Source organism: Serinus canaria, chromosome 24 (assembly GCF_022539315.1).
Source record: "Serinus canaria isolate serCan28SL12 chromosome 24, serCan2020, whole genome shotgun sequence".
Lineage (NCBI taxonomy): Eukaryota > Metazoa > Chordata > Aves > Passeriformes > Fringillidae > Serinus > Serinus canaria.
Genome location: NC_066337.1, coordinates 6,023,575 through 6,094,384, shown reverse-complemented (window position 1 = coordinate 6,094,384; position 70,810 = coordinate 6,023,575).

The following is a 70,810-nucleotide window of genomic DNA, read 5'->3' as shown; positions in this document are numbered from 1 at the left end:
GCCGGGCTGGCTGGAGAGCTCGGTGAAAGCAGGAGCCACTCACACACAACAAAACCCCTCTTCATCCCCCGGGGGATCTGTGCCAGCTCATCCTGCCAGCCCAGCAGCTCCACGTGATTCCCCAGCAATTTCTGCAAAACAAAGCCAGGACCCAACTCCTGGCTGCAAACCAGCAACGGGGAAACTTCCCACAAATCCTAGGAGTCTTTGCAGGGGCTTGTGCTCAGGTGGGAGGGCTGTGCTCCCTGGGGATGGGATCTGCTCCCTGCACCCCAGGCAATGTCCAGCAGCTCCCGGGATCTCTGGGTCCAGGCTGCTCCCGTGGGAAACTCGGGGTGCCTGGAGCTGCTCCTTGCAGGAACCGGTTCCTGGCTGATCCTGCAATCAGCTGCCTGAGGTCTGGGCTGACTCAGCTCCCTGATTCATTTTTCATTGATGAATTGGGAGAGCTGCTCAAAACCAGGAACTTGGCAGCAACGAGGCAAAGCAACATCCCTTAGAGTGAAAAAGTGAGAGAAGAGGTGAGTAGGGTGTGAGGGATAAGCCAGAACCTGTCTGATGCCATGGCAGGGCTGTTTATTCCCAGGATTTCCCTCAGCTGGACTGGATGGAGCAGGTGCTGGCAGGGCTGGTGTGGCAGAGCAGTCTCAGGGGTGCAATCCCCACCTGTGAAACTGGGGGTGTTGGAGCTCTTCTGGCTGGGGCTCCCTCCTGGGCTCTCCCTGGGCTGGCAGGGATGCTGAGGTGGGAAATGCTCCTTCCCAGAGCCCCTGATTGAGTCCAAGGGAAATCTGCAGCTGGCAGGGAGGCTCAGCTGAGCCGGGCACAGCCCCTCAAGGAGCTCTGCTCTGCAAGTTTAACTCCTGGAAGAAGTGTTTGCTCTTTCAGTGTTTGTTCTTCTTTCCCTTCCTCTTTCAAACACCCCCAATAAAAGCAAATCTGGGTGTCAAGAGCTGATGGAAGAAGTGAGACCATCCCTACAATCCCTGCCTCAGTTCTCACCCTTCACTTTCAACACTTCTGCCTCAGCCTAACCCTTCTCACTGCAGCCCTGCCTCTGCTGCTTTTCCCCTGGAGATGGCTCAGTGTTGTGTTTAGCAGAGGAAGAGGGGTGGATTTCCAGCTGGGGCAGGCTGGATGAGCTGCAGCGCTGTCAGCAGAGCTGGTTGGATTTCCTCTGACCAAGCACGAGCAGCTACAACAACTCCCAGCTCCGTGCTGCCGTGGGGCTCTGCAGCCACTGCTCCTGTCAGCCTGGGAATGTGGGAATGTGCTCCCAGCCCATCCCATGGGGGTCCATCCCTGCCAAGGGGACAGAGCTGATTCCCCTGCCCTGGGAGCTGATCCTGGTGTGAGACACGCTGGGGATGCACCCTGGGCAAGGAGCTTTGGGGATCAGGATGAGATCTTTGAAGAAACATTTCCCCTCAGTGCTGGATGGGAAATCCTCTTTTTCCCAATTTTCCTGCAGGGGAAATCCTCTTTTTCCCAATTTCAAGCATTCCTCGTGGCGAAGGTGTCGTTCAAACCACTAAGAGGGAGCTGCAGGTCTGGAAAAGGGGAGGCTCTGCTCCTCAATCCCATTTTTTTGAGCTCCAGACAGAGCTTTTCCAAGCCAAGCCTTGTCTCCTTGCCAAGCTGTCTGTTAAATATTGCTGAAATGTTCGGAGCAAACAACATATTTATGCTTTCAGAGCAAATGATGGGTTTGTTTCCAAGCAAGCCCCTGTTCTGCCATGATTTATCCCTGCAGCCTGCACCTCTCATTCCCTTTTAAAAAACTCACTGAATGCAGGTGATGTATTTTTGACGTGATTGATTTTGACCTGCCTGGGCCTGAGCTAAATGAATCAACACTGGCAATTCCTGTGCCTGTGCCTGAGGAGCAGCCCAGTGGATCAGGGCATCATCCTTCTTCCATCTGGAAAGTTCCAGAAGTGGCCCTCATTTTGCAGCTCAGGAATCATCTCCATCACTCCAAACTGCAGCTGGGAAAAGGTGGGAATGTCCCAGAGCAGAACCAGGGCTGTTTCATACCCTTTGCATTCAGCTCTCACTTCTTTTAAGGAGCTTTAATCCAGGCTGACAAAGAAATTCAGGTGGGTTGATAGTGGCAACTTGTTGAAGCACCATTAATGTTTCCATTAATGTTTCCATCTCAGCTTTCTGGTGAGAAATCCTCTTCCCTTGCAGCACTTTCCCATTTCAGCCCGCAGAGGCTCAATTAATCGGCTCCACTCACTGCTGCTTCCCCGAGCTCTCCTCCTCGGGGGTTTTGTTTCCCGGCAGGCTGCACCTCGGGAATGCCCAGGTGTGCCCGGGTTTGGTGTTTATCACACAGTCACAAACACAGCCTTCCCAAAACTGACGGGTTTGGCAGGAAACAGCTCCTGGAGCCAGCCACTGGAGGGAGCCGCGGGAGGGAGGCTGGGCTTGGGCAATTCAAACCAGTGAAAATGGCATTTAAAAGGCCTCGGAGTCACAGTGGCTCCTGCCTGCCAGCAGAGCTCAGGAGGGATGGAAATGCCAAAGTCATGGGCAGGTGGAGAGGGAGAGCTCCAGCCCGTTCTCCAGACCTGCTGAGCTCTCCCAGCCCATGGAACACCCTGCAATGTTAGGTCAGAATGTGTGCAAGCACCCTGGTGTGGGGGCAAAGCCAAGGCTGGAGAAATCCCCATCCTGGGAGCAGCAAGAAACCCTCACACATGGCAAGAAACCCTCACACACAGGAACAAACCCTCACTGACAGCACCAAACCCTCACACACAGGAACAAACCCTCACTGACAGGAACAAACCCTCACTGACAGCACCAAACCCTCACTGACAGCACCAAACCCTCACTGACAGCACCAAACCCTCACTGACACCACCAAACCCTCACTGACACCACCAAACCGTCACTGACAGCACCAAACCCTCACTGACAGCACCAAACCCTCACTCAGCACCCCCTGAGCCTTCTCTGCCAGGCTCAGCCCCCTCAGCTTCTCCTGCTCCAAGCCCTGCCCAGCCTGGCCTGGGTCACTTCAGGGATCCAGAGGCAGCCACGTCCTCACAGGGGAATGAAAGGGTGGCCCAGGGGATTTGTGCTCATCCTGGGGCAAGAAGCCTCAGCAGAGCTCCTGCATTTCACACTCTACTCTTCCCCAGCCAGGGGGTTTGGTATTTCTGGGAAGGCTCCTGATTCCCCTCCCAGCCACCTCAGCCCCTCGGATGAGCTCTGCAGAGGCTGAGATGTGAAAATGGAAATGCAGGTCAAAGGCATAAATGCTGCTGTAACCTCCCCTCACTCCTGTGCTGCCCTGGAACCGACCCAGCCTTGGCTTTTATTTTGTAAAACCAAGGCCCAGCCTCACAAAGGTTTCAAAGGCAGCCCTCTCATGGCCTCTCCTGCATCCACTGGCAGCAGATGGAAATTCCTCTTCTCCCCCTCAGCTGGAGCTGGAGCTGAGCCCCTGCAGGGATCCAGTGACTCTTAACACCCTCCATGAATATAATGTGCTCCCAGGAGAACAAAGCAGGGGGGTGGGTGCAGGAGAGGGGCCCAGCTGGGCAGCCCTGGGGTGGCATAGGGACACCTGGCCCAGCAAGGACTGCCCAGCCTGGATGGCACTCTGGGGACACACAGGGACATGGCCTCAATCCATCCGCTCAGGAGGGGCTGCCCTCAGGTGAGATTGATGCAGTGAGCTGCAGTGTGCCTGGAGCTTGGGGATTTGTGGGTTAAAAACCCCAACCCCAGGTGTAACCCTGACCCTAACCCCAACCCCAGGTGTAACCCTGACCCTGACCCTGACCCTAACCAGTTGTGGCAGTTTGGTGTTCCCCTCGGGATGCCTTCTGCAAGTTTGCCTGCAGCACTTGATGAGCTTTCAGAGCTGATCTTTGTTAATTGAATTATTTCCTAATGAGGTCTGGGGTCTGTATGGGTGTTAGGGAAAGAGGAAGAGAAGAGAAAGGAAGAGAAGAGAGAGAGAGCAGACGAGAGCAAGAGAATCAGAGAGAGAAGCGAACGATCCGCGCCAGAGCCGCGACGAGAATCACGCTACCGCGCCAGCTCTCCTCTCCTCGCCTCTCGCCTGCCTCGCCTCCCGCGCCCTCCTCTCCTCTCGCCCGCCGCTGCCTGGTCCTCTCCGAGAAGAGAAGCAGAAGAAGAGAAGAGTAGATAGAGACAGGAGACAGAAGAGAAGAGAGAAAGAGAAGTTTTCAATAGGCTCTTCAATATTCAGATTTTTCTCTCACATGCCATGCACTGGATGTCACCAACACCCTCCTCTGTCACCCAGACTAATCCACTCATCCAGAGCTTGCCCTGGAGCACTGCTGTGATCCCTGGGAAATGGAGCCAGAGGGAGGGAGGGAGGAAGGAAAGGAAGGATGGGAAGGATGAGAAGGATGGGAAGGATGGGAAGGGTGGGAAGGATGGGGAGGATGGGGAGGATGGGGAGGATGAGAAGGATGGGAAGGGTGGGAAGGAAGGTCCTTCCAACACCAGGAAATGTCCCCACCACAAGCATCTGAAGGGCTGGGTGTTCACAGGCAGATGGGAGAGCAGAGCAGCGCTGAAGGGGAAATGGAAATGGGATCAGCTGGGAATGGAGCACAATGCTATGTTTAGCCTCACCAGGCACGGAAAAATATTTATTTCCAGCCCCAGGGAGAGAGCAGGGGCACGTAATTAAGCAGCATCAGTGATGAAGGGCTCTCTTTTGATGCCTTTCTGACCCCAGGGAGCAGCTGCAGCAGCCCAGCAGCAGAGCTGGGGACACGAGCAGCACCAGTGCCACCACTCAGGAGTTTTGGAGTTTTGGAGTTTTAGCTCCTGTTTGTTCCCCCTGTCTCAAGGCAGGAATTGCCAGGGATGCTCTGGAAATCCCTCTTCTCCCAGCTCTGGGGCTGGAATCTCCTCAAGCTTCCTCTGGTGCTCTGCTGCTGAAACATCCCCAAAACACTGCAGGAACAAATCCACCAGTGCCCATTTCTCTCCTCTCCCTCTGTCCTGGAGCTCTTCCAGCTGCTCTGCCTGAGCTCTGGGCACCTCCAGGAGCCCCAGGGCTGCATTCCCCCCATCCAGCCCCTGCCTCAGACCTCCAGGCAGAGTTCTAAGGGAATAAAAGCAGGGTTTGCAGCAGGAGCTGCCTGGTGGTTTGTGTAATTCCTGTTCCATTCCCAGGGGAATCTCCTGCTTCGGCAAAGCTTCTCCCACCTCTTCACCTGCAAAGCCCTGGCTCAGCTTGCACCCAAAGCGTGGCACAGCTGGACCAGGACACTCAGGGACACCAGGGGAGCTCAATCCAGCAGGAACTGAAATGCAGGATAGATGGGATGGGGCTCTGCAGGAATCCAGCTCTGCTTTTGGCACCTTTGGAAGCATAAAGAAACCATTTCATGCACAGGAAAAAAGGGCAGAGAATGACAGAAAAGCTTTCCTAGAAGGAAAGCTCGGGTGGAATCCTCCTCCCTGAAAGCTGCTCCCTGCCAGTCTGTGCCAATTTCAATGGAAAACAAGTTATTCCTTTTGGATCAGCACATTTGTCCTGAAAATGCTGGGTTTCCAAATTTCCTGCTCCAAGACTTGGATGGGAAACAGCTCACAGGAGGTGCCAGCCTGTTTTCTGTGTGTCTGACGCTCCACGTGCACTCCTGGTGACCTATAAATAATTAATAATAATAAATCTGCATATGCAGAGCTGCAGGCAGAGCCTCTCTCGTGCCTGTGCCCACACAAAGGGCTGGGCAGAGCCTTTCAGAGCAAAAATAACTCCAATTTCTGCCCCACCTGGGTCGTGAAATTATAGCACAGACTCTTAGCAGATTTACAGTCCCAACATTTGGGCAAAAAGAGGAGTTGCATTGCCCTGTTCAGCAGAGGGGAGAAGAGAAAAGGGTGCTTGTCTCATTTTCCCCTCTCCAAGCTGCCTCTAGCTCTCATTCCCACATTATTTTCCCCCTTTCCAAACTGCACCATCAGGAAAAACCATCCCAATAAACGACATATTGTGTGCAGCCTCATTTTGGGCTTTCCAAATAATGGCAGAGTGGGACTTCACAAAAACCTGACTTCTCAATGCTCGGTATGTTCATTTTTTTGTTTTACAAGGGGTTTTATTTCCCACTACAAACAGTGCATTCATGACAGAAGTCATGCCTGCGTTCCCTGCACCCAGGGATCCACGTGGATTTACTGACTCACTCCTTTTCTCCCTCATGCAGCTCTGATTTTCCCCAAGCACTTTCCAGATTGTGCCTCTGCATAAGGAGAAAATAAAAAGTTGATTAATTTTGAGAGATAGCTCATGATTAACCCGACAGACAGAGAGTAATTTCTGATTTCCAAAGGGCACATTTATTTCAATATTTGAAAGCCATCACACATCCAAGGGACCTCCTGAGAGACAGCAAAATTCACCATCCAGAACTTTTAATTCCCCTTGAATTAGTGGTTCCAGGATAGTACAAGGGGCTCACTCAGCTCACGAGAGAATCTGAATTTTCTCATGGAGAAATTGCTAGAAACAGGTCCCCAGCATTCTCATTTTAAACATTTGGGGTATTTTTCCCAAGGATCCCCTATCACTCTGTCCTGCTCAAGCTTCACTGCCATTTTTGCTGTTTCTCCTCCTGTCTGTGGGTTTCTGCCCCATCTCCCCTCCCCTCCTGGTTTTAAGATGCCCTTTGGAGAGCTCTGTTGGTGTTCAACTCCATTTATTCCTCCCACTGACAAACCAGGCAGGAGAAGAACTTCCCCTTCATGGTCCAGCACAACTCTGTGTAAATTGTGCTGCCTTCAGAGAGCTCTTTTTAAGGGAAGATATTTTATTTGATGTTTTAATTGACCTGGGGGGGTGTTTAAAGTTTGCTGCATTCAAATCTCAGCTTCCATGGATTTAATCTTCCATTAAACTCCTCTTTTTACCCAGCCGTGGCACAATTTGAAGGGTGAGTTCTCATTTCCCACTGAATATGGAGCAGAATTTCCTCCCTCCTCACTTCCCTGACCTCTGTGGTGGCCAAACCCCAAATATTTGGGAACAACTTCCATTCCAGGCTTCCCCTTTGGATCTGCACAGAGTCCACTCTGAATCCAGCCCTGCAGAGCCAGAGCTGCCAGCTGCAACTTCCTGGCTGGGGGCAACTTTCAGGCATAAGTTAAAGTCTGAAATGAGAATTATTGGTCCCAAAATCAGGTAGGGAGGCAGAGCAGGCCGTGCTCCCTCCGCTCCTGAGGGTTTGAGGGAACAGGAGATGTTAAATTCAGTCTGAAATGGGCAGGATTGGTCCCAAAATCAGGTAGGGAGGCAGAGCAGGCCCTGCTCCCTCTGCTCCTGGGGGTTTGAGGGAACAGGGGATGTTAAATTCAGTCTGAAATGGGCAGGATTGGTCTCAAAATCATCTGGGGAGGCAGAGCAGGCCGTGCTCTCTCTGCTCCTGGGGGTCTGAGGGAACAGGAGATGTTAAATTCAGTCTGAAATGGGCAGGATTGGTCTCAAAATCATCTGGGGAGGCAGAGCAGGCCGTGCTCCCTCTGCTCCTGAGGGTTTGAGGGAGCGGGAGATGTTAAATTCAGTCTGAAATGGGCATTATTAGTCCCAAAATCACCTGGGGAGGCAGAGCAGGCCGTGCTCTCTCTGCTCCTGGGGGTCTGAGGGAACAGGAGATGTTAAATTCAGTCTGAAATGAGAATTATTGGTCCCCAAATCACCTGGGGGGCAGAGCAGGCCCTGCTCCCTCTGCTCCTGAAGGTTTGAGGGAACAGGGGATGCTCCAACACCCCCACTCCAGACTTTTTTCAGTCATTTGTACCAACAATGGCCCAGATCTATATCTCAGAAAAGCCAAAATCAGCTCAGCTGAGCAGAGCAGGAGGGAAGTGTGGCCCAGCTCCAAATAAACCAGCAGAGCATTGACACCCAGCGAGGATCTGGCCATATGTGGATCTGCAGGAATATTTTGACTTTCTGTTTTCCCCACGAAACTTTGGCTAATTGGCAGGATCTGTGTTCCAAAGGCAGCTGAAAAAGGAGCTTTGGGGGGTGTGTGTGTGTGTGTGCAGGGGGTGAGGAGTGGGAGGAGGGAGCCCCAGGGTGGGATCTTTGGGAAGGGAAAAGCAGGAATGCACTTGTAGGGCAGCAGATTCCCTTTCCAGGATCTTGCCCTTAAATTCCAGCCTGTTTTTTGCAGACCTTCCTTTTTTTCTGGGGATTTGTTGGGTTGGGTGGTTTTTATTCATTTAGAGAAAAGGAAAACAGGGATTCTTCAAGAAGCAAGGTGGGAAAAACAGAGCCCAACCCCATTCCCTGTGCCCCCAGGCTGCTGGGGAGAGGAGGTTGAGAAAAATGGGAGTAAAACTGAGCTTGGAAAGGAGGGAAGGTGTTTTAGGATGAGGTTTTATTCAGTCTGATGGGATTGGTCGTAAATTAAATTAATTTTCCCCAAGTAGAGGCTGTTCTGCCCATGGCAGCAAGTGGGGAGGGATCTCCCCCAGCCAGGGTCAGCCCATCCCAGATGGGCAAATATTGAGTTTGGGATTGTTTGTGTGGAGCCTGAGATGAATCCCCACAAAAACCCAGCTATTTATCAAGCAAAAAAACCCCTCTCCCCCTTGGAGTCCCTGCTGCAGAACCAATATTTGGTTTTAATTTGCTGTGTGCAGGCCCTTGCAAAGCAAACAGGGCTGTTGACATTGTCACCTGGGCTCCTGGGGACACTCAGTGTCCTCAGACACGCTGTCACCTGGGCTCCTGGGGACACTCAGTGTCCTCAGACACGCTGTCACCTGGGCTCCTGGGGACACTCCCTCAGACACACTGCTCTCCTCAGCTCCTGCCCACAGCCACCTCACACAGAGCCTTCAGGAGCACAGCCAGGACTTTCCTCACTGATTCCAGGGATGCCCCAGCTCTGGCTCTGCCCTGTGCTCCCCCTGCATTGCTCACGCTGCAATTTACACCAGACCTGTCTTCCCCCATCCCCGGTGTCTCAAAGGCTCTTTGGGGTAAAACCCCCCAGATTTTCAGCAGCTCTAGAGCCAGACACTGAGATGCCTTCAGCCCTGGGATTGTCCCTTCCCACAGCTGAAGCACAAGCTGTGTGGCTGCAGGGAATAAAGTTCCACCAGGAGTAGAGGACGCTGATTTTGGGGGATGCTCACTGTGATACCTCCTGGAAAATGCACCAATAAATGCCCCCATTGCCCTCAGCTGGGGATTTTCCCTGTCCCAGGCACTGGGGCTGGGCCCAGCACACAATTTCCCCATAAAGCAATTTTTTTTTTTGCATGAACTTCACGTCCATCCGACATAGAGGGGTTCAGCATCCAAAGCCTTCCACCACCTGCACCTTGCTCTCCTCAGCACTGCATGCAGTTTTTCCTCTGCATGGAGGGGAGCTGCAGACCCTCTGCAGAGTTCTATTAAGCAGAGTCAACACTGAAGCTTCCCAGGTTGTGTTAGAATATCCATTTTCAGAAAGCCTTTTCAAGCAAAAGCTTTGAACGCTGCAAAATGTGGCCTCTGTGAATGACCAGGATAATGTTATTCCTCAGATTTCCCTCTGAGTTCTTTCACAGCTTTTTTTCTCTGAAAAAACCCTTTTGTTCTTGCTCTTTTGGGGACCAGGAGCCCAGGTTGGATGCAGCTTTTCCATTTCTTCTCCAGACCCCCCTTGCAGCTGCTCATCTGCATCTGGAGCTTCCAAGGCAGATGTTTTCAAAGACAGAGAGGTCACCAGAGGGAAAATCCAGCTGTGTCCTGCTGGACTCGGTGTCTTCACTCTGTCATCCCCGTTTCCCTCCCTGCTCCCTCAGGGAAAGGAATCCAATTCTGTTTGCTTTGATCAGACAAATGTTTCTCCCCCAGCTGCTCCATCAGGGGCCTGTTCAGAGCCCTAATTAAGGGTTCTGCCACTTAAATCAAGTCCAACACCACGCAGAGAGCTGAGTAATGGGACCCAGCTCCCCACAGCAGTTCTGTTGTTTTCTGCATAAAGGGAGATAAATGACATTTGTGCAAGTCCCCAATCTGCTGGGTTTTCCAGCAGTGGCCTCCAATGAAAATTTTTCTTCCAGGAAAAAAAGAGGGAAGTGAGACACATAGAAATGAGATCCTTGAAAGAGGGAAATCTTCATTTCCAGCCAGAAAGCGTGACCTGGGGAAGTCCTCCCTGCTCCCTAAAATCCCCATTCAAAATCTTAACAGCATCTGTATTCCAAACCTTCCTCTGGCAGCTCCTGCTGCAGGGATGCTGCCACCAGGGAGATGGATTTTTCCTGCTGAATCCTTTACGATCCATGGCTTCTTTCTGTGGGGATCCTGCACGCCTTCTGCAGAGAAAGGGATCAAACACAGCCACAGGGGCAGCTCTGCAGGGGTGACTCCATTTCCCCAGATCAAACCCCAGCTCCACCTTCTGATTCCTCTCCTTGCCATGGGAGAAGGGCCTCCAAGCAATTCTGTGGGACATTCCCTGGACCCTCACCTGGCAAGGTGAGCCCAGCTCTGCCCTACAAGAGAGCCAGGACAAACGAGCAGAGCCCCAAGTTCTCAATAAATGGCGCTGCCATCCCTCTCTGAGCAGCAATGCATGGCACTCCCATCCCTCTCAGAGCAGCCATGCATGGCGCTGCCAGCCCTCTCTGAGCAGCCATGCATGGTGCTGCCATCCCTCTCTGAGCAGCAATGCATGGCACTCCCATCCCTCTCAGAGCAGCCATGCATGGTGCAGCCATCTCTCTCAGAGCAGCCATGCATGGCGCAGCCAGCCCTCTCTGAGCAGCCATGCATGGCGCTGCCATCCCTCTCCGAGCAGCACCGATCGCTGCTGCTGCTCCAACTGCTCCGTCTGGCTGGGGCTGAGGTGTGAAGGACCCGGCTGACCCCGCGGGTGCCAGGCACAGCCCTCCCCTCTCGCAGCGCCTCCAGCCTGACAGCAGACAGGAAAACACTTCTCCCCTTGCCCAGACTTTCACAAGCTGCTCCAAGTTATTTTCTGCTCGCTGTGCACCCAGCAGCTCCGGGGAAGTGGAGCAGGGGAAGCCTCTCAGACTGCGAAGCGTTTTCCACGCTCCCTCCTCTCTCCTTGGCAGCACAGTTTGCTTGTTCCTCCCTCCCGGGAATCCTTCTGGGCTCAGAATCTCAGCTGGGACTTCCAGCAGCCCTTGGGATTAAGGATTTCATTATTTAAGGATTGGGTCAAAATATATTTAATATATAATATTTAAGGCGTGGGTCAAAATATATTTAATATATAATATTTAAGGATTGGGACAAAATATATTTAATATATAATATTTAAGGATTGGGTCAAAAGATATTAAATATATAATATTTAAGAATTAGGTCAAAAGATATTTAATACATACTATTTAAGGCTTGGGTCAAAATACATTTAATATATAATATTTAATGATTGGGTCAAATATGTTTAATATATAATATTTAAGGATTGGGTCAAGATATATTTAATATATAATTTTTAAGGATTGGGTCAAGATATATTTAATATATAACTTTTAAGGATTGGGTCCAAATATATTTAATATATAATATTTAAGGACTGGGTTAGGATATATTTAATATAAAATACTTAAAATATAATATTTAAGGATTGGGTCAAAATACATTTAATATGTAATATTTAATATATAGTATTTAGGATTGGGTCAAAAGCACAACTACCCTTGCCAGCTGTGCCACCTCCTCTGCTCAGGCCCTGGAGTTAAACTCCCCTCAGTGGGAGCAGCTCCAGAGGCTGCAATTCCAGATGGGTGAACTCTGCCCATGGTGTCAGGGTGATGGGGCAGCATCACCCAGCCTGTGTTTCTTACTTAAAACCTTGCATTAATTTCTTTATGCTACAAGCAGTTCATAATTTTTTTAACTTGCTGGTACCACTGAACTTTTATGGGATGTTTTGGTTTATTTTTAGCTATTGTTTTACAGCCTCCTTGTCCTGCAAGCTTTTATTGTTCCCTGCATGGAAGTGGGTTTGTCTGGGGTGCTGCACAATCAGGGCTGGGCTCTGAGAGCTGACCTGGGCCACAGGCTGAGCCACTGGGGCTGTCTGGGGACAAATTACTGCCCAGGCAAAATCTGGGGACAAATTACTGCCCAGGCAAAATCTGGGGACAAATTAATGTCCAGGAAAAATCTGGGAACAAATTACTGTCCAGGTAAAATCTGGGGACAAATTAATGTCCAGGAAAAATGTGGGGACAAATTCCTGTCCAGGTAAAATGTGGGGACAAATTCCTGCCCAGGCAATCCGGGCTGCTCAGAGGGGCTCGGAGGGGATGTTCCCAAACTGGGGTGGTTGGAGCTCAGCTGCTGGGGCGAGTCAGGGGCTCAAGCTGGGGTTTTCTATCACCAATATTTATCAGTGTCACCAAACCCTGCCAGCGTGTGCAGGGTCCCTGTGGGAAGGGCTCCAGGCTCTGCTCCTTGCTCTCCTGACCCCAGTGGGAAATGTTTGATGAGCAGAGGAGGTTCCACCTCTGAAGATCTTTTGAAAGAACTCTTTTCAGCCCAATTTTGGATTTCTGTGCAAGTCACAGGCAGGTTTCAGAGCTGGTTTGATGCCTGAAGATGCAATCTTTGTGACCTTGGTGCCTTATAAACAGCATCCCATCCTTACCTGGCTTTAGGTACCAAAATCTCCTCCTTAATCTCTTGGCTGCTCAGCTGTCAAATATTTATTTCCTTTTTTTTTCTTGCATCTTGGGAGCTCCAGAGATTAATTTGTTCACATAAATGGTGTGAGACACGGGGAGGAAAACATCATTAGTAGGAGAGGACAGCAAACAAATTTGAAGCAAGAAATGTTTTTTGATGCAGTTGCCTTCAGATGGGAGGGGAAGGAGGTGGGGAAGGCTGATTTTTCCTTTCTTTAGAAAGGCAGCAATTAAAACCTTCACATTTCTGTGCATGAAGGAAGTGAAAAAGTTTCCAAAATCCACCACAACAATCTCCAGACTGTCAAAATTTTTCAGATGATTGCAATGTTGAGAAAACAAATCCCATTTTGAGACAGCCTCCTGAGAGGAGCCCCTCCAAGTGCTCTGCCAACATCACAACAGGATGTTTTGACACTGAAGGCACTTCACCCCCGTGGTGAGCACGGGGAACGGTGTCAGAATTGACACCAATTCCTACAACACATCAATTCCAGCAGGCAGGGGAGCGTTTAGTGAGGGTGAAATGGGAAAAACCTCAGCATCTCCCATGGCAGAGGGGCAGCTGAGGGGGCAGCAGCAGCTCTGGGATGCTGTGTCCCCACAAACCTGCCAGAATCATTGTCTGCCCACGAGGGTTTTGGGCAGATCTAAGTTAGGTCTATTTGCATATCAGGGGTTAATTATCCAATTACAGCTCCAGGTAATGAGGTCCCATTGCCCCGTTTGCTTCTCCCTCTGATTCACTTCTGTTTGTCCTTTCTGGGCCCGGGGCTGGGATGGTGACCTTGTTCCCCCAGGGTTGTTTAGTCTGCCCAAAAAGTGAGGGGGGCTGAGCAGCATTCCAGCCGAGCTCAGCATGCAGCACAGAACCTGAAAAGCAGAAAAGCTGAAAAGCTCAGGCAGCAGGCAGAGCTGGGCACTGTGCCCCTGCCAGGGAGGTGACAGTGACAGCCCAGCCCGGGCTCCAACGGGGCACAGCTCCCAGTCCACGTGAGCAGGGCTGGAGCAGAGCAGGGGATGGCAGCAGCCCTGCCCATCCTCATGCTCCTGATCAATGCCCCTGCAGCCAACAGCAGCCCAGAGCTGGCAGAGATCGATGGGCACTGGGGACAGAGTGGAAAATCCTGTCCTGCCTCGGGCTCTGAGCCACAGGAGCAGCTCTGGGACACAGGGACAGCTCTGGGACACAGAACAGAACAGCTCTGGGACACAGAACAGAACAGCTCTGGGACACAGGAACAGCTCTGGGACACAGGAACAGTTCTGGGACACAGGAACAGCTCTGGGACACAGGAACAGCTCTGGGACATAGAACAGAACAGTTCTGGGACACAGGAACAGCTCTGGGACACAGGAACAGCTCTGGGACATAGAACAGAACAGTTCTGGGTCATGGGAACAGCTCTGGCCAGGTTTTGGTCCTGCAGAGCCACACCTGGGCTGCTGCTGCTGTTCCAAAGGGAGCCAGGCAGGGCTGGGGCAGCCTGTGGAGCTCCTGGGTGGCCACTGAAGGCTCCTGCCTTGCTGCTGCTGGCTCTGGCACACACCTGCCCAGAGCAGCCAGTTGTTGTGCCTTTGGATGGATTTTCCATCCTCCCCCTGCCCAGAGCAGCTCAGTGCCTGTGTGCTGTGTGGGGGTGCACAAGCCTTGTCTGGCTCTCATCTGTTCTTTGTAAAAAATCCATTTTCTTCTCATTGGAAGTCAAAAGAATCCCCCAAACCATCAAAGCCCAAAACAGTGATGCTATGAAGAGCAGTGCCAGCATTTCCTGAGCTGGATTCAGGACAGAGCTGCCCGGGAGGGAGGCTGGGGTGAGCTCTGCACCCCTGGATTTGGCTGCTCAGTTTGTGCAGGCTCTGCAGCAGCAGCAGCAGCCTGAGCTCACGTCTGCCTGCAGAGCTGGCTGAAAAGGAGCCCTGGGTGCTCAGAAACTCAGTCCAGTGGAGAACTTAGACCTGAAATAGCCCCATTCCTCAGCCTTGGCATGGTTTTGTGGTTCCTGTGCCACACAAAAGCAGAGTCCCTGCCCTGGAGCCCCCCAGCACGGAGCTGCCAGCGTGCTCGGAGAGCTCAGGGTGCAGAATTCCTCAGGAAAGGGACAAAACTCACTCCAGGACTCCACACCAAACCCTGAGCTGACTTTCTACTTCATCCTCCCATATTTCCACCCACTCTTTCCTCCTCCTCCTCCTCCTCCTTATGTCACATTTGGTTTACATTTAGTTTTTACAGAAACCCCCAAGTTTTGCAAATATAAGAACAATTTTCCCTCTAGAATATCGAGTTTCCCCTGGCAACTGCCTCAACTCCTGGATTCCAAAATGTTGTTTTCTTGACCTATAAATAGGAGAAAGAGGCCAGCTGTAGTGCAGATGAAACGTGTCCTGCATGCTCTGGGGTTCTCTCCCAAATCCTGGGAGCTGGAATCAACTGTGGTTTCTCTCCTCCCTTTTCCACCTTTTCTTTTTTAGGAGCTGCAATGTGCTATGAGCCCGTGAGGAGCTGCAGGAACCTGCACTCCAGGTCTGTCAGAGCTGGTGTTTCTGTCACAAGTGATTCCCTCAAACCCAGCAGCCCTTGCTGTGCTTCCAGCAGAGCACAAATCCAAGGAACAGCTTTTTGCAGTCACTTTTCTCAGGGGGAGTTTTTATTCCCTGGGGAGCATCACCCGTTTTCCCAGTGATAAAGGGAATTTCTGTGACTTCGTCTCACTCTCCAACAGATGCTGCGTGGGCTATGAATAATCCTCTAAAAATGTGAAAAAAATAAAAGCTTCTTGCTTTTATACAATTTAATAAAAGCCAGACTTGCTGTTCTGATTGAGGTGCAGGGGTCTGTGTTCTGGAGAAGGGAATGAGACAAAGCTGACCCTAAATAAGAGCCCTGGGATCTGAGGAGGAGAGAGCTGCTCTGCTGATAACAGAACTGATGATTTCTGAATCTGCAGCGGTTCAGGAAGAACTGTGTGGAGTCTGCCCCAAAATCTGCTTTTGTTTCATCATTTCCAGCAATTCCTGAAGTAAAACCCATCCTGTAAGAGCTGGGAAAAGCCAGAACTCAGCAGAGACTCCTCTGGCAGGATCTGAGCTCCAGAATCCCAGGCAAGGAAGGGACTGAGCCCTTGGGAATGATCTGGTACCTGCTGCTCCCTGGGACAGCTCCCAGCCAGACTGGGCTCTGGAGTTTCACCATTTCACCAGGGTGGTTTATCCAGAGCTCTGGAATTTCACCAGGGTGGGTTTGTCCAGTCAAACCTGAGGCTCTGGAATTTCACCAGGGTGGGTTTGTCCAGAGCTCTGGAATTTCACCAGGGTGGGTTTGTCCAGAGCTCTGGAATTTCACCAGGGTGGGTTTGTCCAGTCAGACCTGAGGCTCTGGAATTTCACCAAGGTGGTTTATTCAGAGCTCTGGAATTTCACCAGGCTGGGTTTATCCATGGGGGGCCCAGCTGAGGGGGCTGCAGCCGCTGTCAGGAGGGTTCTGATCTCTGAGCAAAGGATCCCTGCTGGTGGCAGCCTGGCATTCCCTGTCAGCTGTGCCTGGGATGATCCCATCAGCAGTCTGACACATCCTGGCACGTGGGAGAAGGGCACGGGAGCTTGGAAGTGCTGCCAGCTGGCAGCAGGGCTCTGACAGACCTGGGCTGGCCCTGCAGGGAGGGCTGAGCCAGCGCCAGCTCCTGCAGGGGATGGAGCAGGGCCAGGAACGAGGGATTCCTCTGTCCCCTGCAAGGGACAAACTGCACAGCGATCCCCCAGGCTGAGCAGGGCCAGTCTGACCCCAGAGAACCGGGGGTGCTGCCACACGTGGATCCCCAAGCCCAGCAGGAGCCGCTCCAGGTCCCAGCAGCAAGCAGGGGAAATAAAGGAAGATTAAGGCAAAGTCCTTAAGGGATTGTGCTGCAGATTATTTCTCTGAACCAATTAAGCATACAAATTAATTTCCTGGGGGGATGATGTTTTATTAGAAAACAGTTTTTGCAGAGACCCTGGAGTTTGCTTTGCTTGTGATTATTGTATTTTTCCTCCGAATTTGTTGTGGATGCTGCCATCACAGCAGGGAGAACATTTGCTTAGTCAGGCTGTGCTTTTCTTTCTTTCTTTTTTTTTTTCCCAGTGATTTTGCTAGAAGCAGACAAATCCTAAACTGGCTCAGAGGGAGGATTCACAACCAAAACTCAGCAGCTGTCCCCTAATGCAAGGACAGCGAGGCTGTTGTGTGTCAGCTCTGGATCAATACCTGACTCCATCAGGGGCACCAGCCTTTCCACAGTGCTTTGCAAGGGGCACTAATGCACCCTAAAGCTGCCCTTTATTCTTTAGACCCCAAAATCTTCTCCTGGCCGAGTGTAAATGATCTCCTGTAAAAGCTGTGAGAAGCAGGAATCTTAACAAGCCTGACTTTTGTTTGGTTTTCTTTCTTTTCCTCTCCCCTCCGCCACAAATATAAAATTATTCTTTGCATCACAGGTGGGCTCTTTCCAAAGGATCTGAGCTACCCTAAAAGCTAAACTTGGTATTAAGAGCTCAGGCTGAGCCTGTAAAATGAAGGCAGAGGAGCTCCTTGTTTCCTGGCCCCTAATTCCATGTCCAGGGTGGTGTGGGATGAGCTCCAGGGGATGGTGCTGAGCCAGGAGGGCCCTTGGGAGGCATTTCTGTGAATGAGTGACTCCAGCAGGGCCTTGCTGGGCAGCTGTTCCTCAGCAGCCTGATGTGTTCCAGATGAGCAGGACTCGGCCTGGGAGCTCCCCTTGGAAAGGCACCAATGAAAAGAACACAGAGAGAGGGGGGGAAATGTTCTTGTCTCACTCATAGCCTGAACCTGGTGTTTTTGTGCAAATGGCACCAAATGAGGGACTGACAAGGAGCCCCTGCAGCCCTGGTGAAAGGACAGGCAGTGATGTATGCATGTGTCTGCAAGCACAACAGCCAAGGTCTCTGCTGGGGCAGACTGCGAGGGAGATTTGGCACTTCTTCAGACCACAAGTTTATTTTTATGAGCTGGCCTGCACGGGTCAGCAGTGTGCCTGCAGCCTGGAACAACACAAGGAGAAGCTGCTGCTATTTTGAAGGACTTCTGGATAAATGTCTCCTCGTTTCTCCTCTTTTCTCCTCATTTCTCCTTATTTCTCCATGTTTCTCTTGTTTCTCCTTGTTTATTTCCAGAGCTGCTTCCTGCACGCCAGTCTCTGTCTGCAGGAGGGGCAGCTGCTCATCAGCTCCATCACCTGCTCTGCTGAACAAAACTCTTCTCTGAGTTAAACTTTTCCATTCTGCAGACTTTCTAGGCACAGAAAACCTTGGAAAGGAATTCAACAGATGTAGGAGTTGAATTTTGTTCCAAAGGTCAGCGACTTCTCCCTCTAAAATTTATTACTGGGCTCAGCAGTTACTCTAAAATCCCTGAGCTCTGCATTGGCAGAGGGCTCAGCCTTAACTCTCTGGAATCTGAAAGTGATTTATTTATGGTTTTGTGGAAGGGGCCAAACTCTGAATTTCCAGCAGAGCCCATCCCGTGTCCTAGGGGCTGGATCAGGCTGGAGCCCTGCTGTGGGGGAACAGAGTGAGCCCTGCTGTGCCCTGATGGTGCCAGGGATTTCTGCTGGGGTGCCAGCGCTGGAGGTGTTTGCTGGCAGCCCTGGGTGACAGATGCCTGCCCTGACCCCTGCACTCCAGCCAGGCCCCTCTGCACACTTTGGTCACTTTATCCCTTGAGCCATGGGATAAAAACACATCCAGGAACTCTTGCCCAGGTTGGGTTTGGTGCCTCCACTCTTCCTCTGTCCATCTCCTGGAAATGCCAGATTAGTCCCACCAGAAACCCTGTTTGGAATCAGGGAAACAGGAAAGGTGAATTCCTGAATTCCCCAGGCCAGAACTCCCACCTGGGGAGCAGAGAGCTGTGAACCACTGCAGGGCTGCTGGGACTTCCCAGAGCAGAGCACACGTGCCAAAAGGTGGGGAGGAAAGCTCCACTGCCAGGACAGACCCAGAGCAGCCAGGCTGGAGGAGCTGGGAAGGAGAACACCTTGCCAGGCAGCATCAGCAACCAGGAAAAAATAACAGCTCTGCCTCTCAGGGCCTGGCTCTTGATTTGAATGGGCCCAGAGCACATCAAAGCTCCCTGAGAGCTCAGGCAGAGGGTTTAAATCAGTCAGACAGAGAGCTCTGCCAGCCCTTCCCTCAGCCCTACAGGAGCTCCTTTATGAGCTCATATTTTATTGACGTTGGTAAAAGTGCCCTGGCACGAGCGGTTATGAATGTGCATCGTCTGCTCCCTCTAATCCATTAACTCATTAGAATAATTGTCTTAATTTGATTGTTAAAGTGATTAATAGGGCAAGAGTTAAAGGAAATTAATACTCCAAATTGAAGCATAACTGCAGCAGAAAAATAACTCGGTGGGATTGATGTGGTAACAAGGTGCAGGCTCGTGGTTAATGAGCCTTGGGGAGTTCAAACAGAAAGGAGAGACAGGGAGAAATTCCTCTGGGCAGCCTGGCTGGGGTGGTTTGGGATCTGGAGCCCAAAGTTCTGCCCAAGCCACTGTTAGTTCTGCTACTGGCAGATCAGAGAAGGGGAACATTTAATAGCAGAGAAGGGGAATATTTAATATCAGCTCCTGTTAATTTTTAGGAGATGTGGGAGTGTCCAGGTCAAGCCTGTGGCTGCAGGATCACTGTGTCTCCCAGAATCAGTAAATTCTTGGGGAAGAAGCACAAGCACACTGCAGCCACGGGTGGGAAGGAAAAGCTCACTCTGGATCTCCCTGCTGGTTCCAGCTCTGTTCACACTCACTCTTTGGTTTCATGCCCTGCTTACCAAAATCCAGATTTTCCTTCCATGTTTTTGGACTTGGGGATGGATTTTTCCTGCTGCCTGGAGCACGGGCAGGAAATGCCCCACTGTCCAGTGCCAGTTCAAATGATCCCTGCAAACACTGCTGGCTTTAGGAGTCTCCTGGCATTTTCCTCCCTGGGTTGAGAGTGTTTGCTTTGCTCAGTTCAAACAAAAACTCCGAGCTCCCAACTGGATGAGGGTGGCACAAGGCAGCTCCTGCTCTGCACCTGTTTCTGTGCTGCTCTGATTGCCCCTCCTTCCCATAATTCCAGGCAGTTTTGGGTTTGGATTCATCAATCCTAGGGATTAAAACTCTCCACTTGGCCCGGTGAGCCTGCTCTGGTGGCAGCTTTGATCTTTAGCAGAGGAAATCTTAAATTTCTTTCAACTCTCTGCTGAACCTGGCACTGGTGGGCACTTGAAGGTGTGAGAAAGCCCCAGACAACCCCAAAACCTGGAATAAATACAGCTACAGGCAGAATGCACAGGTTTCCTGTCAGCCCTCCTGCTATCCAAGGTTCAGAAGAGCAGAAAAATAGGGGCAACGAAATAAATATTGGATTAAATGAATGTTTGGGGAGATTGCTCTGCTCTGATAAGGCCTAACAGGCTGGACCAAGGGTTTGCAGCCCTGGGCAAGTGGAGCAGAAAACACTGCAGAGCTGCCAGGCTGCAAACACCTGGGAGCCCTGGGGCAATTGAGATTCTGTAACTCAGCTTGGACAAGCCCCTTTGAGCAAGTAAATTGGATATGAAAGGGGAAAAACTGAGAGGGAGAGAAAAGCAGCGAGGCATGGGCAAGAGAGAGCGAGGCAGAGAGAGAGAACAGCTCAATTTATCTCTCATGCAGGCCATGGACAGCATGCCATGAGCTGGAGATATATTTTTAATGTTTTCTTTCTGCACTCCTTGATTCTCTCTGACAACAAAATCTGCCTTCCCAGATGGGCAGTGAGTGACAGAGGCAGGGAATGAGGCTCTGAGCAGCACTGCAGGTTCCTAAAGCAGCTGGGGCTGAGGTTTTGAACAGATTTCTCCAGCAGCAGGGGAAGGAGGGGCAGGCACAGCACAAAGCTGAGAAAACCCAGTTTGGCTCCATCTCCTGCTGGACCAGCCTGCACTGGCTGCCCTAAAACTGAAGGGCAGGCGTTTATCTGGGTTTTTTTTCCTTTCCCCAACAACCTGAAGGTTTCAGCTGAGCTCCAGAGGGCTTTTGTGGGCTGGGTGGCTGGAGCACACGAGCTGGGAGCAGCTCTCACTCAGAGGCAAGTGAGCAAACTGGGAAGGGAGGGAGGAAAGCCACAGAGCACTCAGCCAGCAGCCAGAGGCACGGGATTAATCAGGAAATGATGTGTTTATTGCCCCCGTGGAAGGGGAAGGCAGACTGAGGTCTGCAGCAGGAATAACTGGTGTCTTTTCTCGAGGCTGCAGAAGTTTCTCTGATTTCCTCTGTTGGAAATGTCTGGGGCAGCTCTCACAGAGCCACGTGGCAAAGCCCCTGCTGCTCCTGAGAGCAAATCAATGCTGCAGAAACCACCAGGATGAGACCTGGTGTTCCTAAAAGCAGACAGAGCATTACACAGGGCTGTTAATTCAATTAATGGCTGCAGCTTAACTACCCCAGTGCTGCTGCTGCTGGGCTGATGGAAAATGCAGATTTCAGCAGCACCAGCAAAGATTTTGGGTCTGTTTGACCCCATTCTGTGCCTTTCTTCTGCAGGGGACTGGTGGATCTGAAGCTCCAGAGATATTCTGGAGGGTTTTTAAATGCAGAGCCAAAGGGGCAGAGCTGGAGTTAAACAAAGTGATTATTTCTAAACTGGAGAGTTCACAATGGAGACAAATTGTACTCACACCCTTGGGATCCTGCAGTCACCAGCAGCTCCCACCAGCCCCCAGCCCTGCTCTTTGGGGAGATGGAAAATGAAAAAATACATTTTCTTCTGGTTCTGGATGCTCAGCAGAACTCCCTTGGACTTGCCAGGGGCATTTTTTTTCCTTCATTCCCCAAAATATTGAAAGACCCTTTAAAGCAGCAGGCTGAGATGTTCCAGCAGTGCCCTGGAACAGGTTCTCCAGGAGGAGAGAGCCTGAGGACAGGCTGTGACAGCCTCTCCCAGAGGCATTCCCAGCAGCCTGCCCCTGTCCTGCTCTCTGTGCTTTGTTTCACAAAAGGCAGGAAAAGCAGGGCTGGCTCAGGGCAGCTGCCGAAGCCCAGCATGGGAATTCTCCCAGCCCTGGACGTGTCCAAGGCAGGTTGGATGGGGTTTGGGATGGTGGAAGGATGTTTAATGGTGTCCCTGGACTGAAAGGAAAGGGAGAATTCCTGGCCAGGGGAGAGGGGCTGTGTTTGATGTGTGTCCATCCAGCGTGGAGCTGGAGCAGCAGAGGTGTTTATGGACTCACAGCATCCTCAGGGCTCCTGATGGAAAATCAACCTGGCAGCTTGCTGGGAGCAGGAGTTCAGCAAGCCCAGGGGCTCCAGCAGTGACTGAGATGATGGAGCTCCTTGCAGGGAGGGCTCTGAGAGTCCCAGGAGTCCCTGGAGCAGCCAGAGGGAAGCAGAGCAGCAGCTCTGCCCAGCCAGAGTCCTTTAAAGAAACAGATTTATTCCAATGTCCAAAAATGGGAATTACTCCTGCTTATTTTGAGAGCAAGCCTCACTCCAATGTCATCTTCTTCAAGTGCCATCCAGAGGGATGATGACACAGACAATAATCCATTTCTGCTCCAAATTAGCCATCATGCCTCACACATCCTCCTCCTGAAGGTGGAATTGGCTGTGACACCGGGGCTTGGCTGACAGCCTGTCACTGTTCCCGTGTCACCGAGCTCTGCACGGCCCCTGGGGACACCAGAGACACCCGGGGGGGATGGCAGGGGCTGGCAGGCACCAGGGGGACTGTGCAGCATCCTCCTGCCAGGAGTGTGGCCACAGATCAGCCCAGGCTGCTCCTGTTCCCTGGGCAAACCCTGACCCAGCTGTGCCCCAGCTGTTCCCTGGGCAAACCCTGACCCAGCTGTGCCCCAGCTGTTCCCTGGGCAAACCCTGACCCAGCTGTGCCCCAGCTGTTCCCTGGGCAAACCCTGACCCAGCTGTGCCCCAGCTGTTCCCTGGGCAAACCCTGACCCAGCTGTGCCCCAGCTGTTCCCTGGGCAAACCCTGACCCCAGTTCTTTCCCAGCTGTTTTCCCACTCCTGAGCACCAGGTTTGTGCCTTCCACCACAAAAAGAGTCCCTTGCTCTGCCTGGGTTTTCAGCCCCTGGATTTCCAGCCCCTGGATTTCCAGCCCTCCTGGGATGCCCCTGGGTTTTCAGCTCTCCTGGATTTCCAGCCCTCCTAAGATGCCCCTGGATTTCCAGCCCCTGGATTTCCAGCCCACCTGGGATGCCCCTGGGTTTTCAGCTCTCCTGGATTTTCAGCTCATCTGGATTTTCCTCCAAGGATTTATTCCCCCCTGCACAGTGACACCACTGCCTCACTGGGTCAAAACTCTCCTCTTGTCTCAACAGCTCAGCCACAAATGTGTGTATTTATAATAGTGAGCAAATCCCAGAAGGAAAACCTTGTTTTCAGGTATTTGGGAAGGCTCAATATCTCTTCTCCATTGTCAGGATTATTTTCTCCCCCCACAAGGCTTTGAAATGAAAGCCTCAAAGGGAGAGGAAAATGTAGAAGAGATAAATTTCAGAGGGGAGCAGGATTTGTGATGCTGATCTGCCACGGGGACGTGCCATCAAACCCTGCCCTTTGTATTGCAGGCAACACAGGCATTTTCCTTCTTTAAACATCCCCTCAAGAGCACCCACTGAGCCCAGCCTCCAACCAGCAGCCCCCAGTGGGACTGGGAGCAAGCTGGGCACAGAGGAAAAGGCTCTCTTGCTTATTTTGGTTTCCACCTTGCAGAGTTATTTATTATCAGCTGCTGCAGGTACAGGCAGCCTTCCCGGGGGCAGGGCTGCAGAGACAGAGATGAGTTTCCTCAGATGCTGCTGTCTCTGATGCACTCTAAAATTAGACTTTGTCTCCCTGGATGCTGTGTTTGGATGCAGAGGAGTGACAGGAATTTCTCTCTCTCTCTTTTCCTCTATAATCAACACTTAGAGGATGGGAGCCGCTCAGGTTTTTGACAGAAATGGGAGGAAAAATGAATTTGGAGGTGCCAGATTCATCAGCAGCAGGCTTGGAGGCAGCCCTGCTGCCAGGTGTAAATCAGGAGGGCAGTGGAGCTGCTCCCATCCCAGCCAGGGAGCTGAGCCACCTCCAGGCTGCTCCCACGGGAGAAAATGCCAATAAACATAGGGACAGGGAAAGGCTGGGCACGGGAGGGGTGGGAAAAGGGAGAAAATGCCAATAAACAGAGGGACAGGGAAAGGCTGGGCACGGGAGGGGTGGGAAAAGGGAGAAAATGCCAATAAACAGAGGGACAGGGAAAGGCTGAGCAGGAGAGGGGTGGGAAAAGGGAGAAAATGCCAATAAACAGAGGGACAGGGAGAGGCTGGGCACGGGAGGGGTGGGAAATGTTGGGGAGGGAGGAGAAATGGTTTTAAACTGCTGTGGAGGGAGCACAGCTGGACAGGGGTGAGCTCAGGGGAGCTCTGAGATTCTCTTTCACCTCCACCACCCCTGGCTCTGCTCAGCCCCTCTGGGCCAGGCTGTGCAATGCACCCCCTTTCTCAAGAAGAAAGGTGGATTCACCTGTGTGAGTCACTGCACACAGAGCTCCCCCATTTCCCTGCAGAAGGCTTGGCAGGTAATTAATGCCATTTAAAACCATCCCACCAGCTGCAAATTCCAGGCTGGGCCCCCGTGGGGGCTGAGCCCTTTCCCCAGCCCTGCCTGCTCCCAGCCAGGCTGGTCCAGCCCAGGGAACTGGGGTGAGGCCCTTTGTTTACTGGGCTGCACCAATTCAATTTGGCAGAGAGCTGGCTCATGAATTAGGAATGAGGGATGTTAGCAAAATGAAATGATAAGGCCTTGGCCAGCATCCACTGCAGCTGAGATGGGGCTGATACACTGGAGCAGCCAGGCAGGGCTTGGGGAACTGAAACAAAGGCACGCTGGAAATGGGTCAAAAAAATTGGGTTTGGGCATGGATGCCTGGTGGAACTCTCAATTCTGTTTGCTAGGCCGTGGGTTTTGAGGAGGAAAAGTTCTTTATAAGAGGAGGAAAAGTTCTTTATATGAGGAGGAAAAGATCTTTGTATGAGGAGGAAAAGATCTTTATATGAGGAGGAAAAGGTCTTTGTATGATTCTCTGTAAAGGGGGCAAGGGGGGCACCTTTGACAGCCCCAGGACAACTCAGAGGAGTCCCCATGCTGTGGAACCTGTAAGGATTATGGGAAAACTTCACCCATAAGAGCATCACAGAGTGAAGAAGAGATTTGAGACAGCAGCAGAGGAAAACATTGAAATGTGTGTGGTTAAGAGAGCTCTCTGGGCAAGGCAGAGCTCTGGGGGAAACAGAAGGGTTGGCACCCAAATAATCAGGCAGAGAATGAGGCTGGACCCTGGACATGAGAAAGGAGCTTTGCTGTGGCCTCTCCAAGGCACAGCTTGGCCGTGGAGAAGTTGTTGGTGCCTAAAATGGTCCCAAATTGGAATTCTGCAGAAAGCCCACCCAGGATCCTGGATTCTGTTCCCTGCTGGTGAGTGGGTCTGGTGCTGAGAGCCCCCAGTGCCTGCCCACGTTCCCAGTCCTTGCCCAGAAAACAGAGGGAGCAGAGAGCTCACAGCTCACACCCATCCCCCTGGATATCTGCTGCCCTCTCACTGTGTGTGTTTAGAGAAAAAATAAACCAACAAACAGAGCGAAACAAAGCAAACCCAACCAAACAAACCAAAGCAAAGCAAGCCCTGCACCACTGCCAGCAGCACAAACAGCCCAGAGGGAGCAGGGCATTCACAGCTCCTCCATTCCCTCCTGGTTTAGAGCAAAAACCTCCTGCTAGAGCCAGGATAAAACCCCCTTTTTGAGCAGAACCACCTCAGGTTCCTCGGGGTCTCCCAAGTGAGCAAAGCAATTTTTACCTTGCTTGGGTGATCTTGGAATAAGCTCATTAAATGAAGTTGTGAATAGGCTGGGAATCAGGGAGGTGCTGCAGGGGAAACTCCAGGAGCTGCAGGGCAGGGACAGCTCCCATGCCAGGAATAAGGATTCCCTGCTGGATAAGCTGGGTGTGCTGCTGGGCCAGACTGGGAGCTGGGCCTGGAGGGCACACAGCATTCCCCTGGCAGGCCTGCAGGGTTTATTTCTTATTTCTATTTCATTCTTCACTGAGGTTATTTTGCAGTGATTCCCTGACACCTTTTTCTGAGAGCCACACGCTCAGAACTGGATTTTCCCAAGGAGCTCCCAATTCCTGAATATTCCAGGGGCAAATCCCAGAGCACTTTGCTGAGTGCCTGCACTCCCTGCATCCAAACAAGCAAATTTTCAGCACAGCCAGGGCTCAGGGAGCACAGCAGCTCTGCATTTCCTGGGTGTGCAGACATGGAGCCTTTCTGGAAGGTGTTTCATCCACACTCCCAGTGCCAGCTGGGACCTTTGTCCCTGGCCCTTTCCAGGGATGGCACAGCCACAGTTTGGCTCCTGTCTGTCTCACTGAAAGTTCCAGCATCAATCCCTGTCCCCAGCCCCTGAGATCTCCACTGACACATCCAAACAAAAAGCCAAGGAGAGCACAGGGAATTTTGCCTGGAAGTGTGGCTGTTATCAGACTCTGCAGAGAACAGCAGCCTCTGGTCCAGCCAGAAACCCTCTGGAAAATATGAATTAAATCTCTTCAAAAGTTTTAATTTGGTGGTTATTATCTTTAAAACAATACATTTCCCCTATCCAAAGTGGAAGCAGTGCAGGGATATTCAGGATGGAGCAGAGTTATTTTCACTTAGGAGCCAACATCAAACAACCTTAACAACACAGCTCCAGACACATAATGAAAATTAAAACCAAGGAACATGCAGATCTAATTACATTTTTAAATAGCAAGGCATCGAGAGGAAGGCAGAGAAGTGATTTACAGTTTTTCCTGGTGGTGACTCTGCAGTAAAAGCAGAACTGGTCCCTGAGGACCCCTGAATCACTGAATATTCTGCTTTTCTCCCCAGGCTCCTTTCTATTATGTTTTCTCTACAGAGGGGCATTTGTGAGAGAGATGAGCAGAGCAGGGCCTGGACAAAACAGCAAGGAAATGAAATGATCTGTGCAATTCCCAAATTGCTTCCTGTGAGAAAGAGCCATGTTATCAGCAGAAAGGCAGGAGGGGCATTGCCCTGTGCCCTGCAGGGCTGAGCTGCTCTTGTTTGTGGGGAAAAAAACATCCCCAAGGCCCAGCAGGGCAGGAGCTTGGGGTTTGGCTGGGGCAGATGCAGGAGCTGGGGCTGTCCTGACAAAGAGCAGAGGAACATTGAACAGAAATTGGGTTAAACCAAGAAATGCTCTTACCAGGATTGGAATTTCCCATTCCAGGTCCGGCCCTTGGATTGTGCTTCAATCCAAGGAAGTCAAGCAGTGGAAGGAGGCACGGGGGGGGGGGGGGGGGGACAAAAGGACAAGAACAACCCCAGCCCCAGGTGCCATCCCACAGCACCATCCCTCCCAGGAGACAAGTTGGAAAAGAAAAACCTGAGGAAATGCTGGGAACCAGCAAGGGAGACCCAAATGATGTAACAGAAAGAATGAAAACAAAATAAAACAACAAAAGAACAAAAAAAAATCCCAAAGAGCAGCTGGATGACAAATGAGCCACTTCAGTGCCGTGGGATTTTCCCTTGTTCAAAGCAGCCGGTGTGAACCTCCAAAAAAAGAGTAAATACTGCAAGAAACACCATGGAAAAACATCCCAGCAGCAGCAGCAGCAGCAGGCACCTTTACATCCCCTAGCAAAAATCCAGCTTTGCTCTTCCCCTGACAGTGCTTCCCAGGCTCTCAGCTTTATGGCTCTGGGTTATAGATGTGTATCACATTTTTATATCGATTTATTTTATACATAGGTATATTTATATATCTATACATAGCTTTTCCCCTGGATTTACAGGCAGGGGTATTTTTCACAGCAGCCAGGCTCCCTTTGCTGGAGTTTTTGCAGGAGCCACGAGGAAGGAGAACCTTTAAATCACCAGGGAGCTCTGCCAGAGCAGGCCCCACTGGGCAGGACTGCCTTTAAAAAGCACTTACATTTTATGGCCTCATTTAGGGTGACACTGAAGGGTTTCAGGAAAACCTCCTGGTTCCTCCAAGGGTCCTGCCCTGCTGCAGTGCTTGGAAGTTCCCTCCTGCATTCTGAATGCCCTGGGAGCTCCTGGAGCTGCACCAAGACATGCAATTTGCAGTGATTGTTGCCTGTAAAGCCTGCAAGTGAATCCCACCCTGATTTATTTTGTGGGGGAGAGAGTTCTGAGCGGTCCTGTGCATCCAGGACCCCAAGGAGTTGCCAGGAATTCCAAAGGCAGATTCCAGCACTCAACACCTCCCTGCCCCCCACCACAGGAGAGGGTCTGGGCCCTGGGGTGGACACCGGGATGCTGTGTTCACTTGTCCCTAATTAGCTCTGAAATGATGTTTGCAACCTGCTAAAATGCCCACTTAGGCTGGGGGGAGCAAACATTGGCCCATCTGCCAAGAGGTTCTGCAGCAGACGTTTCTCTAAATGGAGAAATCAGCCTCCTATTCACATCTGATTAACAAACACAGCCTCTAATTAGCCCATGTGATTAAGATTCATTTGAGGAGTCACTCCAGCACATACATTAAACCATCACTCCTGTGCTCTGTGGTGCTGATGAGAGGAGTGGTCCTGCAGCTCTGGAGGAGGAAAAGCTGAAATATTTAAGGCCACGCTCAGAACAAAGGGTCAAAGCACTGCTGGGGCAACCTTCCACTGGGCTTTTCCCTCCAGGAGATGGTTGCACTCCAGACAGACCACTGGGTGAGAAAAATTGTTATTTTTTACCAGCCCACCAGCACTGCCTGTGCTGGATCCAAAACCTGCCTCTTCCAGCACAAGGAGAAACCCCCCAGGATTTAGGAAAGACCCTCCCAGCCCAAACTGCCTGAATTTCCAGTCAGAACATCCCAGAGCCAGCCCAGGACCATCCCAAGGACCATCCCAAGGACCATCCCAAGGACCATCCCAGGACCATCCCAGGACCATCCCAAGGACCATCCCAGGACCATCCCAAGGACCATCCCAAGGACCATCCCAAGGACCATCCCAAGGACCATCCCAGGACCATCCCAAGGACCATCCCAAGGACCATCCCAGGACCATCCCAAGGACCATCCCAAGGACCATCCCAAGGACCATCCCAGGACCATCCCAGGACCATCCCAGGACCATCCCAAGGACCATCCCAAGGACCATCCCAAGGACCATCCCAGGACCATCCCAAGGACCATCCCAGGACCATCCCAGGACCATCCCAGGACCATCCCAAGGACCATCCCAAGGACCATCCCAAGGACCATCCCAGGACCATCCCAAGGACCATCCCAGGACCATCCCAAGGACCATCCCAGGACCACCCAAGGACTCTGCAGCTCTCCCAGGGGATTTGCCTGGTGGCAAAGCTGTTGCCCGAGTGTTGCTCAGTAACATTTTCCTGTTGCTCCCCTGCTTTGTGCACAACTGCCACAACCAGTGTGACTGGTACCCAGCCCTGGCCTCTGCACCTCAGAGTCATTACCCTTAACAGTGTCAAGGAGCTGCTGCACTAATTGAGTCGCAGCAAATTAAGGGTTGATGTAATTATTAGGAGCTGCTTAGCACACAGGAATGTTTTAATTTTTTATTGGTGCCAGCAGAGGGGGACTTGCAAGGAGAGGAGACTTCAGAGTGAGGATGAAGCTGGGCAGCCCCAAATCCAACAGGTCTGTTGGAATATTGATTCCAGGTTCCTTGGGTTCCCTTCCATAGTTACAGGGCACTCAGCAGTCCCGTGGGGATGCTGAATTCCCAATTCTTGGCCTCTTTTCCTCCCAGATGAGGGCTCTGCCAGCTCCCCTTCCCCACACAAATCCAAGGTTTGGGCTCCTGGAGCAGCTTCCCTTTGTGCTGCTGAGAGCTGCTCCTGGCAATCCAGACACCAAAGGTCCCTCTGAATCTCTCTGGGATGGGGATTATTCCTTCCCCTGCCCTAAAGACCCTCTGGGCTCATTTCCCCCTTTCCCTGCCTGATTCCAAGCTTTGGCAGCGGGGCTTTTAAAAAAAGCACCCACGAGTTTTAATTAGTGGCTTGTTCAGCTTCCTGTAAGTATTTTCTCTTTGGTTTTTTAGTAGAGTTTTAGTATAGTTTCAGTATAGCACAATATATTATGATGTAATGTCAATATAATATAATGTAATGTAAATGTAATATAATGTAATTATAATATACTATAATGTAATTATAGTATAATGTAATTATAATATAATTGTAGTATAGCATATTTACATACATAATATGTATGTAAATATACTATACTATAATGTAATTATAATGTAAAATATGATATGATATGATATGATATGATATGATATGATATGATATGATATGATATGATATGATCTGATATGATATGATAGTGATATAATATAATATAATATAATATAAGATAATATAATATAATATAACTAGATAAGTATAATATAATATAATCATACATATAATATAATATAATATAATATAACATAATATAATATAATATCTAATATAATATACCTATATATAATATCTATATATATACTATCATATAATATAATATAATATAATATAATATAATATAATATAATATAATATAAATTTCGTTTAAGAAGATGGAGTCAGATTCATTTCCTTCCTGCCCTGGGGGACCCCAGCAAACCCCAGAGATGTCCGAGCCCCCAGGCCAGGCAGGACTGCTCCCAGCTCTGCCCTTTCCTTGGGACAGAGCCTGACCCCAGGCTCCCAGGGGAACAGTCCAGGAGAGGAAAGGAGGAGAGCAGGAGCTGCCAAAGGAGATCTCTGTGCTGTGCCTGATCGGGGTGGCAGCTGCCCATGGTCCCTGCCAGTGGGGTGGAAATGCTTTGTTCTGGAAAGGCTGCCTGGGGGAGGCTGGGATGCAGATTTCAGGGTGGCATTTGGAACTTTTCCCACAGTTCTTCCTGCATGATGGAGGAAAGAGTGCGTGGAGGCACTGGGAGTGAACCCCAGGGGAGGCAGAGGGGGCTCTGGGCTGAGGGACAGGGAGGAGATGCCCCCAGAGCACCCAAAACCCTGCAGAGGCTGAGCTGGAGCCAGCTAAGCCCAGCCTTGTGTCTCTAAAGCCAGGCTTGCCTTTGGGAAGGGGCTTTGCAAGAGCCAGCAAACGGTTCTGAATAGACCTGGGGGGAGTGAGAGCTGCTGAGAGTTTCTCATTAGGGGGAGAAGGAATTGTTTTCCCCGAGTTCCCTCCGTGATCTCATCCCTAGGAAGCAGCCAAAAATACCCCAGCACCCTGGCTGAGAAAGGAGCTCATTGTTCCCTTGTCTCCTGGCAGAGGGAGGGGTGAGGAGCAGGTCAAGCACGAAAATGTGCTCCCAAATCCCCCAGGCCCCAGCAGCCTGCCCTGGGACTCCTCCCCAGCCTCCCCAGCCGGCCGGGGCAGCAGCTCCAGGTGATTCCCAGCTCCCAGGGACCCTTCTCAGGCCGGGCCAGGGAGGGAAATGCTGTCCCTAATCGGGGCTGACATGGCAATTTTCTCCATCATGTCACTTGTCACAGGGGCCAGCAGCCTCCCCCCCCCAGCCCAGGGCTTCCCTGGGAGCCTCCCTGGGACCTGCTGAGGAGAAAGGAACCAATTGTGGAGCCCAGCAGCTGCCCAGGGGGATGAGGAGCTCCTGACACAGCCTGGGCTGTGGGAAAGGGCCAGGAAAGGTCTCCTGGAGCTGTGCTGGCCATCACAAGGACTCCCTCCTCCTGCCCCTGGCACCCTGTTCTGTCCATTGTCACCTGTTTGGGGACAGAGAGCAGCCCCAGCTCCTCTGATCATCTGGGTGTGTCCATTGTCACCTCTTTGGGGACAGAGAGCAGCCCCAGCTCCCCTGGGCACCTGTTCTGTCCATTGTCACCTGTTTGGGGACATAGAGCAGCCCCAGCTCCCCTGGTCACCCTGTTCTGTCCATTGTCACCTGTTTGGGGACAGAGAGCAGCCCCAGCTCCCCTGGGCACCTGTTCTGTCCATTGTCACCTGTTTGGGGACAGAGAGCAGCCCCAGCTCCCCTGGGCACCTGTTCTGTCCATTGTCACCTGTTTGGGGACAGAGAGCAGCCCCAGCTCCCCTGGTCACCCTGTTCTGTCCATTGTCACCTCTTTGGGGACAGAGAGCAGCCCCAGCTCCCCTGGTCACCCTGTTCTGTCCATTGTCACCTCTTTGGGGTCGGGGAGCAGCCCCAGCTCTGGGCAGCAGCAGGGAGTGCTGAGCAGCTGCTGCAGCTCCTGCAGCCCGTGCTCCCACCCAGCTCTGTTCTCCAGGAATGCACAGCCCGCAGGGGCTGCAGGAATGCTCAATTGTGCAATGCAAATTAGAAGCAGAGAGAAAGAGCAGGAGGCACTGAGGCAGGAGGCTCTGCAGGCAGGACTGAGATCAGCCCTGCCAGGGTCCCCCTCCCGAAGGTCTCGTGCACCCCTGGCTCTCCTCTCCCCATTGCTGGGCTGAGGGAATGAGGAATTCTCCCCCAGCCCTCAGCCTGGCCTGCCTGGCAGTGCAGTCTGTGGCACCTTCAAAGGCTCCTCTGTGCGTGAGCACGGGATGACACAGGGGCTGGCATCATCCTCTCTCCTCCCTGAGTCATCTCCAGCTCTGGATAATTGGATCCAGCAGCAGAAACTCTCCTTGCAGAGTTGGTGGCATCATTAAGCCTCCAGGCAGGGGGATTATCACCAGCAAGAGATTGTCATTGGCTGCAGCAGCCAGCAAAGGTAAAAACAACTCCGATGGGTTTGGGATCCTGGGCTGCTGCCTCAGCTCTTCAGCGTGGGAGGGATAAACTTAGGGACAGACAGCTTTGAAGGACAGAAATTAGGGAAAAAACAAAAAAGCCTGGGATGTTTAGGGGTGAAATGGAACAAGGAAAGGACGCTCAGAAGTCCTGTGCCAGTTTGTGACAGGAACATTGCACTCATCTGGGCTGAGCAGGATTCCCAGGAACTGCTGAGCAACCCCGGCCTCAGCTCAGAGCCCCTCAACACCCCCATTCCCACTCCAGGATGGGGGCAGAGGTGAAAGCCCTGATTCAGGGAGGGGTTCATTTGTTCAAATACAAATGTGATGTTGCAGTTTGCCAGGGGCTGCTGGTGGGATGGGCTGGGAGCCTTTGGCACTCTGCAAGTTTCCTTCCTCCCTGTTCAGTGCTGGAAGCTGGCAGGATTCTCAGATTCCAACCAGGGAAAAGTCATTTTAATTGCTGAGAGGAGGAATTCAGCTTCCTCTTGGATTCTTTCCCCTCTGTGCCAGAGCAGCACCACCCTTCCCTCCTCCGCCCCTCACAGGGAAGGATTTTTCCCTCATATCCCCTCTAAACCTCCTCCCTGGCACTTTGAGGCCATCCCTCCCGTCCTGTCACTGCACATCCCTGTGAAATGTCCCCCCCCCATGTCTCCTGCAGGCTCCATGCCTCACACCTGAGGAATTCTGCAGCAGCCTGGCTTAAATCAGCTCTGAGGCTGCTCCAAGCAGCACCAGGTGTGCCCAGAGGATGGAGAAGGGGCTGTGAAAGTGGCACACGCCTGGTTTGGGCCCTCAGAGCTGTCAGTGTCACATTAACGAGGTCAGAGGGGCCAAGCTCCATTTCCTGGGATTGCATTTCTCCTTACAGCACGGGAAATTCACCTGGATGCTGTTCTCTGCATTGATTCCCTGCTGCCTTGGTGTGAAATGAGAGCACCCACACTGCTCTGAGCACCCGTGAAACAGCCCTGCTCGGAAATGTCACCTGAAACAAGCCATGCCCACCTCCCAGGACACACAAAACCCACCAGCCCCTGGGCAACCCTGCTTCCCCCAGCCCTGAGTGACCCTGCTCCTGGAAACCAAGGCAGGCAAAGGGTTAAAGGGAGAGGAGCAAACGGGGAAAAGGGAAAAATCCATCCCTGTGCACCCATCCCCAGGGGCTGTGCTGCAAACACAACTGCAGCCAGCCCAGGGATTAATTTAATTCCCAGGTATCATCTTTTCTTTCGGAGGGAAAACAAGGGGAGGGGGAGAAATCAATGTGAACATTTTCCTGCTGATATTGTCAGACAAGTGCAGTAACCATGGCAACGGGAGGAGCAGCATCTCCGGGGCTCTGTGGCTGGTAAACACAATCCTCTGGGTCCCCATCCCTCCCAGTGCTCAGCAGAATGTCTGTGCTGAGCCCTGGCACAGGCAGCCAGCACCCTGCTGTCACCCTGCTGTCACCCTGCTGTCACCCAGGCCACCTCCAGGCTCAGCACAGTCACCAGCGTGGGAACAGCAAAGATTCCCTGGGGGAAAACAAACTCAGAGCCCTCCCCGTGCTGCTGGCAGAGCTGGTGAGCTCTGCTCCCCTCTGTGTGCTGAGCCCTGGGCAGGGCTCAGTCCTTGTCCACACCCAGCCTGGGGGGTTTGGGGCTCCCCTCCCGAGGGTGGGGACTGATTTCTGGTAGGAAATGAACCCACCAACACCAGAGGTTTGTGTCCAAGAAGGAGACAGAGGAGTCCTTTGGCTTTGTTCCAACCCAGGCAGAGGCCATGGGGCATCCCCTGGGGTCTCTCCCATTTCTGGAGGATGCAGCCTCCTTTTTATCCCAATTTCCAGCCACATTTCCCTTCTCTCTTTCCCCATTTCTGAGGGACTTGAGAGGTTCAGACTCCCCAGAACCCCTGATCCCAGAGATTCCCCTCCAATGTACAACCCTCCCTTTTCACTTTTAATTCTTATGGAATTTAGGGGTTTTCCTTCCCCATTGTTTCTTTCATCTCTCAATGTCTAATTTTATTTCTCAGCAAACCTAAAGTTTATTTGTAAAAGCAAATCTCTTTTTCCATTCATCACTCAGTGGAATCCTTCCCACTGTTTCTTTTCTGTCCCAGAGCTGCTTTGGAAAGACAAATCCCCTGTTCCTGTCATTCCTGAGCTGGAAGAGCCTTTTGATCCCTGCTGTTCACCTGCACCCTGCACAGCCCCACCTGTCAGATTGGTGAGACTTCTTCAGGTGTTCAGGGGGAGAGAAAAAACACCCAAGGAACCAGGAAGAGAGAATTTACCATTTCACTGCCAAGGAAAACTCCTGCTAGCACAGAGGGCAGAGAAGGGAGGGTGGGAACTGTGGGATTTCAGAGTTCAGGGAGCCAAGAGGAAAACACTGAGGAAAAACTGAGGAAAACACTGAGGAAAACCTGAGGAAAACACTGAGGAAAAACTGAGGAAAACACTGAGGAAAATCTGAGGAAAAACTGAGGAAAACCTGAGGAAAACACTGAGGAAAACACTGGGGAAAACCTGAGGAAAAACTGAGGAAAACACTGAGGAAGAACTGAGGAAAACACTGAGGAAGAACTGAGGAAAAACTGAGGAAAACACTGAGGAAAAACTGAGGAAAACACTGAGGAAAACACTGAGGAAAACCTGAGGAAAAACTGAGGAAAAACTGAGGAAAACCTAAGGAAAATCTGAGGAAAAACTGAGGAAGACCTGAGGAAAACACTGAGGAAAACACTGAGGAAAACACTGAGGAAAACACTGAGGAAAAACTGAGGAAAACACTGAGGAAAACACTGAGGAAAAACTGAGGAAAACACTGAGGAAAACACTGAGGGAAACACTGAGGAAAACACTGAGGAAAACACTGAGGAAAACACTGAGGAAAACACTGAGGGAAACACTGAGGAAAACACTGAGGGAAACACTGAGGGAAACCTGAGGAAAGCACTGCAGGACCATCAGCGGGTCCTGCCCGGCTCAGGAAGGACAACAAGGGAATTTTCCCTTCCCAGGGCGCCTTCCAGGAGCAGAGCTGAGGCTGCTGCCAGCGCTGCAGGGGTGCCGTTCTCACATCCCTGCTCCAAGGCACAGCTTTGCCTCTCCTCTCAGCACAAACCAATTTCTTGCACCACGTTCCTGCTCTCCTGCTCTCCCCAGCCCTGCCTTCCCTGCTGGAGAGGGGGGAAAGCTGGGCCTGGTGTGGAGGGAGAGGAGGGAGAGGGTGTTCTGTGCCAAAGGCAGCGAGGGGGTGACAGGAACTGCTTGGCTGGGTGGCCCTGTGTGGGTGTTTTCCCAAGGAATGTGGAAGTCAGGGCTGCCTCCCTGGCAGGGCTCCCCCCAGAGCTGCTGGCCTGGCCCTTGCCTCGCTGCTCATAGAAATTATAACATAAATCATGAAAACATCTTTGTTCTGTTCAGGAGCTTTCCAGGCTCCAGGCCCTGTTCCTCACTGATCCCCAAACGCTTCTGCCAAGGTTGGTGCTGGGGTCAAGGCAGGAGGAAAAGAAATTTGAGCAATGTGCAAGTCTGCCTGAAAATCCCGCCTGAAGAGCTCCCAGATGGAGATTCTGTCCAAGTTCCTTCCCCTTTTAGCCACTGGGTGCAATCAAGACCTGGCCTCCTTTCCAGGACAGATTTTCCTCACGTTTTTCTGCCTCTGCTTTTCTGGAATCATCCTGGTGCTGGAGGAAACTTGAGCAGCTTCTGCTGCTCTGCTCAGAGCTCTGAACCTCAGCAAAAGTTCACTGAATGCAGCAGTAAAAAACTCAGGAGCAACTGTTCTTAGAAGGGGAAGGAAACTCAGAGATTTCTGCCTGTTTTGTCTAATAATCCAATTCCTGCAGCTGGGCCTGCTGCCATTGCCTTGGAAATTCTGACAAGCAGCTCTGGGAAATTCAGGAAATTCAGCTGCACACCTGAAATGTGCTGCCCATTTAAAAAAGAGACTTCTGAGGGAGCCTGGTTGGTTACAAAGCACAAATATACTCATTTTATCAATTTTTTTTTTTTTTTTTTCTTTCAGAAGGCACATTTTTATCTCAGGAAACCCATTGAGAAAAAGCAAATCTGGGGCATGAATAATAGCAGGCTGCAAAAAGAGCGAGCTGGGCTGTGGGCCCTGGGCAAGGTTTACCAAAAAGCTTCAATTCCGTGTTTTGTTCCTCCATTTCACATTAAAAATAAAGCCCCTTGCTGAACAAATCTCCCCAGGGGCAGCATCCCCTGAAGGTCTGGTGCCTCTTGCAGTGAAATCTCTGCTTCTTTTGGGGCTGGGGCTCTGCCTGTGTTTCACAGCAGCCAGCAAAGAGATTTGGGGTTGTTTGTCCATCCCAAAGTGGCACAAACAAATCGGGATCAGGATGGGGGAAGGAGCCAGCAGGGAGTGAAAGGTTCAGATATTGCTTTGTCTTCTTGTGATGCTTCAAAGTTTTCTGGACCCTGACCAGAACAGAGCAGGAAAATAAGAATACAGCAGAATAAGGCAGGGAAAGCAGAATTCTGCCAGGCTGGGGGGCCCAGCTGAGCTCAGATTTAGGGCTGGGGAGGGACCAGCCTTGGTGGCACTCCTGGGAGGGGGCTGGGACAGGGACAGGAGCTGCAAATCCCCCCTGGAAGTGGATCTGGGCATGGCCAGCCACGTGGAAAGGGGGAGTGAGGGAAAAGCCTCCTGTCAACCCCCTCAGAGTCCCTGGGCAGCAGAAATCCAGGGTGATCCTCCTGCCCTGCTGGAGCTCCAGCAGCACAAAGGGCACACAGAGCCCTGCCTGAGCTGGCCCAAAAGGACTCTGAGGATGCTCCTGCCTGATTCACCCTCCTGGCATTTCTTCCTGTCCATCCCAAGTCCCCCCCGTTGTGTCTAAAACCTTTCCTAAAACCTTTAATAAGGTTTTAACCTAGAAATTTATCAATTTTTAACACTAACAGTGGATTGGAGGTGAAAGTGCCACCACCTCTCCAATGACACTGGACAAACCTTCTTAAATTTCTTTTCTTCTGTAAAAGAATGCAAACCAAGAAGTGATTTACAAAAACTGTGTGAGAAAGTTAGTTACAAGAATGTAAATACCAGAAGGCTTGGAAAAACTTAAAAAAACAGGGTGACAGGGAAAATTTGCCTTGTTGTCCTTCCTGAGCAGGGCAGGACGTGCTGCTGATGGTCCTGCAGTGCTTTCCTCAGTTTTTCCTCAGTTTTTCCTCAGTTTTTCCTCAGTGTTTGCCTCTTGGCTCCCTGAACTCTGAAATCCCACAGCTCCCACCTTCCCTTCTCTGCCCTCTGTGCTAGCAGGAGTTTTCCTTGGCAGTGAAATGGTAAATCCTCTCTTCCTGGTTCCTTGGATGTTTTTCTCTCCCCTGAACACCTGAAGAAGTCTCACCAATCTGACAGAAGCCCTTTCAATTTATTTTCCCTCTGATTTAATCAGGGCAGCTCTGGAGGAGCTACACCCTGATCAAAGCAGAGCAAAGGCAGCATGCACTGCCCCAGTTTATCTGCTGGTTTGGTACATATATGTATAAATATATATATATAATGTAAAATACCTGCTCAGAGCAACCAATTCCTGAGCATCCAGAGCTCCCTGGAATCACTGCAACCTGGTGGAGGTTCCAACCCCTCCCTGCCTGGGTTTTTTACTGCCTGAGGTTCTCCAGGGGGGTTCCAGGAGCCTGAGCAAGTTCTCTGCACACTCACCCAGCTCCTCTGTGATGGGAATTCAGCAGAGAGGAAATCGATCTGGTTCTCTGTGCTGGGACACCTGGAGACAGAGCTGCAGAAATTCCCCCTGGAGGGCTCACCCAGAGCCCTCAGCTCGGAGCCATGTGTGCCCTGCAGGGCCAGCAGTGACTTTGTGGGGGCTGCCATCTGTGCCCCCACTGCAGCAGAGCCTGCCTGGCACAGGACACCAAGCCCAGCTCCAAATCCCAGTTTGGAGCCCCAGTTTCAGCAGCAGCACCGAGGATTCCACAGCAGGATCGACTTGCAGCAATGAAGAGCTGAAACCAATCCCATCACCAGACTTTGCAAAGCTAAAAAAGCCCAAAAACAAACCAAAAACCACCGCAGGAATTGTCTGAGTGTGCCTGCAGGCTCCGTGGCAGAGCAGAACGCAGGGCTGCAGTGTCGGGCTCGTTTTTCTCTGGCTGGCACCCCCTGCCTTCTGTGTGAGGACATCCTGGTCTTCGAGGGTCAGGCCTGGGTTTTTCACTTGACACCAACAGCTGAGAGAATTCAGCAAGGGTTTGACAGATCCCTCAGAACTGGGGCAAAAGGGCTGGAAGAGCTTCCTGGGGCTGTGCTGCCCCGAGGCAGGATCAGCCTGCACCCACCCCTTGCTGACAGTCTGTTCCTTTCACGGGATGAACTCCCACCAACCCATTTATTGATTTATTCCTTGAACAACCCTTCCAGCTTTTCCTCACGTCTAACTTGAAGCCAAGCTATTAAATAAAGCAGTGGTCAGAAAAATGACAATTTATGGGACTGGGACAAATCAAAAGGGAAGGGGGATGGAGTCCCCTTGTAAGTCACCCAGGAGAGCAGCTGTGCACAAATAAATATTTATGGGATTGTTTCAAGTTGCAGCCAGCTCTGTCTCCAACTTCCCAGTTTGTGCCTTTAATCTGCCACCGGCTTTGCAGCAGATCACAGGGAATCTCAGGGCTGACATCCCAGCAAATCACCGCAGCTCTCAGGTGTCACTGCTGCTCCATCCCCCCACTCCCCGGGGCTGGTTTTGTGCATGAGGCAACAAACCAGGAAAGCTGGAGCTGGCAAAGCAAGCACAGAGCTACAGCTCAGCCTCCTACCAACCCTCAGCGTGCAGGAGCTGAATTAATGATCATTTCTCCCACCTCAGCTGAGCTCCACGTCCTTCTCAGAGCAGGTTTCATCAGGGGTTTTACAGCAGCGTCACACACGGATTTATCATTCATTATTTGGCCATTAAATGGAGCAAATAATTTTAGAATCCAAGCCCCAGCCAAAGTGAGCAGAGTTGTGGTGTAGCTCTGCCATCCATTACAGGATCACAGATCCATGCAGGGGATCGTTAATAACTGCATTTAATTAGATCATGTCCTGGTCACGTAGTGGTGGCTGCAGTTAAAGAAAACAGATTGCTGATTCCAAGGAATGCATTTGGAGGGGGATCAGGTTAGTCACAGCACTGATGTCCTGGTGTCTGACCATCCCTAAGCAGTTCAAAAGCTCAGCTTGGTGGGTTCTGCACTCAGAAATGAAAACAGGGTCTGAATGCACCTGGATCCCTGCCTGGATCCCTGCCTGGATCCCTGCCTGCCCCACAGGAACCCCTCTGTGTGTCCCAGGGTCAGCAGCCCAGCCCTGCCTTAGAAAGCAGCACAAGGAAATTCTCTGCTGCTGAAGGGGAGCTTCCCAGTGCCACTGCCAGGATTCCAAAGCCCAGGATTTCCCTGTGCAGAAGGGCCACAGTTCCCAAAAGCAGAGCAGAGCTGCCATTCCTGAGTACAGGAGCACTGATGGAAATCCCCCGGCTGGGAGGGACCCAGGGACACCTTCCAGTCCTGGTCCCTCCCCTGTCTCCTGCAGTGCCAGCTCTCAGTCAGGCACTGGCCCAGCTCCCCTGGACCCCAACAGGGAGCAGAGCAGAGCTTGGAGCACAGAGAGGGAAATCATCCCAGCCCAGCTCCCCTGGACCCCAACAGGGAGCAGAGCAGAGCTTGGAGCACAGAGTTTTTGGGGAATCATCCCAGCCCCCTGTGCTTCCCTGCCCTTCCCACTGCCAGCTCCCAGCCCTTGGCAGGGCTGAGTGCCTCCAGCAGAGGCTGGAGAGCCTGGAGAACCATTCCCTGCCATCAGCAAGGATCTCCCCCCTGGCTCTGGATCCGTGGCTCTCTCCCAGCAATCCTCCCCACCATGCCAGAGAGCTCCTTAAAAAACGCATTAAGGCACACAAGTGGGCTCTTCACTCTTTTCCCTGAGAGGAATAATGCACTTGATTCCCTTTGATTTTTTAATTTTAATCCCTTTGTTAGGCCCACATGGCTCTGCTGGAAATGGCTCAGGAGAAGTGCTTTGTACCAGGAGAGCTGAGCTCAGATCCCACTGCTGACCTGCCTGTCACAGCCCTCCTGGGCCTAAGAACATCCTTGTGGGGGTTGGGACCATCCCAAATTTACAGTTGGATCCTTTCAGTTCTCCTGATGAGCTCCTGCTCTCATGGAGAGCCAGGGAAAGGCATGGCAGGCTCAGGGTAGGAATATCAAAGTTCATCTTAATTTTACATTTGCCACTCAAACTAGTGCCTTGATCCCCACTGTCCCCATCTGATCTGTGCTCCTCTGTTTGTCCTGCAGGCTCCTCTCAGCTGAGAGACTCTCTGAGCCTTCCTGCTCCTGTCACTGACACTGGGCAGACTTTCCACCAAGTCATTCCTAGAAAATCAGAACTTCTCCCTGCAGCTGCTCAGGGAAGGTGCCCCTGTTTTATCACTTGGCCTGAGTTTGGTTTGGATGGGAAAGCAGAGCATCAGATGTGTGAATAAAGCACGGATCAGACATTCCAGGAGGAAGGAGATCCCTGTCCACGCCCAGCCCTGGCTGCAGGGACCCCTCAGAGCTCACACCCAGCGTGAGCAGCTGGCAGAGCAGAGGGAGCAGAGCTCTGGGAACTCCTGCCCTGTTTGCAGGGCCAGGATCCCCCAGAGCCAGGAGAACCTTCCCAGCTCTCCAGCAGCTGAATCCCAGTGGGACCGAGGCCAGGGGTGAGCTCTGAGCCCGGGCAGAGGTGGGCTCACCCTGCAGAGCTCTGCTGCTGCTGCAGCCTGGCTGTCACACTCAGCCTCTCCCAGCCCCACACCCCACCCTGAGCTCTGGGAAACCCAAGGGCCACCAGGACCTGCGGGGACACCGGGGGCTCTGGCCACCGTGATCCTTTGAAAAAAAGGATAATCCCAAGTCCCAGCATAGAAGATGTCATTACAACTGCTTTAATGTGGTCATAAAACACAGACAAGCTTTGAAAGCTCATAATTCTTTCATAGAGATATTGTTTAAATATTTAATGCCCACATTAATGATATTCTAATCCTTTTGGAATATGTGAATTTGCACTCATTTGCATTAATTCTGACTCGCTGGCAGTTTTGTTAAATCACATTAGAAAGGGGCCCCAGACAATGGCTGGCTGGCAGTGGGGTGGTTGTTGATTCTCTGGCCCACAAGGGCCTTAGAACCAGGCAGGGAGAAAGTCCAGGAAGCCAAAAGTAGCTGGGTTAGGAGCAGAGACCCAGCCCAGCTTTTGCCCTCACCAGGAGGAGAAGTGCTCCCAGTGAGGTGGGATCTCAAACAGCACTTTATAATTTCAATTTAAAAAAGAAAACCAAACAGGAAAGGGATTCCCATTCCCTGTTAAAAAGGCAACATCATCTTCTTTTCTGGACTTTCTCCCTGCACAAAAATAAATAAATATTTCTGGGATAAAAAGGCTGGTTTAAGGCCCTGATGGGATGTAACAAAACAGGCTGGACAACAGAATAATGAACACCTGACACCTTCCTGAGCTCTGCTCTGACTCAGTCTCAGATAAGGCAAGGGCAGCTGCGTTGGCACAGAGCACACGGTGCCAGTCCCACATCCCACACAACTCCTGCCAGGAGCTGTTCTCAGGGACACACAAACATCCCAAACCTCACAGGAGGGGCTTGGCAGGCAGGAACCTGCCCCCAGATGTGGGAACCTGCTCCCAGATGTGGGGCTCAGCTCCCAGATGTGGGAACCTGCCCCCAGTTGTGGGGTTCAGCTCCCAGATGTGGGACTCAGCTCCCAGATGTGGGACTCAGCTCCTCACCTCCCAATACCCTTTATTTCCCCTTCAGACTCCTCCTGTGGATCTCCAAATGAGCCAATGTGACAAATGCCCCTGCCTGGTTGTCCCTGGATGTCCCTGGGAGCTGCAGCTCTTCCTGCCCTGTGGATCTGCTCCAGTTAAAGCACCACCAAGGCATCAATAGCTTTGTTTTGCCAGCACCTCCAGCTGGAACAGGAGGGGGTTGGCAGAGCTTGGAGGGCTCATCTGGGCCAGCAGCAGCAGCAGCTCCCACCTCATCCAGGCCCCTCCCCAGCTGCACTCGGAGGCTTGGAGCTGCAGGCACAGCCTGAGTGAGGCTCTGGAACATCTGGATGTTCCTGCCAGGCGTGGAGGGGGTTGTGGTAAACAGGTGTGAAAAATGCACATTTTATCATTGTTTTTTCACAAATATCCAAATGAACCTGATGTGTGTTGTGTTAGAAAGTGCTGCTGTGTTCATTCCCTCAAGCAGGGTGTTAAATGTAGTTTTAGGTTAGAAGTTAATGTTAGAAGGTTAGAAGGTTATTAGGCATTATTGGGTTATGAGTTTTAGGTTATAAATAGTTTTAGTTATAATGTTAAAATAGAAACTGTGCTGTGTAAGATGCTTTTCCTAAAGAGAGGAATGAGGTACTGACCCCGAGCCAGCAGCCACAGGACACCTGAATCTTTCAGAGAAAGAGAATTGACTGCTCCCTTATCAGAAGAAATGAACTTCTTCCTGCCCCTCAGCCCTGCAGAGCTGTCAGGATTGAGAGGAAGGAGCTGACCCTGCCCAGCCAGAATCCTGTGTGGGACTGGAATTGATGCACCATGGATGAGGTGTGGGAATGTGCAACAGGCTGTGGCTGTTAAGGGTTAATCCTCTGTTCACCTGGAGCCTTTTTGGGCTTGTTTTGCCCAGAAAAGGTACCTGGACTGTCTGTAACTCTTTGTTTTTATTGCCTCATATTGTCCTCATCCTAATTGTCTCAATTTTTATTACTCTAATTGTATTGCTATTTTTATAACCATTTTATTGCTATTAAACTTTTAACACTTTAAAAACAAGTGACTGGCCTTTTTCACACTGGGATAAGCTCTAGTGTGGCTTTACATTCAGAATGTGCCCTGATAAAGCCCAGCTTAAAGGTGCTTGGAACAAACTGGGTGGGGTTTTGGGGTTCAGCTCCACCAGGAGGGGACGATGATGTGCTGAATCTCCTCCCTCTTTTCCTCTGTCCCCCCGTCCCCTTTCTGTCCTGCTGTTTCCCAGTGACACTTCCATTTGATATTCAGCCCCATTTTCTCCTCTGTCCCCCCATGGCCTTTCCCAGGAGGGGACAGTGATGTGCTGCTCCCCCTGCCCCAGAACTGTCCCTGTCCCCTCTTTGTCCCGCTGTGACTCTTCCCCTCTCCTGTTTCACATTCAGCCCCGATTTTCTCCTCTGTCTCCCGCCTGATGTTTCCATTTGGACGCTCTCCTAACGACCTCTGGCTGAATCTATGTCTTAATAACACCAGGATGTCTCTAACAAGTGTCTGCTGATATATGCAAGAACCTTCTGCTCCGGACTTTAATCATGAATAATAGAAACAATTTCCCAGGCCCGAGGAGAGCCAGTTATGAATCTCCTGGCTGCAGGCAGACAAGATAAAGCAGATGAAAAGGACGCCTTGTCCATTTACTTCTTTCTAAAGGTTTGTTTGCTCTGGCAGCACGTGAGGAATGATCAAACACCTGGTGGCTCGTTCAGTCCCTTATCTCCCCGTTTCCCTGCCTGATGTGGCATTTTTTACACCCCTCCAATCTGCTCCTCAGCCAGGATTTATGGCAGCAGGGAAACGTTTAAGAGCGGGGTTTGGAGGAGATTTGTTACCAGGGAATTTAGCAAATGGAGGTGTGAGGAGTGGCAGGAAGACAGGGAAAGGGGAGGAGACGGGAAAACACAGATTTTCCGAGGGGAAAACACACATTTCCAGCAGGGAAAGCAGCGGCATCTTCACTTTGTGGTTTACAGAATGAGATAAAACTGGCAGGGCTCCGCTGGGGTGCCCTCACCTCCCTGCCAGGTTCCCACAGGGTGAAGATGGGAATTTCTAGGAAAACTGGCACAGTCTGGGGCCGTTTCCCCTTTTCCTGTTGTTCCCTGGGAGCAGAGCCCAACCCAGCTGGCTGCACCCTCCTGTCGGGGAGCTGGGGAGGGAAAAGTCCCAAATTCCTGCAGCAGCCCCCAGCCAGAGCCTGGCAGGGATGAGGAACCTCAATTTCCACTGCCACAGACCCAGGGCTCACCCCAAGGGGTGGCACAGGCAGGATGGGCACTCAGCCTTTGATTATCACCCCAAAATACAACTTTTTCTCCCCCCAGCAGCTGGGATTGTGCTCAGGTCCTGGAGCTGCTCTCAGCCTGCAGGAGAGCAAAGGAGCAGTTGTGGTTCTGGGCTTTTCCAGCCCTGGAATGCTCCAAAGGAAATCCCTGGATCCAGCAGCTGAATCGGGACCCTCCTGCAGGGGAATCTCCCTCTGAGCCAGGGGTGGGGTGAAAAAGCAGATTTCAGTGAGATGGTGGCAGAGAAAAGAGCTCTGGGAGCTGCCCCTGCCCTGCCAGAGCTGCCAGCTCTGAGCCCAGCCTGGCAAAGCCTCTCCCACAGCAGCCCAGCTCAAACATCCTCAGCCCAAACCTGCAGAGCCTGAGCTGCTCTCAGGCTTTTCCTTTTCCCTTTTCAGGATGCACAGAGCCCCCAAACTCCCTGCAAGTTCAGGGGGATAAAAAGGAACCCACACCTAAAGCTGTTTCTGGTTATCAGATTCTTTTCCCATGAGTTTTAGCTCAAATGTTAATATTTCTTTTCACACATGAAGTGCTTTACACTTCCTGCTCTATTGAGAGAATGTCCTGGCTTCAGCACTGTCTGATCCATGTCTGGGTGGAAAAATAAACCCCTTTAGCTCCCTGAGCGCCAAACCTGCAGCTGATCTGAGAGAGCAGATCCTGTCCCTGCCCTGGGCTGCTCTCTGAAGGGCTGGGACATTTTCCACCCTGTTGGGTGTCTGGAATGAGGCTGGAGCTGGGAGCTCTGGGACAGCCAGGAGTTATCTTTCCCCATGGAAAAAAAATTACAGAGGGCTTTGAAAGCATTCTGGTGGGAGAGGATTTAATTTGATGTTTTCTGGCTGTTTCCCCCCAGGGAGCAGCCTCAAGTCCTGCCTGAGGGGATGTTCTGAGATTAAACCACTTCCCTGGGACACGCAGGGAACTCCTGGGAGCAGCAGGAGGGAGAGCTGAGCCTCTGCACCCACCCTGCAACTCCCCTCAGAGCTGGGGCTGCCCCTCCACAGCCCCAAAAATCTCTTTGCAAGGGTGGGAAACCTGCTGAGCTCACAGAGAGATCCCTGCAGGGGAGGAGGCAGGGGCAGCTTGGAACTGAACCTTCCTGGGGCACAGCTCAGATTTCCCAAAGCCCCGCAGGGAATCCTGCTCAAAAAAGGAGTTCAGGAACTGCAGGGAGGGAATTTGGTCACACCAAAATCCTGCAGGGTGTGGAAACCTAAACCCCAAAGAATCAGCTCCAGGCACAGCTCTGGATTTGTTATTTTGTGTTATTCCACTCATTCCTATTGCTTTCTGTTTCCAGTGCTGGTTTTACAAGCCCAGTAATGGAGAATTCCTATTGATTCCTATTTGGGGGCCAATAAATCCCATTAAAGGCAGATTGGCCAGTTTGGTTAAAATTAACCTTTCAGGTCAAAGCCTGCAGTGGTGTTGAATAAATCCCATTTTATGAGCAGCTGGACAAGGTCACGGACGTGGGGCTGGAGCAAAATTCCTTTTTCTGTTACAGCTGGAGAACAACTGGACCCCACTCCTTGTGCTTGCCCTGAAATGCATTTCTGAAAACAAGAAACAGAAAAGCTAAATGAGCTCCAGGATTCCTGAAAAACCCATTTTTCCCCTTTTAATAATGCAGGAACCCAGTTCCATTCTAAATACAGAAAGTGCTGATTCCATTCACACCCCAGCATTTGAGTGGGAAAATGAGATTTAATCTGAGAGGGGAAGATGCTGAAAGACAGAAAGTTCAGAGCAAATAACTCAGTGCAAGGCTTGGTAATTAAACAATTTCAGAGCAACATTTGCTCTGGGTGCTTTCTGTGAAGGAAAACGAGTTGTTTATGAAAATGAAATCCATTATTTATTCACAGCAACTTCAAATAACTTCTTTGCAGTTCAATATATTTAACTCTGCAATTTAATGCTGGACTGAATTGCCCTGTCTGGGTTTGCTGTGCTTCTCCTTTGGCTTCTCCCCCTTTCTGTGGATAGAGTTTTTTGGGGTTTTTTTGGCCTCTGCACTGCTTATTTCCAAAAATAAAAGAAATCAGTTTGAAATACACTTCTCAATCTTGTACATAATCTTTTTTTTTCTTTTTGCTTCTGCTTGTGAGCAAAGTACAAATTTTTTCTGAGCTTCAGTCCCTCAAGACCTTTTAATTTCCTCCCCTCAACAGCCTGATAAGGATTAATAATAACACCTGACACAAAGGCAACAAGGAGAGATAAGTTATTACAATTCTGGGACAGCAGCACGGGCCCTGCCTTTAGAGATGACAGAAAATGCAGGGAAAATTGCAAATTTTTTGCCAACAAAAGGTTTAAAAAAAAAAAAAAAACCTGCTGATAGATGAGATCAGCTGGGGGGAGAGGAGGATGTGGAGCCACTGTAAAAATCCCTCCCTGGCACAAACTGTGGCCCTGGGAAGGAAGGGACAATGCCTCAAACCTGATTTTCATGGGGGGAATTCCAAAAGGGAAAGTCAGGTGGGGGGATGGAGCCAAGCATGACAAAGAATAGGGGAAAAAATGTCCAGGACCAAAAAAATCCCTCCTGAAAAATTAGGGGAAGCCTCTGGGTCCTGTGCTGAGTGAATTCCTGAGCTTTAGGTAAATTTTCCAGGTAAATTCCTGAGTTTTTAGGTAAATTTTCCAGGTAAATTCCTGGATTTTTAGGTAAATTTTCCGGGTAAATTCCTGAGTTTTTAAGGGCAGGAAGGATCATTGAGCTCCAATTCTCTGCTCCATTCAGGCTGCTCTGAAGCTGCAGCATCTCCAGCACAATTCCTGCTGGGATTTAATGCCAGCAGTGAGGGAGTTAAAGCAGAGAGGAAGGATGCTCTGCAGGAGGAAAGTGCTCCAGGAATTGCTGGATGTGTGACCAAAAAAACCTCCTGAATTCCTGGCAGGGCCAGAGGGAGGGGGTTAAAAACCTCTGGGTTTGCCCAAGGGGTTTTCCCTGGCTGAGGGAGCTGAGCACATTTCCAGGTTGGTTTAAATTCTCTTTTAGGGGAGTTGTAACCAGCTCAGCTGTCAGGTGTCTGAATGCTTTAAAAATGATGGAATAGGGAGAGGACAGGAGGTAAAACTTGTTGGAAGGGATGGAGCAGCTCTGGACAGATGTCACACTTTAAAAGGTGGCAGAAAATGGAATTTCTCGGGGCACATCCTGGAGGGTTCCCAGATCTCCTTTCCCTGGGGAGGCAGCAGCACCAGATCCCTGGGAGGGCTCCTGTGATGGGGCCAGCAGCTCTCTGGGGTGAGCCTGTGTCCTCAGCAGCACCCCTGGGGTCCCCAGAGCAGGTCCCTGGGCCAGTGGAGCATCCTGTTGCCATGGGAACGGCAGGAGGATGCTCAGAGCTCTGGCCTGGCTTGGCTCAACAAGTGCTCTGCAGGGAGCTGTGGATCAGAGCTCTCCTGGCAGGAGCCAAACCCAGCAGCCTCACAAAGAGCTCACACTGCCATCCTTGGGGGGTTTGCAGACACTCCCAGGATGAAGGGATGGCCTGGGCTGGAAGGGACATTGGCACCTCCAACCTGGCCCTGGGCACTGCCGGGGGCTGGGCAGCCACAGCTGCTCTGGGAAATCCAGTCCAGGGCCTGCCCAGCCTCCCAGGGAAGGATCCCCCTGGATTCCAATCTAAACCTCCTCTCTGCCAGACCTCTCTGGAGCCAGGCCAGACTTGGAGCACTGGGCATGACAAATGAGGGGGTACAGGGCGACCTGGGCAGTGCCAGGCTGGGCTTAGAGCAGGAAAAGCCAGGCCTTGACACCATCACTGAGCCTGGCTTAGTCCTGCAAGTCCAGCCCTTGTCACTGAGACTGCTGAAATGCATTCCTGGCTGCAGACATGAAATATTTATGTGCAGGGACTGCAGGAGAAGCAGCCACACGTGCTCAGAGCTGGGGAGGTGACAGCAGAGGGTGCCAAGTGTGCCTGCAGCCTCTGCCATGGCAACGGGAGAAACCCAGGTGGGACAGGTGAGAGAGGGCTGGGGACACACAGGGACAGCAGGGCTGGACACCTCTGCCATGGCAATGGGGACAAACCCAGGTGGGACAGGTGACAGAGGGCTGGGCACCTCTGCCATGGCAATGGGGACAAACCCAGGTGGGACAGGTGACAGAGGGCTGGGGACACACAGGGACAGCAGGGCTGGGCAGGGCCTGCAGGGAACGGCAGCAGGGGAGGATTTTCCTCCTTGTCCCTAACTCACCCTGGGAAAAGCAAAGCCCTGAGTCAGGGTGGAGGCTGAGGAGTATCCAGGGGGGGCTGAGCCTTCTGCTCCAGCTGGGACAGAGCTCCCAGCCAGCCCGGGACAGCAGGGGCACCGGGAGTGCTGTCCCTGCTGCCTGAGAGCCCCAGACCTGCTGCAAATCACGGGGCTGATTTTATCCCCACAGAAAAACCATCCCTGGCAAAGCTGGGCCCTGCTGGGGCAGCTTAGAGCTAAATCCGGGCTGAGATGTTTTCCTGCTGCACTCTCAGCCTTTCTCAGAGCGGGATTTATCAGCTCTGCCCTTTGCACTCTGGTTTTCATTAACACCAGTGTAGACTGGCAATTCTTTACAGCCCTCATTACCCAAGTCAAAATAAAAGCAAGAAGCCCTAATGAGCTGCTAAAGTTGCCAAATGGAACAGAAGCTCTGAAGAGATACCACAGAGTGAGAGCAGCTTTCAAAATAAAGCTTTTGGGTTAGGGCTTAAAGGAAAAGAGGCACCAGGCTCGGAAATCTGGATGCTGAGATTCTTCCAAGCATCCCGAGTTCCCTTTTCTATCTGATTAAAAAAATCAGTTCAAAAGAAAAGCAGAACACAGCAGTAGGATTATTGAAATCAGTCCTTATTTCCTTATAATTAACAGCCAGGATTTGATTTAATTGTTTCTGGCTTAATAAATGATCCCAAAACTCAGCTGGAAAATGGGAATTCAAGCCTGGACTGGCACGGCTGGAGCACAGCTGAGTTTGACGTGCTGGGGGACAGGGAAGGAGGAGATATTAATGTGAAAAATGTCATTCAGCTCCTGGCTTTTCCAGAACCATCCCTGTAGGGGCAGGCCTGGCCCCTGCCAGGGAGGGTCAGGGTGCCCTGGGAGCAGCTGTGATTTCATTTCTGCCCCCCCCGATGGTTCAGCCTGGTGGGTTTGTGCCACACCAGAGCAGGGGCCCCGAGCTGCTGCAGGCTCTGTTTGCAGGGGTTTGCACCTCCACGTGAGGGATGGTTCTATGCCTGCTTGGGAATCGTGGAACCTGGGATGGTTTGGGTTGGAAGGGACCCCAAATCCCATCCCAGGGACAGGGACACCTCCCACTGCCCCAGCTCGCTCCAAGCCCTGTCCTTGGGCTGGAAGGGTTTTATTCCTGCTGGAAAGGTTTTTTCCAGCCTGGAAAAAAGGGGGGTTTTTCCTGCTGGCCCAACAAGTGTTCTGGGATGTGGAGCATGGAACGGGAGCTGGATATTTTGGAAGGGCAGGAAAGGAACAGTTTAGAAGGCCCAAAGGCTTTGGGAAGGATGAGGAATGAGGCAGATTTCTGCAGGAGGCACCTCAGATCCCCTCCAGAACCCGAGGCTGATGCTCCCAGCTGGACACAGAGCTCCCACCTTGCTCTGGGCAGCGTTTTCCCCCTTTCCCACAACTGATCACTCTGCAAACAGCCCCTGCTGAGGACCCCTGCATCCTGCAGCCCTGCCAGCAGCCCCAGGATGATTGAATTTGCTCAGTTAGTGCTCCTAAAGGCAGCCACAAGGGCTGGGAGCCTCGGGGTGCACTGATAACGGTGCCTTTGCCTGTGGTAATTGACATCTGGATGTCCTTCCCCAGCAATCCACAAATGCCTGCTCAGGAAGCTCCCTGCAAACTGCTGCCATGCTGCTCCTCATCTGGGCAGGGATAGTTTCCTGTGAAATTCGTGTATTTCTATTTTTCCTGGAGTTTTTTGCCCCCTTTTTAATTGATTCAGCTGCTCCACGGAGTCCTGGAAGCAACTGGCACTCTCACCCATGGACAATGATCCTGTGTGATCCCAACTGAAGACACTTAAAATCAGATTTAGGAGCACCAGGAGGGTGGGGAAAGCAGTTTGGCTGAGGAAAGGGGATAAACCAGATAAAATACACCATGAACTCCAGCAGGCAGAATCAACAGGGAAGAGGGGGGGATTTGAAATAAGGGAGGGAGCCACAGAGACAAAACTGGGAATTTCCCCCTCCCAGATTTACAGTCCTGCATTTCCCCTCTGGCTGCTCTCATTTATTGAGGGTTCCATGCCAAGGAGTGCTTTCCTACAACTTTAAGCTGAATTTCATTATATTAAAGATACATAAAGCCCAAACCTGATTTGATTTCAATTTAAGTGCTCAGAGAAGTAGAAAGAATGGATACAGCAGTAATAACGGCGGGGCCAGGGGAGAATTGATGGCTCCAGAAATGCTGAGGCACTGCAAGAAGAAGCTGCATCTCAGCCTTTCCATTAAAGTTCCTCCCATTAAAAAGTAATGGAAGTTTGAAGTCCCCCAAGGCTGTCCTTGTCCCATCAGAGTGATCCCAATAAGCAGCAGTTTGTCATCACCTGAGGGCTGGAAACACCTGGGCTCCAAGGCTGGGATGAGGGGCTGCTTTTGGCAGCCCAAATCCATCTCTGTGTGCACCCAAAATGTGGCAGGGACCAAACACAGTAAGTGGGAGTGACCAGCACCAGAGGGAGGAGGGTGGAGCCCCAGCACCAAATGTCATTTTCCCAGGGAGGGATGAGCCCTAAGTTTGGGTGCTCCAGAGAAATCCCATGGACCTCCTCCCAGGAAGGGTGGAAATCATGCTGGAAATTCAGTTTTTCTCCCAAAATCTCATAACTGGTCACATCCCAGCCACAGCCATCCGCAGCTGTAGGGAGCTGATTGTTCTCCAGCTCTGGTGCTCACCAGTAAATGATTTTTTTCTCTGTTTTGCTCATGCCCTGAGTGTTTTACTGCACCCAAGGGTCAGGAATACTGGAGATTTTTTCTCAGTGCTGAGACATCCCCGTTTGCCCTGTGCTGCACTCAGAGCTGGGCCTGTCAGCCCTAATTGATTTGCAGAGCCTTTGGTCAGAGTCTGAGCTAAACTTGAATTCAGGAGGGGAAAGGTTGGTTCAATACCTCTCCCTGTTATCAACTCTTCCTTCCCTCTGCTCTGACAGGAAAAGGTGAGGCAGAGGAATTGAGCCCTAAATGAAGCTTTCACTTCATTTACATGAGGTTTTCACTCCATTTACTGTGTTTGTGTTAGGATCCCTACTGCAATAAAGAAATCACCTTTGCCTGATGAATGGAGGAGTAGAAGTGGGCCAATGACCCTCGGAACTGCCTTGTGAGTAGACCCAATCTCACTGTATTCTGTATTTCAGCTCCTGTTTTGAGCAGTTTCCATTCGTTCAGAACTTCCCCCAGCTCACAGCTCCCTTAGCCACTGCCAGAAAAGTCAAATCTGCTCATTGGTGGGAGAAAAGGGGTGAGAAAATGAGAAGATCCAGGGGCTTGCACTGTTGCCACCTGATGCTCCAAGTCCCTCACCTCCCACAATTGCAAAGAGCAGGATCACCCTAAATCCAAGCTTGAGAATGTGACACCCCAATCTCTGTAACTCTTCCAGCTGCACAATCCTGCCTAGCTTCTCCCTTTGCTCTCCCATCAGTGTTTCCAGGTTCAGATATTTGCCAGGGGAGCACAGACCAGCCACACCACAGGATTTTACACCTCTCTCCTGTCTCATAGCTCAGCACCCCAACACTCAGCACTTCTTACCAGCCCGAAGAGCAGTTCGAGGCATTTTGGTGGTTTGCTCTCCAGGAGAGCGTTTGCTCCCAAAATTCCCTGGTGAAGAGTGGCAGAACCCAACAGAAATCATCTCACTTAGTTCCACAGAGATCATCCCAATTGCTTCCACAGAAACCATCCCACTCGGTTCCACAGAAACCATCCCACTTGGTTCCACAGAGATCATCCCACTTGGCTCCACAGAAACCATCCCACTCGGTTCCACAGAGATCATCCCACTCGGTTCCACAGAGATCATCCCACTTGGCTCCACAGAAACCATCCCACTTGGTTCCACAGAAACCATCCCACTTGGCTCCACAGAAACCATCCCACTTGGCTCCACAGAAACCATCCCACTTGGCTCCACAGAAACCATCCCACTTGGTTCCACAGAGATCATCCCACTTGGTTCCACAGAAACCATCCCACTTGGTTCCACAGAAACCATCCCACTTGGTTCCACAGAAACCATCCCACTTGGCTCCACAGAAGCCATCCCACCTGGCTCCAGCAGTGAGCCTCGGGACGCTTCCCCGTGCTGGGCTGAGCTCAGCAGGCGCCGTTGGCTTTGGCGCGTCGGATTTTGGTGTTTTCCCTTTGCTGTGCCCCAGCCGGGCACACGGGAGCCCGCAGCTCTCTGGGGCTTTCTGTGCTTCCCTTTCTGCTGGGAACAAAGCCCCGTGTCTGGAGCAGTTTGTGTGACAGCCCGGGCTCGGTAATGATGCAGGAGCCGTTTGTTCCCTTTTCATCGGCGCCCTTAATGACAGAGCCCGAGGAACATTCAGCACTGGGCCCCTTTGTTTTCAAACAGATTTTTTTTTTTCCCTCCCCCTCTTTCCTCGTGTACACCAGACGATCTAAATTAATCTCTCCTCTCCGGGAATCAAAAATAGCTGTGCTAGCCTTTCCCAGCTCTTGCCTCCTCCAAGTCTTTCGGTTCCCCTCTCCTGCGGTGACCTGATTAGAGCCCACCTCCATCTGGCTCCTTGGCAGGGGACACGAGGTGGGAGCTGCTGCGAGGGCAATTCCTGCTCCACAGCTCTTCCCACAGGCCACCAGGAGTAGTTTCCTTCGGGGAAATCCTCCACCAGCAGCGGCCAGAACTGAGGCGAGTGATATTTGAGAGGAGAGCTGTCAGAGAAGGGAGCAAAGCAGCGTTTGCTCATCAGATCTCGGTCTGGAAATTAATCTGGATTCGCTTCTGGGAGCTTCATTGAAAAGGGGAAGCACCAAGAGAGAGTTTCGTGCTGAACAAACAGTCCCAAACTCTGGTTTCTGCCTGCCCCAGCCCTGTTCTACCTTTGCTCTGGGTTTTCTGCTCCTGCTTGTGCAGCCTGGGACAAACGGGGCAGAAGAGCTGCAGGCACAGAAAGGGGAACAGTCCTTGCCCAGGGGAACCATGAGAACCTTTCCTCCCTCAGTCCCTGGTGGGCAAGGCTGACAGCCCCAAACCAGAGCTGTCCTTGCTGTCTGTGCCCGTTCATTCCAAGCAGAAAGTTCCTCCAGCCACAGAGGTGGGCTCCCAGCCTTCACCCACAGCTCTCCTGAGCCCTCTCAGCCATTCAGGCACTGATTTCTCCTCCCCAAACCTTCCCCAGGTCCTGCAAGTCCTGTCCCAGAGCTCATCCCCAGCAGGGCTGAGGGGAGCTGCTCCTCTCGGAGCCTCAGCCTGCCAGGACACTGAAGGAGCTGAGCACACCCAGGAATTCTGGAATCTTTGGGGAGTCTGGGTGGGCACAAAGGGAACAAAGATCCTCTCGAGGCTGCTGTGACAGCCCAGCCCCGGGCCAGTCCCTCTCCTGTGCCCTGCACATGTTTACAGTGAGCTGAGAAACCCTGAGCCTGGAACACCAGGACATGGTTCAGGCTGCAGAGAGGGCCAGGCTGGCCAGAGCCAGGTGCCAAAAATGGCATTGGTTCCAGGGCCCAGGAGAGACAAAACCCCTCGTGTGACGCTCACCCCAACAGCCCCAGCAGCCACAGCTCCCTGCCTGGGGAATGCTTCTGCCCCGACTTGCAGAGCTGCTGGCTCTGGAAAAAGCACCAGAACCTTCTGAAGGGAGGGGAGGAAAAGACAAATTCAGTTGATTGCAAAGCAAGGCAGGGCTTGAGGTGCTGAGGAGACCAAAAAGGGCTTTGAAGTCACCGAGTGGGCACCTGCTGCAGCTGAGAGCACTGTTTTATTTTAAGGTGAGCATTAATTGATTTCTGACTGTAATCACAATTACAGTGTCTTGCCCTGATTAATGGAGGGCTTGATTAGCACACAGGAACGTGCTCCTGTTTTCATCCCGGGGAGAGGAGGTGAAATATGTTTTGATGCCATGGCTGGAGTGATAATTTCACCAGAGAACGTGGTGCTAATGCCAGGCAATTAATCATCTCTGTGGTGATTTACAGCAATAAATGATTCCTCATGGCACAGAACGGGGTGGATTAAATTTAAAGCTTTAGGATATATTTGGCTTTACCTCATCCAAGCCTCAGCTTCAGCGTGCTTGACACAGCAGTTGGAATTTCTGGGTTGCAAAGCATCTTTGTGCTGATCTTTTAGAGCTTCTGCTACATAATAGAGCCACATTACCCAGAGATTTACCATTGCTTGTACTTATTTATAGTGCTGCTCTTAAACTGAGACCGAGGCAGGGCCTTGGGAAGAGCTTCAGGACCACAGGCAATTTAAACCCCACATTTTCTAAGGGTACAATTTGAGACTTGGCCTTGGGAGAGCTCCTGGCTATTTTCCTTTTGGTAAACACGACCACAGAGAGGGGAGGCAGAGAAAAACCACCTCAGAGCCTTGATTATAAGGCAGAGAGCTAAAATTAGAGTGGCTCCCTGCACCAAAAAGCCAGGGACCAGCTCCTGCTCTCCCTCTCCCACCTGGTTTGGCCCCAAATCCGAGGGGCAGAGGGAAATCAGTGAAGGGCAGCACTAGGAGGGAGGGGGTCCCTGACATTTCCAGCCCCTGGTGGGTGATCCAGCTGCTCTGATGGGTGTCAGAGTCAGGAGAGGGATGAATCTGTGGATTTTGGGCTAATTGTTGTCATAGGTAAATACTGACCAGGGGTTCTGGGTGTTTTGCAGCCCAGTCCACAGTGACTCCTTCCCCTTTCACCCTGCCGAGGGAGGGAGTTTCAGCATTCCCAAATTCAGTATTCTCTTCATTTATAGGTGAAAAAGGGACATCACTGGCCAGCCTGTCTACCCCAAAAATGGCATTTTTTCCTCACTTTCCTGAGGGATTAAAACCAAATCAGACTCACCAGAGAAAACCAATGTAAATTACCAAAGTGTGTGAAATCAGTGGAGCCAGGCTGGTGCTACTGCAGAAACAGTTCTTAGGGTTTGAAATGGTTTCCTTCTGTTCTGTTGGTGCAAAACCATACACCAGAGGGCAAAGAAAAGGAATGTCTTCCCCACAGCCCTTCCAGGAGCAGGTGCTGCCACGGGGAGCCAGGGCAGGACTGATTAGGCTGAGCACAAAGACCATGCAGGACAGAGACCTTTATCACCCACCCTGCTCAGGGCAGTCATTTATTGGGGAGGAATGGAGCTAACAGCCCTGGGCAGGGCCAGGGGCCAGAGGAGCAGATAAAATCTCCTTTTCTGTACCCCAAAAAAGCCTGCCTGGCTGTTTGCAGTGTTTGCTTTGGGCTGCTGGGCAGAGGAGAGGCCTGGAAGGAAACAAAAAGCAGGCAATGAACGATAGAAAGGGGATTTTACAATGGGCACATCTGCTCTGGAGCAGCTTGGGAGCCAGGCTTCCTAATGACACTTTTATGGATTGGTAGCAGAGCAGAATAAAACCTCAGCTCTGCCTGAGCATGGCCAACAGGGCAGGGCCAGAGTGGTTTCTTTGCAGCTCTGGAAGTGCCTCTTCTTCCATCCAGTCTGTCTTTTCTCAGCCACTCTCCTCAATCTAACAGGGTCTTATTGAAATAAAAACTTCTGGTTCATTACAAATTTCAGTGGGAAAAAAACCTGGAAATCTTTCAAATGAGAGAAAAAAAAAGCAGTGTTTGGCTTCAATTTATTCCAGTTTTCCCCTGTAGGTTTTTCCCCCTCAGAAGAGATCACAGGCACAAACACAACTGATTTTTGCCCTGGCCACAGAACCGGTCAAACTCCACTTCAAAAAAGTCAGGGGGGAAAAAAGCAAGGCAGGAGCTGCTGAAAACATTCCCAGGAGCTGCAGCTGGCTCAGTGCAGCACTGCAGGCTGCTGCTGCTGCTGCAGGGCTGTGTCAGGCACAGCTCTGAGGGGGAAAGCACCCTCAGATCCATTCAGCAGCTCAGGGCAGCCAGTCCTTCCCTCCCTCCCTCTCTGGCCCTGAGCAGCTGTGCTGGAGCAGTTTGGGACCCTCCTGGGGGATCTGAGCAGTTGGGGATGCTGAAGATGGAGCTCCCCAGGTTTTCAAGGGCAGGGGGAGCTCAGGAGAGCATCCCTGCCCTCAGCTCAGGATGAACCAGCCCATCAAAGGGCCTGAAACCAGCACTGCCCCAGGTTCAGTTCCCCATTTCATGTTCATTCACCCTCCAGCTCCTGCCAGTCCCTCCTCACAGTTCTCCCACATGTCCTGCTCCACTTGCTCTCCAAACACACCCTAATGAAAGGGGTTCCAAGGGCTGTCTCTGTGTTTGCTAATCAACACTGCTCATTTCCCTGCTCAGACCTTTCTGACACTGGCATGCTGTAAAATGCCACAAGTGTTTCCTTGAGCCATCCATCCCTTCAGAGGGACTGGAGTTCCCAGGGGATCTGACTTCCTGCCATCCTTGCACTCCATCCCACATGCACAGGGAGAATTTAACAAATCTGCAAGGCTCCCTCCTCACCAAAAATAATTACTGTCTGGGAGAAAGTAATAAAGTAATCTGTGCTAATTGAAACAGTGAAATATCTGCTTCTCCATCAGCTCCTTGGATAAAACACACAGCCCCTGGATTCAGCTCCTGTGCTCTGGATTATAAATTCCCCTCATTTTCTCTCTCTCACAGCACTTAAAAACTGCAAGTGCTGATATTAATTATTTCAAGATTTTTTTGGCAGTCATTTCCTCTAATAAAATTCTCTTCCCTTGGGGAATTATCCATCAATCAATCGAACTTTCCTGGTGTCTTGCACGAAATGAGACATTCCAGCCTGGGCTCCAGCCTTCCACTCCCTCTCTGCTTTTGAAGGTCACACCAACAGGCAGGAAGGACCTTTCTCCCAAACAATCCATAAAAAATGGCCCAGAAAGAGAAGTTCTTGCAGGCTCTTACACAGACACGGAGAGGATTTAGCTGGGCTGGTTGTAGATCCCCAGAAGTCCTGGAGAATTGTATTTTTATGGATAATAAATTGAATTATTGCAGCCCAGTCCCCCTGCACGCTGGTCCCTCAGGGCTGTGCCCTCTCAGCTGCACAGCCACTTCCAGGTAAATGGTTTTTAGGGACATTCAGAGGTTTTTTCCTCTTTCTCTCCCGAGGAGAATCAAACTCAGAGAACTTCTCTAAGTGCTTCTGTCTGTGATGTGACACAGAGCTGAGCTGCCCTGGGAAACAGAGCCCCTCAGAAGGGGCACCCAGCAAACGGTGCTGGCAGCAGGAGCTTTGTGGGCTGCACTCTGCTCATCAGGAAAGCAGCAGGACGTGGCCTGCAGGTGTTCAAGCAGAATTTAGGCAAGAGAATTCCAGAAATCAGAGGCAAATTTCTGTGGAAATCAGAAAAAAAAAAAAATCAGGATATTTCTGAGGGGCAGAAAATCTTGTGGTGGTGAATAGAGGCAGGAGCAGAGTGCAGCACGGGGGCTGCTGGAATGTGGGGCTGAGATCTGTGAGACCCCAACTCCCTCCTGGCCAGGACTGCTCCTCCCTCCCCTTCCTCCCACTCCCCCAGAAGCTTTGGGGAAGAATCCATTCCCAGTTCTCTCTCTGGAGCATTTTACACAACAGATTGCAGCAGCAAACCACCTCCTACATTGCTTTTAAGCCAAAAATCCCAACCCTGGCCTCTCAGGAGCTGTTTCCCAGGCACCCAGGCAGGGAATTTGCCGGGAGTGATGCTGGAGAGCCCCAGCAGCAGCTCCTTTGGGGACAGCAGTGATGTCCCCTCACCCTGAGCTGCTGGAAATGGCCAAGCTCAGGAATGAAAAGCAAAACCCACCAGTTTCACCCAGCAGCAGCAGGAGAGGAGGAGGTGCTGAGTTCTTATCCCAAATGTTTACTTTTATACAAACATGGCCTTAATTACAGGATCAAGTTCAAAGCCCCGGGGCCTCTCTCTCCTGAGGATGCTCCCTCTGCCAGCAGCCACATTCCACAGCAAAGCCACAGCCATGAGAGCCCTGCTCACATTTCTGGGTGGCTTCTGTTTCAAAACAAACCTGGTGGAGATGCTCACACTGCTCTGGAGATGCTGGCTTCACATCCAGCTTCTCCACAAATCTTGTTCTTTTCGTGGGACCAGAGGAATTTCCTGCTCCCCAAAGCTGCTCATGTTTGGCTCAGCCCTGCCCCTACAATCTCTCTCTCCAAAGAGAGGCAGGCTCAAACAGAAATGTCTCAGCCACACAAGTGAATTCCACTTTTCACAAATCCCCTCGACCCTCCACCAGATAAATTGACATTTGGAAAGCCCAAACTGACATTTGGTATGGAAAGCCCCAGATCTTTGTACACAAAGGCCCAGCCCCAGTGGTGCTGGTGGCTCATCCCAAGCCAAGACTCAGTTTTCACAAGTCCTGGGTGAAAAATCAACAAGAAATGGGTTCTTGGTGGCTCAGATTTCAGCAGGATTGGGATGCTTTGATACCGAGTTAATTAGGCATTAAAAGAGTCCCATCAGAGCCAGGGAAATATCATCCATAAATCTCTGTGCTGCCTCATTAGCCTTTAGGACAGCAGCTCCAAGTAAATCAATTGATTGGAAAAAAAAACCAACTCGAACCAGCAAACCAGGAGGAAGATTCAAGATTATTTAGAAATCTCTATTCTTCCTTTGATCACAAGAGAAAAATAAACTCTAATTCTCAAACCCCCATTTTAAAGGGACTCACATAAATAGGGGCCAAAGTTCCCATTCACCTTGTGCCCAAATCCAATCCATTTCCAACATTTTCCCAGTCTCCTCCCAGATAATTCATATTGTGGAGACTTCAGATGAGGCTGTGAATGGCTCTTGAAGAGGAGTGAGCTGATAAAACCAGGGGAGAGACCAGAACTGTGGGACTGAGGTTCCTGCAGCACAGAAAAGGCATCAGAGCAGAACTCCGAGGGCAGAAGCTGACGCTGTTTATAGAGAGGAGAAATCAAAGCTGAAATGTTGAATTGTGAAGAGCAGGAGAGAGAAAGCAGCAGACAATCTCCAGCACAGCTTTGAAATGAACTCATTTCTACCCCGAGAGGACAGAGCAGGGCAGGGCAGGAATCTGGGCTGAGTTCAGCAGGGATCCTCTCCCCAGGCAGGGAATGAGTGATCCCCGTGCCTGGGGCTCACACGTGGCTTTCATTGCAGCATCCACGGGGAAACTCCGGGCTGGAGGAACAGCCTGGGTGGGCTCCGACAGGGAATTCTGCACTCCAACTTTCCCCCAGATGAGCTCCTCTGGCCAGAGCCCCAGACACCTCCCAGCCTCACACACAGAGCCATCCCAGCCTCGCATTTGCATTTTTCAGCCCCGATTTCCCTTTGACTGCTCAGCAAAGCCTTAAATGTTGAAAGAGAATTCCCTGAATTCCTGCCAGGAGCATCCTTAGCTCCAGGGCAGCTGGGTGCACCAAGAAAGGTCTTCCCCCTGCACTAACGGCTCTCTCTGTCTGCATCCAAGACCCCTCATTTACACCCTTAATTACCCCAATTAGCAGCGGGAAGAACTGCAGGACTCCAGTAAGAAAGGCAGGGATGCTGGGAAGGGCTGGGAGGTTCATCCAGGCTCCCCCTGGAGCCCCAGGGGTGCAGATTGCAGGGGAGCTCCTGGGCCTGGGGAAACTGAGGCACTGCCCCAGCTGGGAGTGGGGTTGCTCCACCTGGGAAGGGAAAGGATTAAGGATTTTCAGCTTTATTTCCCTGATAGTGAATTCCACAAGTCCTGAGGCTCCAGGGAATGATGAGCCCAGGGATTTCAGAGTCACCTGATGATTGAGGCAAAGCCCAGCCAGGACACAGGGCTGTGCCAATAAATACCCACGGGGCTGCTTTTCCCTCTGCATCCCTGAGATTTCTGGTCCAAAAGTGCCCCAAATTAAAGACCAGGAGGGTTTTTTTCCCCGTGTTTTGGACTGTCCTTTGTGCTCTAGGTCAGGATGAGGATTCTGATAAATCTTCCCTCAAAGTTCAAGCTTTGGCCTCATGCTTTGGTGTTGCTGGGTTAGGAATGTTCCTTGGCTCCAGCACCCCAGACAGGACCAGGGCATTTTTAGGTCATTAAAGAGCAAAGATTTCACCACCATAAAGACATTTACAGTGACAAATGAAAGTCTTTCATATGGGAATATTTAAATTCATTCCAATCTGCACAAAACTGTTGTGGTTCCCCCTTTTCCCGAGGAGGCTCTCGGGGACATCTGATGCTGCTCTTTGTCAGGAGGGACACCCAGCTCCCAGCTGGGAGCCATCCAAGCCAGGGTGACATCAGGGGCTGCTTTCCTTGGCTGGCTTTTCCCTGGGAGCCTGAGCAAACTCCCAGCCCAATGCTGTCCCTTATCTGTGCCCTGCACAAACAGCCCCTGGGCTGACCCCTGGCAGGGCTGGCACAGCTGGTCTGAGCCCCTGGCAAGGAGATTTCTCCTGGCTTGGAGCTCCCTGGGCAGCTTGGGTTGGCTGCAGGGAAGGGTGGAGGAGTCAAAAAGAACAAACTTTTCATCAGGGCAGCACAACAATGAACCCCAAGATGACAAAGTGCTCCAGGCCACTTCCATCCCTTTTCCTTCTTTCCTCTCCTAAACCCAAGGAAAATAAGGGGCAGGCCAAAAGCTACATGCTGCAAGTTCTGGAGGGCAGGGAGGGTTTTGGAGGCTCTCGTGGGATCATTCTTGGCACAGCTCAACAGCTTGCAGTTAGAAGCTCCTTCAGACAGCAAAGCAGAGGAGGAACCCAGCACTGATGTTCTGATCCTTTACAGGGGGTTTCTCTCCCCCTAATTCTTGCATTTGAATAGTAGATAAAATAGAGGTACCAAACCCTCTCAGGAAAACACTGGTACCACAGCAATCCCTGAGAAATCTGATGTCTGTGGAGTCAGGACTTACCCAAGGACACGAACAGTAACTTCAACAATTTTAGCCCAGAAAAAGGAGAATAAACTGGCCTGGCTCTCTGGAGAGGGGCAGCAGCCACAGATGTTTCTATTTTGAGTAAAACCAAACTGCAAAGTCAAGAGGAAAACCAAAAAAACAAGCACAAGCAGAGCAAACAATCCCCAAGCCACACAAAAAGGGCCTTGAGCCTCCCCCAGCAGCCAGGGCTGGCAGAGAGAGGCTGAACCTGCCAGCCCTGAGCTCTGCCTTGCAGACACTCCGGGGCAGAGGGGCAGCCAGGAAGCTCCTGGTGAGGGCTGGTGTTCCCAGCTGGGTATTTTCTGTTCTGCTGGATCTCCTGGGCTGGAAAAGCCCCCCAGGGCTGAGGCCAGGCCCATCAGGAACTGCTGAAAAGGTGAATTTTCTGGAGCAAGCAGGGCAGGGCAGGGGCTGATCTGTGGGTGTTCCATCCTCACTTCCAGAGGTTGGCACAAACCCAGGAGCTCCCCCAGCCCAAAATCCAGTCAAACCTGATCCAGACTTCCCCTGATCCCAAACTTCTCATGGAACTCAGCAGGTGCAGGGTGAAATCCAAGCTCTGTTTGTGCTTTCATGGCACCAGCTGAGGATGTTCTGAGCAGTGTTGTGCACGAGCCCAGCAGTGCATGAAGCCTGAAATCACCGAGTTTGTCCCCAAATGCAGCCAGGGCGTGGTGGCAGAGTGGCCCTGGCACAGAGGGCACAGAAATCCTGGCTGGATGGAGCAGGTCTGGTGGGGAGAGAGGAGCTGGAACAGCCCCAGGCTCTGCAGCCAGGCCTGCCCAGGGAAAAAAGGTGAAAATCAGGAATAAAACACAGGGGAAGTTCTTCAGCCTCTGAGCAGCAGAAATGAGGGTTAGAAGTGACAGAGTCACAAAGAGAGATTTGTAAATAAGGAAGCACATCCCAAATCCTTCTGCACTGTCCTACAGCCAGCAAAGCACACCTTCAGTCCTGGTTTCCAGTCCTGTTTCAGGCTCTGCCCCTCACTCCCCTGGCTCAGCCCAGGCTGACAGGAGGCAGCTGCTGCAGGGCTGGGCACTGAGCTGCTGCCAAGGCCTCCCCTGGAATAAAATCCCAGCTTTTCCAGCATTCCACTCGAGGGGAGGCCCAGTGGCAATGCCGAGAGGCTCCTTCCACACTGCATTTCTCCACTGAGGCACAGAGAGAGCAAACATCTCCTCACAACAGAAGGTGTTGATCAGTTTTGTTGGGAAGAGCCTCCCTTCCCTGGGGGAAATGGCAAAACCTCTCCAAGAAAGCAAAGTTGGGGAGGAGTGATCTCACTCGTGCTGCGTGGGGAGGCAGAGCCCATCTCTGCCAAGCACAGGGCTGGAAATTCACTCCACACTCCCTGATCTTCCTTTCTCCTACCTCCCTGCCTAGAAACAGCCTCCAAAAAATCAAAAAAAAAAAAAAAAAAAAAAGAGAAAGAAATCAAATCAATAAATGTGCACACAAAGTGCAACCATGCTAAGATTCCAACATGGAAGAGCAGTCTGTGAGAGTCCCTAAGAGAGCTGTCAGAGCTGCTCTGTGCACCCACAGGCTGCTCTGAACAAACGCCACCAACCCTCGAAGGTCGTGTTGGGAGTGTTCCCCACACCCCTTCCATCCCTCCCCACGCCTCCCAAACCTCCTGGAGATGGTTGCTATGCCATGGGTGAGCTGGGTGCTTGGTATGGAGCAGGGAGAGTGGCTTGTTTTGATTTGAGTTTAAATATTTAGACACAATTTGCATCTAATTAGCATGCCGGTGGTTAGGGAAGCGCAGCGCGGAGCCTGCAGCAGCTTTGTGCAAATGTCACATCCAAGACGGCTGTGACAGCCACCTCACCTCCAAATTAGCAACCATCCTGCTGGAGGAGGGGGTTCCCACCTGATGTGCAGATGAGCAGCCCTGGCTCTCGGGAAGAAAAGGAGAAATTCCTTGGAAAACCCTCAAAATGCTGAGGTGGGGACTCGAACATCCCAAGTTCCCACCAAAAAAACCACATTGCTAAACACTGTTAATGGAGAAATATGGATTTAGAACCACGTGTGAAATGGTCTTCTCCAGAAAAACCCCACTTTTACACCCCTCTCTGCCACACAAATGTCATTTTTTCCCCCCAAAAAAAGGCTCATCCAAGCCTTGCTTCCCATTTTCCAGCCGGCTGGACAGCACTGAAAGTTCTACCCAGCAATTCCAGAGCATCAGGGCAAATCTGCTGAGAAAAAAAACCAATTGTCCCAGTTCTGAGGACCACTGCTCCCAGACAGGAATGAGTTCCTGCTAGAGCCAGAACTGAGGGGGTTCAGCACCTCCTGTTCATTATTTAATGACCAACTCTCCTCTTTCTTTGCTTCTGGTGCCCCAAACCCCCCCAGCAAACACCCCCAGGCCAATGTCCTGCAGATGAATTGAACATCAAACCCAGGACTGGGGAATAAAATAAAATCCACCCAGAGCAGCTGTGGGTAACACTGCCCTGGCTGCACTGGGGGGAGCCAGGAGAGGATTTTTGGTCAGAATCACTCGCTCACACCCCCTACGAAAGGGTGAGAGAGCCAAAATTCCGTCCTGTGGGAGTCTCCTGTGCTCATCTTTCTCCTCAGTGATCCATCATTTTCTTCCTGGCTCCTCTGTCCAGTTGACTTCAGGTGCCAACGGGGGAAATTGAGCAAAAATCGACATCTACATTTCAAAAAGCAGGAGACAAACGGACTTGTTATCTTCAAAACTCTCTCTCAGCCTTGGGAAGCAAGAAAGAAAACGTACAAAAGACCTATAGACAGAATTTTAAAAAAAAAATTATTAAAAAGTGTCCATTGAAGTGTGTCCAAATGTGAGAACAATCTGTGAAGCTTCAGGACGGGAGGAGAGGCCATGGTTCACCCCAGACACAAAACATTCCCACTCCCTGCTCAAGAAAACAAGGGCCTGAGAAGCAGTGGGGCATTTTCAGTTTGGAGAATGGTTTCCAACACAATGCCCTCCCACAATAGCCCCGAGATGTAAAGCTAATCAGAGGGGACAGTTCACAGAATCAAACCTGGCCAAGTGGCCACCTTGACAGATCCTCCTATTGATCATTTCTTGACCTCTTTTCTGGCAGGGGATCTTTCCTGCTCCCTCACATTCCCTTTCAACAGGCCCTGCTCTTGTTCCTGAGCGTTTCCCCTGGATGGACAAAACGTGGGGTGGGGGGAGAAGCCAAAATCCCCGGGCTGGGGCACAGCACAGGGTGGAGGGGCTGTGCTGCAGGGAGCTGCTTCTCTGGATTCTGCTCTTCTGGAAGCACCCATCCTCCTGCAGGTGGATGCTAATGAGGATAAAAAAATAAAGAAAGAGGAGTCAGTGCTCAGGAGCTTGTAAGCTTGGATTATATTAATCAATAAATGCTCAGGACAAATCAGCAGAGCTCTGTAAAAGGCTTTTCCCAGCACAGATTGTTATCCCAGCTGCTATAATTAGAAATGAGGGATCAGAGCCCTTTAGAGGGCTGTGAAAATTTCAGCTGTCACAAGTTTTGTAACAACACACAGAACCTGGGTTCCATCAGGACCTGGTAACTTTTGGGCCTCACCAACTCTGGGGAAGTTTCCTTGGCACTGAAACAGGCATTATGCAGCACCTGGACTGTTTTAATTTGAATTTTTTGCCCCTTGAACCAGAAATCCCCTTACCAAGTGCTCAGCACTGAGCAGGAACAGGAGCACAGCTGCTGCAGGTGTGGCAGGGCTGATGTTTTCCCAAGAAATTCGGAGAGAGCCAGTTCTTTGTCACACCCCAGGGAGCAGTGACAACCATCAGGAATGTAAAGCCATCCCTTGCTCTGAGGCTGTGAAATCCAATTCCAAATTTTTGGGTGCACTTCATTTTGCTTCAGTGCTTTTAACTCCCTTTTAATGGCCCCGTTAATTGCCTAATTGTGAAAGCCAGGCTGCCTCTATCTCTGAAGCACATTCCTTGATGGAAAAAACCTGTTTGTGTGAATGGATGCCCTGCACTTCCCCAGCAGGTGCTAATTCGGTTTGTGTGAGTGGGTAAATAGCTCTGAAGTGGCTGGGTGTGCAGCAGAACCTCGCATTTCCTATCACCCTTCCCTTCCCAGTGCTGGAGATGACAGATGTTCATTAGTCAGAGCAGTTAGAACCGTTCCCTCCCCTGGAATATTACCTTGCCTCATGAATATTAATGAGCTCTCCCTGTGACAGAGCAGGGCAGGGTTTGATCCTCCTTTTAGAGGCCAGGAGCAAAGGGAGTTCAGTGATTCCCACGAGGCCAGGCTGGGGCAGGATGCAGGATCTGCACAGACCCTGGGCATTGCTGGTTGACCTTTTGGCTGCTTTTTATTTGGCTTTTCTCTGGAAATGCTGCTGGGGGAGGCAAGGGAAGGACACCAGGGGTTTACACCCTGTGCCACATCCTCCCTGTCCCCAGATCAGGGAGCTGAGCCCTGTCCCAGCCCCACAAACCTCCTGAACCCAGCCCTTGCTCCCTGTGTGCCTGCTGGAGCACCAAGGGTGAGCTCAGCCCAACAGGGAGCAGCCCTGAGCCGAGCCAGGCCCTGCCTTCAGCATGGGCTTTACCCCAAACCCAGGCTCAGGAGGGGATTTCACCCCCAAAACCTGGGCTTTACCCCAAACCCAGGCTCAGGAGGGGATTTCACCCCCAAACCTGGGCTTTACCTCAAACCCCCACAACCTGGGCTTTACCGCAAACCCAGGCTGCAGGGTCAGGAGGAGTTCTCACCCTAAACCCCCAAACCCAGGCTGCAGGGTCAGGAGGAGTTCTCACCCTAAACCCCCAAACCCAGGCTGCAGGGTCAGGAGGGGATTTCATCCCCCAGACCCCCAGGGTCAGGAGGGGCTCTCGCCCTGCAGAGCAGCCCTGAGCAGCAGCCCCAGCCCCCAGAGCGCTGCTGAGGCTCCCAGGTGATGCTGGGGAGAAGCAAGAAGAGCCAAACCCCACCATGATGGTGGTGTGGGGTAAGAGGGAGCAGCAAGGAGGTTTTTTCAGCAGGAAGCCGTTTCCTCACCTTTTTTCTGTTGATGTAATGAACTCCCAGTGGTCAGAGTGAACCTCCAGGGCCATTTTCTCTGTAGCCACCACTAGAATATAAATAACCATCCCCAAAAAGAAAAATGTGGGTTGGTTTGAACTCAGCACACCATTTAGCCTGCCTGGAAAAAACCCACAGACTTTTGGAAGCAATGTGACAATAACTGGACTTTAAAGTTGTTAAAAGTAAAAAAAACAACGGTGTTCTTTAATTTAGGGCCAGAGTGACCTGGCAATTAGTCATAGGCCAGGCTGCAGCTCAATTAAGACAAACAGCCCAGGGTAATGGAATTGGTAATGTGACCAACAGGAGCAACCTGAGTTATAGCCTCAATTTTCTCCGTGCCTGATGGGTTTGAAATAAGTTCAAAGAAGGTCAAGTGGTTGGATTTTCATCTGCTGATCTCACACAAAGTTTTCCCCTCCATTTCCCTCTCCTTGTGAACCCTCTGGACTTGTCATCCCTGCTCTGCCTCCCAGGCCTGAGGCTCCCCCAGCTGTGGCCATGCTCTGGAGAAGGTCCAGATCAGGATCTGAGCAAGGGTGACCTGCAAAGCTTCTCAGCACAGTCCAAGAAATGTCATTTCTCATTCTCTCTGCAAGTCTTCTTCTGCCTGGTGTTTCTGGGGTTGTTCCCTGTCTCATAAGTCAGCTCGGACACGGAGAGGGAGCAGAAAGCAAAGCCCTGGGAGTCTTTGTCTGCCCCTGCACCACAGAGCAGGGCCTGAAGCCTTGGGGCACCAAGAGTGGCAGGAGGGTTTGGGGTCCCTTTGTCCCCCGCTCCCAAGGGGTGGCTGAGCCCTCCTCTGCCAGATCCAGGCTGGGAAAAGGGCACAGCCCCATCCCACAGGGAATGTGCCCAGGCTGGGAAAAGGGCACAGCCCCATCCCACAGGGAATGTGCCCAGGCTGGGAAAAGGGCACAGCCCCATCCCACAGGGAATGTGCCCAGGCTGGGAAAAGGGCACAGCCCCATCCCACAGGGAATGTGCCCAGGCTGGGAAAAGGGCACAGCCCCATCCCACAGGGAATGTGCCCAGGCCCGGAGCTCCCAGGGCCATTCCTGCCTGGGGGCCGCTCCCAGCTCCTCGGGGACAGAAGGAGCCAGGCCCGGTGACCTGTGACGAGTGCCACCGCAGAGCTGTGTCCCTGCCAGCGTTCCCTTTGCACCTCCCGGCCGCAGGCGGCTCCTCCCGGCTTTGTGCAAGGCAGCAGTGCCATCCAGCGGCCCCGGCCCCCGCCCCACCTCGGGCACGGCCGCTCTGCCTGCCCCAGGCCGGGCCAGGCGGGGCCGAGGGCTCGGCGGGCTCGGCGGGCTCGGGGGTGAGGGGGCAGCAGCTGGGCACGGCCAGGGAGCTGCTCCTGCAGCAAACTGTGGGCTCTGAGCGCTTCTCTTGCCCTGGAGCCACTCCAGGGGTTTGGGGGAGCAGCTCAAGGCAGAGGGGTCTCACCCCACACAGCAGGGCTGGGCTGGGCTGGGAAATCAGGCGGGATTACCCCTTCCCCTGGGCCTGGACATACCCAGGGCTGCCAGCAGCTCACACCCAGCCCATCCCTTGCACTAGCAAAGCTCTCCACACTCTCTGCACAGCTCTCAGACCCCTCCTCTGGCGTGCCAGGCCTTAGCTGCCATGTCCTCCCCCTGCTGTCCTGCTTTCCCCTCAGTCTCGATCCAAACGCTTCAATTCCCAGGGCAGGAATGTCCAGGAGTGGCCCTCTGATCCCTCTGGGGCTCTGAGCTCTGCTGCCAGTGGAGTGCAGAGCCCCTTTCTGCAGGACCAGGTGCTCTGTCTGTCCAGGGGCAGCATCCCCAGCTCACAACCATCCCCTCTCCCTGGCACAGCCCCTCAGGGTGCTGCTCCCTGGAATCCCCAAGGCTACAGAACATCCCCTCTTCCTCCTCGGAGCTGAGATCCCTCAGGATTGCTCAGGGAGGAATTTATCCTCTTTCAAAGTGGGTGAAGTGCAAGAGCAGCATTTCCAGCACCCACAGCAGACTGGCACACCCAGCCTGCCTGAGGCACAGGGATTTAGGGAGCCCTCTGGACAGTGTGTGTGGGTAAAAGCAGCTCCAGCATTCCAGCTGATGCAGATCCTGCCCAGAGAAAGCTCCCACTCACGGTGAAATCTGTCCATCTCTTACCAACAGCCAGCCAACAGAACCTCCAATCCAGAAATTCCCGGCAACCAGAGAATAGCTTGGAATTCCTTAGGAAAATTGCTGCACCCACACTCTCCATGATAAACATCCATCTCCCCTGCCCAGCCTCTTTAACTTCAGGGCATATTTCCCCCAGCACATTAAAAATTAAAGCAATAATGAAGTGTCCAACCCCTCAAGAGCTCAGAGCTGACCCCAGGGAGAGCACCCCCAAACCCCTCAGGCACCCCCAGAGCATCTCCCCCCTGGCTGAGCTTTGTTTGCATCCTCAGTCCCAGCCAGCAATTTCCCTGCTGCTGCTCAATTCCAACATAAATCAGCCACATTAGGCCAGGAGTCTCAGGAGCTATTAATTCCTGAGAAAAGGATAATGAAGGCAATAAAATCAGAGCTTGCTGTCCCCAGAAGGCCACCGGGAGTCAGGTCTGAGGTGCAGAGTGCCACGAGCTCGCCTGATTGCACCCTGTGGGCCTGGGGCTGCTGGGGAGCTCTTTTTTCTCAGGGATTATTAGGGAAGAAGATGTGATTTGCTTCTAAAACACTGCTTTGGAACTGCAGCCAGGAGAGTTTGTAAGGGGGAGGCAACCACAAAGAAATAGGCAGGGTAAGAGTCAAACATGAGGAATCTCAGGTCCAACCCCAGTCCCTCAGATCCAAGTGAGCTTCAATAGCCATCAATAATAATAATAATCATCATCATCATCAATGCCATCTCCCAGAGCAGCAGATCAGCTCATCCCAACTCACCTGAGCTCTCTGGAACCCTGATCCACATCTCCAGGAAACCTCAAATTCTCTTGTCTCCAACCAAAACTAACACACCCAAGCTGACTTTACCATTTGAAGCACCACCAAAGTTTGCCATCAGTGGGGTTTTTTTTTCACCTCAAGTTCTGTTAATTCCTTACATGGCACCCAGGGAAAGCAGTGGCTGTGGGATGGGAATTCTGCCAGGGCACAGCAAGTTCAGGATGAGGAAACCCATGGGAAGGGGCCTCATTTTTAGGAAACCTCAGCCAAGGGAGCCCAGGCAGAGCTGGGAGGTCCCCTGAGCACAGAGGAGCCCAAGTGCAGCCAGGGGGTTGTGTTGGAGCTGTGGGGTTTGGTTTTTGTGTGTTGGTTTTGGTTGGAGACAGGAATTTGAGAATTTGGGGTTTCCTTTGTTTCCTTGAGATGAGGATGAGTGTGAGTGAGTGAGTGTCAGCAGGGAGAGAGCAGCAGCGCTGCCTCCTGTCCAGAGCATTCCCACAGCTTGTGGGCAAGGTTAAAAACCCATCAGGGCTCAACCCAGAGTGTCCTTTGTGCAGCTCCCTCTGGGCTCAGGCCTCCAGGCTCCCTCCTGACCCATCCTCCCCCTGCTGCTGAGGGGGAACCCCCCCAGCCTCGCTCAGAGCCCCCCAGTGACTGCCCAGGAGAGGAATTTGGGTGGAAAAGGAGCCTTAAAAGGGAATCCCTGGGAAGTGCCTCTGCCTGGTGAGGAGCACAAAAGGATTAGATCACTGGAGGAACATTTACAGCCTGGCTCCACTGCTGCAGACAGAAAAGCTCCCACTGCCATGTTCCATTTATTTGAGGCTTGGGGGAATAAATCTCATTAGGAGCCAGGGCTTTCTTCCCACAGGGCTGGAAGCATGTGTTCACACTTAGGGTAATTGCAAACATCCCTGGTGCATCAGTGTGGGCTCTGAGGCACAAATCCATGAATCCATGCCTGGAAGAGGCCCCAGGAACCCAAACTGAGCATCAGGGGTGAGGAGTCCTCAGGGGGAGGAGCTGCTCCCTGTGAGCACAGCCACTGCTCCAGAACAGAATTCACAGATTGTCCCCAGGAAAAGCCACCCAGTACAACCAGTGCAGTTCCCACTGCTCAGCCCCTCCACCTGTGCTGCCCCCACTGAGCTCCTGCTCTACAAACATTTTCCTCTAAAACTAAACTAAAACTCCCAC